General features: G+C 53.3%; 2 protein-coding genes across 7 annotated transcripts; one reads left to right on the top strand and one right to left on the bottom strand.

Moving 5' to 3' along the window:
- Positions 1–15436: 15436 nt before the first annotated feature.
- Positions 15437–45233, bottom strand: LOC102454356 (POZ-, AT hook-, and zinc finger-containing protein 1-like). 6 transcript variants are annotated; one of them, XM_075897830.1, is made up of 7 exons: positions 43418–45230; positions 40234–40297; positions 37176–37247; positions 36366–36383; positions 33295–33466; positions 25502–25639; positions 15437–17187 (listed from the first exon to the last, which is right to left on the bottom strand). In XM_075897830.1, the coding sequence occupies exons 1-7, from the start codon at positions 44671–44673 to the stop codon at positions 16769–16771; spliced, it is 2139 nt and encodes a 712-aa protein (XP_075753945.1). In that variant the 5' UTR covers positions 44674–45230; the 3' UTR covers positions 15437–16768. The 6 variants fall into 6 exon arrangements, with proteins under 6 accessions (XP_075753945.1, XP_075753949.1, XP_075753946.1 ...); XM_075897834.1 differs by lacking the exon at positions 25502–25639 and having other exon boundaries at positions 43418–45232; XM_075897831.1 differs by lacking the exon at positions 36366–36383 and having other exon boundaries at positions 43418–45229.
- Positions 45234–49171: 3938 nt separating this feature from the next.
- Positions 49172–52096, top strand: LOC142818380 (uncharacterized). Its single transcript, XM_075897754.1, has 2 exons — positions 49172–50992; positions 51247–52096. Exons 1-2 carry the CDS (start codon positions 50579–50581, stop codon positions 51454–51456), a joined length of 624 nt encoding a protein of 207 aa, XP_075753869.1. The 5' UTR covers positions 49172–50578; the 3' UTR covers positions 51457–52096.
- The last annotated feature ends 17865 nt before the right edge of the window (positions 52097–69961 follow it).

The following is a 69961-nucleotide window of genomic DNA, read 5'->3' on the forward strand; positions in this document are numbered from 1 at the left end:
GCAGGCCTTCGGCTTCGGGCCCCGTTTTGTGGGTTTTCTCCGGGTGCTGTACGCCCTCGCGGAGTGTTTGGTCAGGCTCAAGTGGACCCTGACCAAGCCGGTCAGCTTCGGGCGGGGGGTACGTCAGGGGTGTCCGCTGTCGGGCCGGCTGTACGCTCTGGCGATCGAGCCCTTCCTCTGTCTCTTTGGTAGGAAGTTGATGGGGTTGGTGCTTCGGGAGCCGGAGCTGCATCTGGTCCTGTTGACGTACGCCAATGACGTGCTCCTTGTGGTTTGGGACCTGGGTGACCTGGCGTGGGTGGAGGCCAGCCAAGCCGTCTACTCGGCGGCCTCCTCCGCCCGGGTCAATTGGGTCAAGAGCTCTGGCCTGGTGGTCGGGGACGGGTGGTGGGCCGGCTCCCTCCCACCCGCGCTTCAGGCCATCCGGTGGGACGCGGGTCCGCTGCTCTATCTGGGCGTCTATTTATCCGCCACGCATCCTTCTCCGCCGGAAAACTGGCAAGGTTTGGAGGCCAGGGTGGGTGAGCGGCTGCGGAGATGGACGGGACTGCTCCAGTGTCTCTCCCTTCGCGGGAGGGCGCTGGTGCTAAACCAGCTGGTCCTGTCCATGCTCTGGCACCGGCTCAACACCCTGCGCCCAGCCCCGGAGGTCCTGGCCAAGCTCCAGAGGGCAGCTTTGGAGTTCTTTTGGCCAGGACTGCACTGGGTCTCTGCAGGGGTCCTGTTCCTCCCCCTGGAGGAGGGGGGCCAGGGCCTGGTCTGCGTGCGCAGCCAGGTCTGGACCTTCCGCCTCCAGGCCCTGCAGAGACTCCTCTTTAGTGCAGGTAGTCTGGCGTGGAGCACTTTGGCGCGCGCTTTCCTCCGCCGCCTCCGAGGGCTCCGATACGACCGGCAGCTCTTTTTTATTCACTCGAGGGGTCTTCCGCGAGACCTCTCAGAGCTGCCGGAATTCTACCAGGACCTCCTCCAGACCTGGAAGCTGTTCTCGGCGACCAGGTCCATTGTGGCTCCTCGTGGAGCCCCTGCTCCACAATGCAGCCTTGTGCGTGCAGGTGGCGGAGTCTCCCGCGGTGCGCCGGAGGCTGATCCTGGCAAAAAGCACCAGGGTCGGAGACCTCCTTGAGTATGACAGGGGGGACTGGGTGGATCCTCGAGCGCTCGCTCGGCGCATGGGGCTCTCCACCCCCAAACTCCTTATTGAGGTTCTGGCTGCACTTTTCCCCACACCTTTTCATTTACGCACACCCTATCCGTGGCCCCACAAAGTCGCAGGCCCTCTTTGTCAACCTCCTCCTGGCGCTGGCGAAAGCCACCATCTACAACACCAGGAGGAGGATGCTAGACGAGGGGGTTCTCTGTGACTGTGGGGCCTGTTTCCGTTCATCCCTAGTGTCATGCATCCGGGCAGAGTTCCTCTGGGCGGCGTCCACTGGCTCCATCGACAGCTTTGAGGAGCAGTGGGCGCTGTCCGGGGTTCTCTGCTTGGTGTCCCCATCCGGTTCCCTTGTTTTGACCCTGTGACCCGCACACCTTAACCTTTTTGTACATTATTTGACCCAAGAATTCAGTTGAGCCCCAGGTCCAGTCGTCCCTCCTGCAAGGCTGGGGGAGGGGCTTCCTGGGTTTCAAATAGGCGTGCCCCGCTCCAGAGAAGGAGGAGAGGCAGCAGGGTGCAGATGCTTCTCTGCCTCCTCCCCCCCCTGCTCCTGCTCCTGCTCCCTGCACTGGCTGGAGCTCTCCCTGCCCACCCAGCCACCAACCGCTTGCGGAGGCCTCAGCCGGTGGACCTGCTCCCCCCCGGACGACGCTGCTACTCCTGCTCCTGCTTCCCACTGCCACCAACTGCAACTGCTGCTGCTGCCTGAGGAGGGAAGGGGGGGGCCTGCTTGCTGCCCCCCCCTTCGCTCCAGAGGAGGAGGACCCCACCGGCAGCCACCACCTTGAGGCCTTCCCCACCTCGCTGCCATCCACCCGCTGCTGCTGCTCTACCATCTGCACCCCGCTGAGGGAGAGGAGGCCTGCTAGTTGGTCTGTGGAGGGGGTTTGTTTGTTGGGACTGAGCCTTTCATCAGCTCTTGGGGTGGTGGTGGACAGACACCAAGAGGGGGGCTGGGGGAGAGGCGCCGAGTCCTCCCCCCGGTCCAGCTGCCCCCCATAGCACCACCCCCACAACCCCCTCCACCAACCTTGTCCCACCTGGACTCGCCCCTCGGTGGGGCTAGCTACTACCCCCCCCCTTTTTTTACCAACTGGGAATGACGCTGCAGCAGCGGTCGAGGATTGAGCCCCCCTCAAGCGCTTATGGGTGTGCTCCCACCTCCTCCCCTTGGACTTGGCCCCCCTCCCTCAGCAGTGTTTGGTTGGGGGAGCCCCTTTGCCCCTTCACCCCTGTTCTCCCCTCCGTGCCCCCCCACTGCAGAAGCCTTGCCCCCCCCGCCCTGTTAGCCAGTTCTGTTTCTCTCTCCCTCCTTGAGTTTGCTGGCCAGCCCGGCCCAGCCTCAGTTTGGTTTACCTGCCCCACCCGCCTTTAGCTTGCTGCAGCATGCCTCCTGCTTCCTGGCCCCTGCCCTGCCCCGCCCCGTCTTGCTCACCCAGTGCCGCCCCCCCAGGCTCCCAGTCATCCTCTGGCACCACCCAGAGTACTGGTCCCCGCCCCGAGTGCTTGTGCCCCTCTCCTTTTTAGTTAGCCCCTCTGCACATTGCACCCCCTGACACATTGACAGCCCCATAGTCCCCTCTTGTACCCCAGTGCAGCCAGAGGAGCCGGCTCCCGCCCTGCACCTGTTACCTGTCCCCTTGCCTGCCCTGCCAGCGCCCTCCTCCTCTGCTTCCAGCCTTGCGTGGAGTGGTTGCCAGCCTCAAATCCCCTGCTCATCCTCTGCCAGCGCCCTCCCTCCCTCAGCAGGAGGGGGTGGCTGCCCCCCCCTTCCCTAAGCCCCTCACCCTTCCCCTCCCCTTCCCCTGCTCCTTGCTTTGCGCCCTCCCTCCTCTGCCTACAGCCGGCGAGGAATAGCGGCCGCCAATCCCCCTTCCTGGGTCCCCCACTCTTCACAAGTTTTAAGCCCTCCTCCCCAGCTTCCATCTTAGCGGGGAGGAGTGGCTGACACTTCCCCCTGACCCCTCCCTCCCCTGCCTCTATTACACCCGAGAGGAGTGGATGTCTCGCCTTCCCCAGTTTCCCTTACTGGTTCCCACCCCTCCCCTGCCGGTTGATAGGTGGGGAGGAGTTCCCCTACCCCTTCCCCACAATTTCCGCCTCCTCCAACACCTGTCCCCCTCCACCATGACGGAGGAGGTCTCGGCCCCCTCCCCTGACCTCACGGGCCCCAAAGGTCCCCCGTTGCCACTGACCCCGCCAATCGCTGCGGCTGACCTCCTGGCCCTACCACTGTCAGCCCCCCTGGTTGTCCGGCCTCCGCGGCTGCCCCTCCTCCAACCAACAGCTCAGCTCGGGAGCCAGAGGTGCCTCCTCTGGCGTGCCCAAGCGAGCAGGCGGGCCTTGCTTCCATTCCATCCGGCTCTGCGGGGCCCAAGGAGGAGAGGGTGGCGCGGTCATTGCCAGGCGAGGGAGAGGGCTCCCCCCAGGTGCAGGTTTCCCTCCCCCCCGCTCTATCTCCCCTGCCTCAATGCCCCTCCCGAAGATCGATTGCGCCCCCCATCCTTGCCCCTGCTGACCAGCCTTCCACCTCCACCTCGGAGGGCTGGATGCTCGTCGGGGGAAAGCACTGAGCCCACCATTCGTGGGCTCAATCCCCCCCCTCCAATGAGGAGGGTGGGAAGGCCCCCCTCTGCAAGATCCCGAGGGGGGCCAGTGCTGCCAAGAACACTCCCAGCGAGCGCCAGCAGGAGGCGCCGGCCGAGGATGCTGTGGCAGTGAGGGGGGACGGCATCATCCCCCCTGCGGAGCCCACTCCTGAGGAGGCCTCGGGTGGAGCTCCCCCGGCCCTGGTATCAGCTGAGCCCCCCGCCATCACCACCGAAGTAAGTGTCGCCACGGCAGCCAGCGGCAACGGCTCCGGGGCCGAGGGGATGGAGTTGAGCTCCATCTTCAAGGAGATCAAGGCCCTGGGTCTGACCCCCGTTCACCCAGGGGGAGGACGACCCTCCGCCAGCGGGTCTCAGTCTGGGCGGCACCTCTGTGGCGCCGCCCCCTCCTCTCCCTGACCCTAACCCTATGCCCCAGGTGGTTGACCCCGTCCTCACACTCGGGGTGACCCTGGTGTTACCCACCAGCCCAGCCAGCTCGAGCGCCAGGGCCGAAACCGCTGAGCCCTTAGGGGTGACGACCGGTGCTGAGCGACCCGGTCTCAAGCTTGGGGACGCCCCTTCCTCTGCGGATGGGGCGAGACGACCATCCACCCTTCCTGCTCCTGCCCCCCTACTTCCCACTCGAGAGGCGCCGCAGTTCGGTGGCCTAAACTCAGGGGACCTTCCCTCTGACCCGGTCCAAAGTGCCCATTCCCTTTCCTGTTCCGATCCCTCCCTCCCTCCCGCTCACGGCCTTGATCCCGAACCTGCCCTTTGCGAACCTATTTCCGGCCCTGAGTCCCTCCCCGTTCCCGATCCCTCCTTAACCGTTACCGGTGTCCCCTTCCCTGCTCCTGACTCACCGCTCGACCCTGAGCCCGCCCTTCCTCCCACCCTTGTCACGAAATTCGCTCCCCCGCTATCTCCCTCCCAACCTCCCCCCACTCCTACCTCCATCATGAAGCCTTCCCTTTCTTAATTGCCCTCACATCCTGTTATTACTGCCACCCCCGCGGGAGCCGTCTCATTCCCGCTGCCTGCGGGCGGCTCTCAGGGGGTGGTATTTGTGTCCCCAGTTCCCAGTCCCATAGGGGCTGCTTTGTTCCCTCCAATGCCCCTTCCCTTGCCGGAGTCAGGGGCGGGCAGTGCAGCGCCGTCGCTTTTGGCGCCGCGCCGGGGCTCGGACCCCAGTTTGCCCATCTCTGTGGCCCGCGAGGTCCTTCAGGGGGCCCAGACAGAGGAAACGTCCGGTGCCCCCTCAGCGCTGGGGGCCAAGCTCCGCCAATTCCTCACGGATACGCGTGGGGCTAAGGGAAAGGCGGAGCTCGCCCTTCAGCGCTGGGGGGAATTCCATTCCATCTTGGGGGCCACAAGGGCCCTCTTGCAGGAGGGGAGAGGGACCAGGGGGCGGGACATCGTGGCCTACCGGCAGGCCAGCAAATTCTGCGACGCTCTCCTCCCCTTTGAGTCGGGGAGCGGCCTGTTCTGGGGCCTGCGGGAGGCCGACGATCACCCTGCCCGTGAGGACCCACCCCAGCCCTCATCATGAATTACACCACCATTGCGACATTGAATGCCCGGGGCTGTAGGGCGGGTCTCCGCAGGAGCCGGGTGCTCTCCTTCCTTCGGGAGGGGGGGTACTCGGTGGCTTTCCTGCAGAAGACCCACATGACTCCAGCTGTCAAGGCTGGCTGGCGGCTGGAGTGGGGGGACGGGGTGTATTTTAGCCACCTCGGCGCTCGCTCGCCTGGGGTGGTCACCCTGTTCTCCCCTGGCCTACGGTCCGAGGTGCTGGGGAGTGTCAAGGTTGTCCCGGGCCGCCTGCTGCACGTCCGGGCTCGTGTGGAGGGGCTGACGTTGAACTAGGTCACCTTTTATCAGCAGGCGGCCACCTTCCTCAGGACCCTGGATCCTTGCGAGTGTCTGGTCCCGGGCGGGGATTTCAACACCACCCTCGATGACCGGGACCATGTAGGACTTGCGAACTGCCAGGCCGCAGCAGGCATCCTCAGGGAGATCATGGACCATCAATCCCTGGACCATCACTACCTCTCCCGTTTCCATCTGGCACGAGCCCACTCCTCCAGCATTCGGTGGCCTTGAAAGCCTCTCTGACTTCGGAGAGGCTGGGGCTGGCCTATTGGCATTTTAACAATAGCTTGCTGGAGGACATGGGCTTCCTAGCGTCCTTCCGGGAGTTCTGACAGGCCTGGCGGGGGCAGCGGCCCACCTTTCTCTCGGTGCGGCGATGGTGGGATGTGGGGAAGGTGCGTGCCCGGCTCTTCTGCCGTGACTACTCCCGGGGCGCAGGCCTGCGGAGGGATGCGGCGATAGAGCAGCTGGAACGGGAGGTCTTGAAGCTTGAGAGGAGCCTGGTATCCGACCTCAAAGATCCACCGCTACGCGAGGCGTACTGGGAGAAGCAGGAGGAACGCAATGCCCTCCGAGATCACAGGGCCCGGGGCGCCTTCGTTTGATCTCGCATCCAGCTCCTTCGGGAGATGGATCGCGGCTCCTGCTTCTTCTATGCCCTGGAGAAAAAGAGGGGGGCAAAAAAGCACGTCACCTGCCTCTAGGCGGAGGACGGCACCCCCCTCACGGATCGGGCGGAGATGCGTGGAAGGGCCAGGGCCTTCTACGCCAGTTTGTTCTCCCCGGATCCGACTGAAGCCGACGCCTGCAAGGTGCTCTGGACCGAGCTCCTGACGGTCAGCGCGGGCGACCGAGACCGGCTGGAGCTGCCTCTCACTCTGGCCGAGTTCTCGGAAGCCCTCCAGCTCATGCCCAACAATAAAACCCCGGGCATGGATGGGCTGACCTTGGAGAGCGGGGTCCTCCCTCTGTCGTGCAAGTGAGCCGTGCTGGCCTTATTGCCGAAGAAGGGGAACCTCCGCGACGTTCAGAACTGCAGTCCCATCTCGCTCCTCAGCACGGACTACAAGGTCGTAGCAAAAGCCATCTCGCTGCGACTGCGGTCTGTGCTGGCGGACGTGATCCATCCCGACCAGACCTACACCGTCCCAGACCGTAGCATCTTTGATAATTTGTACTTGGCCCGGGATCTCTTAGAGCTCGGGCGTAGAGATGGCTTGTCGTTCGCCCTCCTGTCCCTGGACCAGGAGAAGGCATTCGACAGGATGGACCACGGGTATCTCCTGGGCACTCTGCAGGCCTTCGGCTTCGGGCCCCGTTTTGTAGGTTTTCTCTGGGTGCTGTACGCCCACGCGGAGAGTTTGGTCAGACTCAAGTGGACCCTGACCGAGCCGGTCAGCTTCGGGCGGGGGGTACGTCAAGGGTTTCCGCTGTCGGGCCAGCTGTACGCTCTGGCAATCTGACGGGGTTCGTGCTCCGAGAGCCGGAGCTGCAGCTGGTCCTGTCGGTGTACACCAGTGACGTGCTCCTTGTGGTCCAGGACCTGGGAGACCTGGCATGAGTGGAAGCCTGCCAAGGCATCTACTTGGCGGCCTCCTCCACCTGGGTCAACTGGGTCGAGAGCTTTGGCCTGGTGGTCGGGGACGGGTGGCGGGCTGGCTCCCTCCCACCCGCGCTTCAGGCCATCAGGTGGGGCGCGGGTCCACTGCTCTATCTGGACGTTTATTTATCCGCCACACATTCTTCTCCACTGGAGAACTGGCAGGGTTTGGAGGCCAGGGTGGGTGAGCTGCTGCGGAGATGGACAGGACTGCTCCGGTGTCTCTCCCTTCGCGGGAGGGCGCTGGTACTAAATCAGCTGGTCCTGTCCATGCTCTGGCACCGGCTCAACACCCTGCGCCCGGCCCCGTAGGTCCTGGCCAAGCTCCAGAGGACAACTCTGGAGTTCTTTTGGGCAGGACTGCACTGGGTTTCTGCAGTGGTCTTGTCTCTCCCCCTGGAGGAGGGGGGCCAGGGCCTGATCTGCGTGCGCAACCAGGTCCGGACCCACCGCCTTGTGTGTGCAAGCAGCGGAATCTCCCTCGGGGCGCTGGAGACTGATCCTGCCAGAAACAACCAAGGTCGGAGACCTCCTGGACTACGACGGGGGGACTTGGTGGATCCCCGGGCGCTCGCTCAGCGTATGTGGCTCTCCACCCCTCGAACCCCCCTGCGCCTACTGCAGGAGGTGAAGGCGGCTTTGTCGCGGCCTGCTCTCAATTTCCTGCAGAGAGCCCTGCGAGAGGGTACACCCCGCCCCTCCCTTCCTGCAAAACCTCCGTCCCTTGTTATTGGGCCCCTGTTCTGCGGGCCCCCCTGGCCTCCCCATCCTTGCACCCCCAGCCGGCTGCAAAATCTACAGCTGGTCTGCTTTTGCACTGTGCCTAGTGAACATCTGTACATTATCGTGCTCCACACAATTCACTTCCTCACCCTCGTGTCCCGCCCCGACACCAAGTGACGGGACTATCTAAGACTCGTAGAGGGTGGGGAACCCTGATGGGCTAGTGTGTATTCCACCCTAGTTCCGCGGCCCATCGGGGACATTAGTTGGCGCCTCCTTCATGGAGCCATGAGCATGGGCGTGTACCTGGCGCGGTTCACCAACATCCCAGATGCCTGCCCCTTTTTCTGCGTGAGGGAAAACCTGGCGCACGCATATCTGGAATGTGCCAGGTTGCAGCCCCTATTCCGGCTCTTATTGAAGTTCTAGCTGCACTTTTCCCCTCATCTTTTAATTTACGCACACCCCATCCGTGGCCCCACAAAGTCGCGGGCCCCCCTCGTCAACCTCCTCCTGGCCCTAGCTAAAGCTGCCATCTATAACACCAGAAGGAGGATGCTGGACGAGGGGGTTCTCTGTGACTGTGGGGCCTATTTCTGTTCCTCCCTGGTTTCACGAATCCGTGCAGAGTTCCTCTGGGCGGCGTCCACTGGCTCCATTGATAGCTTCAAGGAGCAGTGGGCGCTGTCCGGGGTTCTCTGCTTGGTGTCCCCATCTGGTTCCCTTGTTTTACACCTGTGACCCTCACCCCTTGATCCTTTAGTCATTATTTTCCCCCCGTAATTAGTTGGACATGGGTCCAGTTGTTCCTCCTGCAAGGCTGGGGGAGGGGCTTTTAGAACGTGTGTGGGCTTTGCCCGCCCACCTTCCCATGTTTTTCAAATAGAACCCCACTACACTCCCTCTTAAACTCCCCTGTCTGCAGCTCCTGTCCGCTTCGCTCCCCTGGTCGCTCTGCCTCTGTCTTTTAAAGACCTTGAGCCCTTGAGACCTTTGGAAATAGGTTACAAAATTGGGTGGCCTTAATGCTGGGGCACTTACCCTACAAGACATAAGAACGTAAGAATGGCCATACTGGGTCAGAGCAAAGGTCCATCCAGCCCAGTATCCTGTCTGCCGACAGTGGCCAATGCCAGATGCCCTAGAGGGAGGGATCACAACAGGTAATCCTCATGTGATCCCTCCCCTGTCTCTCACTTCTGGAGAAACAGAGGCTAGGGACACCATTCCTACCCATCCTGGCTAATAGCACTGATGGACCTACCCTCCATGAATCTATCTAGCTCTTTTTTGAACCCTGTTAAAGTTCTAGCCTTCACCGCATCCTCTGGCAAGGAGTTCCACAGGTTGACTGTGCGCTGAGAGCAGAAAAACTTCCTTTTGTTTGTTTTAAACGTGCAGCCTCTTAATTTCATTTGGTGACCCCTAGTTCTTATATTGTGGGAATAAGTAAATAACTTATTCAAAGTAGGAATAAGAGATCCTCCGGAATAGGGCTTTATTCCGGAGGATCGGGCCAGTCTAGACGCTTTTTTTCTGGCTTTTCCCCAAGCCTCCTGCTTCCCGCGGATTTAAATTTAAATTTAAATCCCCCGTGGATTTCCCTATTCCCACTTTCAAAATTAGCATGCCCCTTCCGAAAAAGGGGCCAGTGTAGACGTAGCCACTGAGAGATGAGTGGGAGGGGAAGGCCTCCCCGGAGGGGGAGCCGGTCGTGGAATACGTCCTGAAGTGCCGGGAAAGACTTGCCAAGCTCATGTGCCTGGCCAGAGTGAACCTGAGCAGGGCCCAGAGGAAGCAGAAGGTCTGGTACGACCGCAATGCACGGGCCCGCGCCTACGCTACCGGGGACCAGGTGATGGTCCTAATCCCCGTGCGGAAGAACAAGCTGCAAGCCACCTGGGACGGTCCCTTCAAGGTTGTTAAGCAGCTGAGTGACGTGAACTATGTGGTGGAGTCGACGGGCCGGACACGCGGCCAGCAGGTGTACCACGTGAACATGATGAAGCCGTACTGGGACAGGGAGAACTTGGTGCTGGCCGTGTGTAAGTCCTGGGAGGAGCAGGGGGAGGATCCCCTGGTAGGTCTGTTCTCTGGGACCAGAGAGGACTCTTCGCTGGAGTCAATTTCTCTCTCGGACCAGCTCACCCCAGCCCAGCAGGCTGAGATCAGGGAGGTGCTGTGCTCCCGCCAGCAGCTGTTCTCCAACAAGCCTGGTCTCACCAACCTGGCTGTCCACCGGGTGGAGACCGGCACCCATCCCCCGGTGTGCTGCTCCCCATTCAGGGTCACGGGGAAAACAGCCCAGGACCTGGAGAGAGAGGTCTAGGACATGTTGGCCCTGGGGGTGATCCAGCCGTCCTCCAGCCCCTGGGCCTCTTCCGTGGTGCTGGTTCCCAAGAAGGACGGGTCGATCTGGTTCTGCGTGGATTACTGGAAGCTCAACACTATCACGGTGTCCGACGCCTACCCGATGCCAAGGCCCGACGAGCTCCTGGACAAGCTGGGGGGAGCTCGCTACCTCACCACCCTGGACCTCACCAAGGGCTACTGGCAGGTGCCTCTAGACCAGGAGGTTAGACTGAAATCGGCTTTCATCACCCGGCTGGGGCTCTATGAGTTCCTGGTCCTGCCCTTCGGCCTCAAAGGGGCGCCGGCCACCTTCCAGCGCCTGGTGGACCAACTGCTGCGGGGAATGGAGAACTGTACCCTAGCGTACATCGATGACATCTGCATCTTCGGCCAGTCCTGGGAGGACCACGTGGCCCAGGTCAGCCAGGTACTGGATCGGCTGAGGGAGGCTGGGCTGACTGTAAAGGCTGGGAAGTGCAATGTTGGAATGGCCGAAGTGTCCTACCTGGGCCATAAGGTGGGGAGCGGCTGCTTGAAGCCAGAGCCGGCCAAAGTGGAGGCCATCCGGGACTGGCCTGTGCCCCAGACCAAGAAGCAGGTCCAGGCTTTCATTGGGATGGCGGGGTACTACCGGAGGTTTGTGCCCAACTTCAGCTCCATTGCTGCCCCGATCACAGAGCTGTGCAGGAAGGGGAGGCCAGACAGGGTGGTCTGGACGGAGCAGTACCAGAGGGCTCTCTGTGCACTGAAGGGAGCCCTGGCCAAGGCCCCAGTGTTGGTAAACCCAGACTTCGACAAGCCCTTTATCGTGTTTACGGACGCCTCGGACACTGGGCTGGGGGCGGTGCTGATGCAGGCAGACGAGAAAGGGGAACGTCACCCCATCGTGTACCTGAGCAGGAAGCTGCTGCCCCGGGAGCGGAGCTACGCGACCGTAGAGAGGGAATGCCTGGCCATGGTGTGGGCCCTGCAAAAGCTGCAGCCGTACCTGTTTGGCCGGCGTTTCACGGTGACACCGACCACTGCCCCCTGTCCTGGCTGCACCAGATGAAGGGGACCAACGCCAAGCTGCTGCGGTGGAGCCTGCTCCTGCAGGACTACGACATGGAAGTGATCCACGTCAAGGGGAGCGCCAACATCATCGCCGACGCGCTGTCCCATAGCGAGGGGCCCAAACCTCCCCAGGCCACCGGCAGAGTGGCCCCGCTCAGTTCACTCTTGAGGGGGGGGGGACGGACGACAGGTGTGATGTAGTGTGGGTATCTTGCTGGCTGCTATGCTGGGCGGTGGGTTGTGGGTGACTTTCGCTGGCGGCTGTTTGTAGCACAGCAGGACAGGGGATGAGTCATTATGCAAGGGGCTCCCAACCTGTCGGACCAGTTGCCTCCCAGGGAGAGAAACAAAGGAAGGAGGGAAGGGCAGCTCCTGGCTGGGGGGCAGAGCTGGAAGGGACGTTGGTTAGTTTCTGTCTGGAATCATGGAACAGGCAGCCTAAGCAACGGGCTGGGATTTAGGGGCCCAGTCTGCCCTGTAACTGGATTACATCTTTGCTGTGCTGTATCCTGGAGAAGCAATAAACTTCCTCTATTCTACTGGCTGGTGGAGTCTGTTCATGCCATTACAGGGGTGCAGGCATTGGGGAAACCCCGATGCGCCACCACAGTAACATAAAAGTCTTATGTGGGTCCTGCAGCTTAGCAGGCCTGGGATGGAAGTTTCCATCCCTTCTGTACCCAGCTTAGTAGTTTCCTAGCTCCAGGCATGGGGTAAAGCTGAGAAAACCCACAGCTGCTGTTTGGGCTTGCAGGGTCCCAGGTTATACTAAGTGGTAAAGAAGTTTGACCTTGGTCTCTGCTCAGAAGAGCAGTAAGAATGGCGTTAAGCCAGGTACACGCCCACCCAGTACACAACTGGGCTGCGCCTAGACTGGCACGTTTTTCCGCAATGCGGAAAAACTTGCCAGCTGTCTACACTGGCCACTTGAATTTCCACAAGAACACTGACGATCTCATGTAAGATTGTCAGTGTTCTTGCGGAAATGCTATGCTGCTTCTGTTCGGGCAAAAGCCCTCTTGTGCAAGTGCTTTTGCGCAAGAGGGCCAGTGTAGACAATGCGGTATTGTTTTGCACAAAAAAGCCCCGATGGCGAAAATGGCGATCAGGGCTTTCTTGCGCAAAACCGCGTCTAGATTGGCCACGGACGCTTTTCCACAAAAAGTGCTTTTGCGCAAAAGCGTCCGTGCCAATCTAGACGCTCTTTTGCACAAATGCTTTTAACAGAAAACTTTTCCATTAAAAGCATTTGCAGAAAATCATGCCAGTTTAGACGTAGCCCTGCAGTATAGCTAGTGTAGGGAGTCCCAGGCCCATTGAGACCTCGAAGGGATCTAGACCTCGAAGTGTGCCCTGGGTACCCCAGCTGGAGCCACGTACACTGCGGCCTGGTGCGAGGTGACAGGACCAGGACTCCCCGCAGACTGAAGGGGCGTAAGCATTTCCAAGTGCCTGTTACTCTTATGCATTGCACTGCCTATGCTGATTGTAGTATCACTTTGCAGTAGCTGTGTAACCATCTGGCAGTATTAAGTCTGTAATAGCAGTGACGTAGTGAGATTAATAAAAGCAACTATCCCTAATCAACTCTGTCTTGAAGCGAATCCACAACCCTGTTGGGCCCTGCTCCTGTGAGTTGACATCCTCCAGCTCACACCTAGTGGCAAATGGGCAACAATCTCTTACCAATATACTAACCAGTTCACATCCGTCGTCAACATTTGGCTGCCTACTCCCTCCCAAGTCCTCCAACATGGATAATAAGAGTGAGGATGCTAGATTTGCCAAACCCTGGTCCTGGCTTATCATAGAATCATCGAACCATAGAGCTGGAAGAGACCTCAGAAGGTCATCAAGTCCAGCCCCCTGCTCTAGGCAGGACCAACCCAACTAAATCAACCCAGCCAGGGCTTTGTCAAGCCGAGACTTAAACACCTCTAGGGATGGAGACTCCACTACTTCCCTAGGGAACCCATTCCAGTTACCCTTCTGCTGACTGGAAAGCCTGCTATATCTCAACATACTCCTGGTGAAATCCTTGGCAGCTCACAAGAGTTGTTTGGTAAAAGCCTGGATTAGGAAGATTTTAAAATGTTGGTTACCTTGCCAAAATCTTGTTTCTCTACTGGTCAGCAAATGTGAAATAAGGTAAACTCTCAACATCAATAACTATTCCATCAATAACAGAAAACTCTCAGGCTACGTCTACACTACAAGGTTTTTGCACAAAAACCCGCAGAGCGTCCACACCTCAAGCGCGTTTTTGTGCAAGGAGATCGACAGTAAAACGGCAGAACAGAGGGCTTTTTGCAGTGTAGGTAAACCTCCTTCTACAAGGCATAACTCCTTTTTGTGCAACAGCTGTTGTGCTTTTTCTGCTTTTTCAAGAAACGCCTGCGGAGCATCCACACATGCCTTTTTGCGCAAGTGCTCTGATGGCCATTCTATGAATGGGCATCAGAGCTTTCTTGCGCAAGAGCGTCCATGCAGTGTGGACGTTTTCTTGCGCAAAAGTGCATCACAAAAGCGATGTGCTTTGAGGTGTGGACGCGCTCTTGTGCAAGAAGTTTTTGCGCAAAAACTCTTGTGCAAAAGGCTTCTTGTGCAAGAAGCCTGTAGTGTAGACGTAGCTTCAGTCTGAGCCACTTGTGGTTTTAAAACTTTTTTTTTTTTAAATTAAGATACTGATCTATTTGGTTTGTTTGGGTTTTATGGAGAATACTCCCCCCCCCAAAAAAAAATTAGCAGCAACTTGTTAATCTCATATCAACAGTGTGTGACACCAGCCCACCTCTGTTTGTACAATGTAAGCCCCACCCAATGTGGGCCATAGAGTATCTGTCTTTTGGTTCAGAATACTCAATACTGTTCATGTGACCCCCCCCAAAAAAAAAGAAGAAAAAAGCCGCTTCCTGCATACGTGAAGTCATGATTTTGGGGTCTTTTTAGAGGCTGGAAGAAACCCACCCCCATCTTGAAGCATTATGACTGGCACAAATGCAAAATAGTATGAAAACATCTTATTTCAGCTACACTATAATACAAAAGTTTAGATTTGGAGAAAACAGTACAGATAATTTTATGAAGCAATTCACAGTTGTTCTTGGCTTCAACACAAAGGTGTGACTCAGAGAGTGCAGTCTCAGCATGCAATACTCCATTTTGATGCAGCCCAGTGCTGTATTAAAGATGGAGGCAGCTATCTTCTCCACTGTATGCAAGTTTGATGTGGGTCTCAGGCTACTTAGTTTGGCAGAGCTAGTGATACTCTCAGCATGTACAGAAGCACCTTGAATTTCCAAAACAAGATATAAACCTTTGTTATGTTAATCCTCACACTACTGTTGTAATGTCAGGAATCTTTATTTTGCAGATCATGAGTTAAGGCAACGGCTCAGTAACTTGTACTGTAAGTTATTGAGCATCAGTGTCAGAACAGGATTAACTCAAGAGATTCCTGACTCTTAATGCTGTGTTGAATTTAATGAATTCTTGATGTACCAAAAACCAAGTGTCAGGCTGATTTATTAAAGTTAAATGTGGGAAGGCTACAAAGGGATAGTCATCCTCTCTGCATGGGCATTTGTGTTAATCTATAACACAGCCTTAATACTGTAGACCTCAACTCCATAACATTTTGTATCAGCTTTTTCTTGAGAAGAAATGTTTCTACCTGCAAAGGGAGGGACCCAAATCAGAGCAAGCCTCAGATGAAAAAGAAAATAGGATGCCTTGTGCAAAGCTGTTTAAAGGGGAATCACGAGTGCTATGTTGTAACCAAGAGGTCCAGGTCATTGAGAATACACCACAGAGGACTGGTGTCCCATTTCCTGGATCTCAACTGCACACCTTTCAGATACGTGGCTAAAATTGCTCAAAAACCAGACAAAACAACGGGATGTAAAGTAACACACTAACTTATTTAATACAGTCCAATCTGATTAATTCAAAAAAATCACTCTGCGAGCCCTGGGTTTATTCACACTAAACAAGTCAGTGGTACAGATAGTTTACTTGATTGTTGACCATGTTCATCTTCTAAGTACCCACAAAACAAATGAGCACCATCCAAGCAGACCACACCGGTATTTTCTTTTTTTTTTTCTTTTTTTTTTTAAATAAAACTATTTCTTCAATAGACTTAAAACAAACTAGCCAAGGTATTAATTATGATACATCTAAAAAAAATTAATACTAACCCTAACATGACTGCTGCTTTAAGACCGCTCTGTGTATCGCATTAGTCTGGCTTTTCAGTAGCAATTCCCTACAATATGTCCTAAAATAATAATAAAATAATAATAATAATAGAGAATTAAAAATTTGACAGCAAGTTTAATGGTTAAAATTAATAAAAACAGACGGTTTTGAATGATTATTTTCTTCAGCAGGTTAATTCCTGCTGTAGCACTCAGGCTACGTCTAGGCTACAGGGTTTTTTTGAAAAAAAAAGTGGCCTTTTTTCAAAATAACATCACTTGTGTCTAGACTGCTGCCACGTTCTTTCAAAATTAAATCGAAAGAACGCAGCAGCTTTTTCGACAGCAGTAAACCTCATTTTACGAGGAAGAACGCCTCTGACGAAGTGGGTCTTTGCCCACGAAAGCTTATGCTCCTACACTTCAGTTAGTCTATAAGGTGCCACAGGACTCCTCGTCGTTTTTTCTAAAGAGCTCTTTCAAAAAAAGGTGTTCTTGAATGCAAACTGTGCTTTTTCGAAAGAGAGCATCCAGATTGCCTGGGTGCTCTCTTTCGAAAAAGCGGATCGCTTTTTCGAAAAAGTTGTGGCTGTCTAGACGATCTCTTTTGAAAGAAGCTTTTTCAAAAGATTATTTCAAAAAAGTTTCTTTAGAAAGAAGCGTGTAGTCTAGACGTACCCTCTGCCTCACAAATGGCAGAAGGGGTCCAAATTCTTTTAAAAATAGATTTTTAAAAAGGCAAAAGACATCTGCACCATTACCTGCTAGGCACCACAGGACTTTTGTTTATGTTATGTGCAGTCAGTAATATGTGTGTATGTATGTATGTAAAAAACTCACTGTGGGTTGGGGGGGGGGGGGGTGGCAAAGAGAGGACAAAGGGTAAAACCTAGTTCCCTAAACATTTGGGTCACTAGAGCAGTTTACAATTCTGACCACCACCGGTGGCTTATTTATTTTAAAAGACCACACTGGAGCTCTGACACTCCATGTGATATTTTAGGTCACATTTCATTCAAGGTCATGCAGATTTTCTGCAGGTCATCAGGCAAGAAGCCTTCTTTTCCCTAAAGAAGGTTTAAGGAGGATAGACAGGGAAGGGAGCTAAAATGAATACAAATTTCTCAACTATAGAAGCAAATTTCATTATTTCTTCTCTCATTCACAGCGTCTTATAGGTATAACCAGACGGCTGCTTTGATTTGTCAAGGTTAAACTGGTCTCATTTCCCCTCTGGCCCCATTGGTTGCTGGTCTACCTCTGGATCCACCAGGGATGATGCAAATGCTGACTGGACGATCTGAAACCCAAATGACTCCAGAAGAGACATGTTCTGTTGGGGTGAAAAGGGGGACCCTAGAGCAGGACCCAGGTCCCCCAATGGGCCCCCAAGGGCTCTGATGTGAATTTTCTGTATATGTTTGTTCAGGTAAGACTTGGATCTGAAAAAGCTGCCACATTCGGGGCAAGGGTACTTCTTCTCTCCCTCCGGCTCCATTTTGTTTTTGGTGACTGCCATGTCGCAGGAGAAGGACCCATTGGCACTCTGTTTCTCAGGAGTCTTGAGGTCACTGGCATCAGAGAGGTCTCCATAGGAATCAGAACTCTCAATCGGGTCCGAATGTGAGCATTTCTGGCCTTCTATGGAAAGATAAGATGACAAGTTTTCAGAACCTTCCCTCCCAAGAGTGCTATTATAAAATGCTTTTAAGTAAAGGTTTAGTCACCAGCGGATTCACTATTACCTAAGACAGGCATGTCAAACAAACCCTAGGCGGGCCGCATGCGGCCCGATCAAAATTTTTTGTGGCCCACCACCACATTTTAAAAAAAGAATAAAGTGCAGCCCGCTGTGGCCGAGTGCAGATCACAGCCAGCCGACTGGCCGCTCTGCACACGGCACCACAGTGATTGCTCACGGCCGGCCGGGCCGCTCTGTGCACGGCACCCAGCACGTGCTCATGGCCGGCCGGCTGCTCTGCGCAGGCATCAAGCGCCTGCTCACAGCTGGCCGCTGTGCTCACATCGCCCCAGCCCCGGAGAAAGAAATGTGTGGCAGCAGCTCCGGGACCCAGGCATTAGGTTAAGGGGGCCTGGGGGGTGCCTGGCTCTGGGGGAGGGGGGAGGCATTAGGTTGGGGGTGCCTGGCTCTGGGGGAAGGATGAGGCATTGGGTTAGAACGGGGGGCTCTGGGGGAACGGAGGAGGGCATTGGGTTAGAAAGGGGGTATGGGAGTGCCTGGCTCTGGGGGAGAGGAGGGAAATATTTTGTTAACATTTTGTTTTTTTATGTATGTATTCCTAAATAAAAATCACAAAATGTATATTAATTTTATATCAATAAATGTCAATTTTTTGCAGTTGCATGAATATTATATATTTATGCAAAATCTGAAACTTAAAAAGTATCTGAAATTTTCACAGAAGCCTGTTCTAGTTGATTAACCACGGTCTATACTTGTTTTTATTTCAACAAAACAAGTTATGTATCATATACAACATTGAAAAGTCCCTTAAATTTATATTTAAATTAAAAATTATTTGCCCATATAAAATAAAATAACAATTTTACACATCAAATTATTGTATTATAGTAAAACAAGACCTGAAAAATTATAAAATATACCTAAAACAATCTATAATAAATTATTATGAATTTCCGATAGAAGTACAGTTTCTTTGGTGGCCCTGAAAGCTATCAGTTTTCGCTTGTGTGGCCCTCAGTAGGCTTCAGGTTTGACATGCCTGACCTAAGATGACAGAATGCTACAGACCTAATACAGGATGAGCCTCCCAAATCCGGGACACTCAGGTCAAGCAGGGCCACGGATGTTGCTGGACCAAGGAGCTTGGGAGGCCAGGAGCGGGAGCCAGCTGTGAGAATGCCGAAACAGCTGGGCCAGGCAGTGGAGCACCGGCCAGGCTAGGGAATCCCTGGCATCAGTGGGACATGGGGGGTGGGAAGCCCCACCCCTGCTGGGGAACCTCTGGAATCAGTGGGGCCAGGTGATGAACAGGGAGGCCCTGCCCCAGCCAGGGAACCCCCAGCGGTAGCGGGGCAGGCGCTCCTGGGCTAGGGAACCCTGGGGAACCCCCAATGGGAGTAGGACTGGCCCCGGCAGTGAGACATGGGGCAACCGGGCAGCCCCAGACCAGGGAAACCTGGGAAACCGGGGCCCAGGAACCCTGGCCAAGGCATCTGGGGAATCCCCAGTAGCAGCAGGGCTGGGGTGGCCAGATGGCCCGGGCAAGGGAACCTTTGGTGGAAGTGGGGCCCAGCGGTGGCAGGGGAATCCAGTGAACCTCTCAGGTCTCAAGGGTGCTGGACCGGGGGGGCCAACCTGTAGATATACTCCTCAATGTAATGAAGCACTGTGTCCCTCTTCCACATAGCCTGGATATGCTCCATCTCCCAGTAACCCAAGTTTGTATTATGGATACCTCCACTATCATTACAAATCTATAACATCCTCTTAATTTAATGTAGTGTCCTTATGATGCCCCATTTGAGATGTAAATGTACAGTAGAACCTCACAGTTATGAACACAAGAGTTATGAACTGACAGGTCAACCACACACCTGATTTGGAACTGGAAGTATAGTGTCAGGCAGCGATAGCAGACAAGAAAAAAAAGAGCAAGTACAAGGCCCGTATACAGGAATTTCGGTGGGGGGGGGGGGGGGGGGGGTGCTTTTTTGGTAAATGTGGACTGCATTTTTTTTTTTTAAATATAAAGGAGCTCAAAATAGTCATGCAATGAGTGTGTATAAGAGAGGTTAATGAAAAATTTGAATGGAAACAGTGATTGGTAAAATGTTTTTGTTGTAACATACATTTTTAGTATACAGTAATAAAGGTTTTATAGAAATTACCTTCTGGAATCATGGCAGGCAGCGTGGCCGCCACAGCCTCCCACTCCCTCAGCTGCTTCTGCCTGCTGATACTCAGTGAGGCCAGTGCCAGGTGAGTGTGCGCGGGCCTTCTGGCCAGCGGGGCTGGGCCTGGGCCTCTCCTCGCAGGTGGGGGGTGCCATTCCCCCGGACCTTCCGTGCTGCCACCAGCCTATCCCCCCCACGACAAAGCACAGCACTCTCCCATCCCCCTAACACAATAGTTCTCAAACTTTTTGGCCTGTGGCCCATCTGGCTCATTGCAAACCTTTCCACGGACCAAGCCATTTTGCTAGTGCTGCAGCTAGGGAGAACAGTTTAATTTAACCAGCAAGAAAGGAAATATTAATTGAAATTATTAAACAAACTAAGCACTTTAACTTTCTCATGTTAGTTTACCAAAATTAATTTACTCCTCTGGCGCTCCAGCCCCACCAGGGGAGGGACAAGGAGGACTGAGGTTCAGGGCTTCTCACAGAATCCTAGGGCTGGAAGAGACCTCAGGAGGTCATTGAGTCCAACCCCCTGCCCAAAGCAGGACCAACCCCAGATTTACTCTTCTGGGGTTCCAGGGTTAGTGGATTTTGTGGACCCCCTAGGCTCTAAGTTTGGGACAAAATAGGGAGGGGGTTCAGTGTGCGGGATAGGGCTGCCTACAAGAGGGATGGGGGTGAAGGATCTGGGCGGGAGGTGGGGTGCAGGAGGGGGTGAGGATGCAAGGTGTGGATGGGCAGTGGGGTGCAGGAGCAGGCTGGGAGTAGGGTGTCTTGCCAGGGAGAGGGAGGAAGAGCAAGGGAAGATGCAGTGTGTGGCCAGGAGGGAGGGTGCAGGAGCAGGCTGGGGCTGCAGTGGTCTGGGCATGAGGGGCACTTACTTGCCTTCATGCCCCACGCTGGTCCCAGGCACGGCCTCACACTGCTCCCATTGGCCAGATTCTGGCTACTGGGAGTAGCGGGGTAAAGCCTCCAGGCAGTGCATCTGCATGCTGCTGTTCCTCCAGCCGGGGGAGGGGGAGCGTTTCTTTCCCAGGAGCTGGATTGCACAGCAAGGTTCAAGGCTCTCCAACCCCAGCAGGAAGCCAGTGCTGGCACTCCAACCTCGGGGGGGGGGGGGGGGGGGGGGGTGCGGAGCTGGAGCACCAGTGCAGGCTCCCCACTGTGGGGGAAGGATGGGGGCTGAGCTTGAGCCACAGAATCCCCTCACACTTTCTTGGGGGACCACGGGGGGGGGGGGGGGGTCCGTTCACACACACCCTGTGTGCAGGCCTGGTATTAAATGTAAACCACTAAAAGAAAAATAAAGGGAAAGCTTACAAAAAGATTTGACAAGATAGGGAAGCTGTGTCTGCACTTCTTTAATTTAAATTAAGATGGTTAAAAAGCAGCATTTTTCTTTTACTATGCAGAAGTTTCAAAGCTATATTAAGTCAATGATCAGTCAAACTTTTGAAAGAACAAAAGTTGTTCAGAGTTACGAACATCCTCCATTCCCGAGGTGTTCAGAACTCTGAGGTTCTACTAGAGATATTGTCATGCGTGTTTAGATGCTGGAGTCCCTTCACCCAGCATTGAAATGAAGCAGGCACTTCTGGGTGGAATCCAAGAACGGTTTAACAGTGCACAACCATTAGAATATTTCCAGGTTTCTTCATCTCTTGCCCTATCACCAATATCCCAGCATGGGAGGAGGGCTCACTCTGCTCCTGGAGATGCAGTATTATATAGTCTCAACATAAAATGCATTATTCTCAGTTACTTCAACACATGCCCTGGCCGTGTCACCAGTATGTTTGGGGTGTTCCCCATCCTATTCTGGTACAGGTTGGATCTCCCTGATCTGGCACCCTTGGGACCTAACTGGTCCCAGATAAGGAATTTTGCCAGACAATGGGAGGTCATTTCTGGCCCCCCCGGCTTAGCCCCCCCCCCCCCCCCCAAAGCCTAGCTGAGGAGCCACCACCCCCTCCCCCCACAGCCCAGCTGAGCCATGTGCCTGCTCCCCTCCTCTCCACAGCCCAGCTGGGCCACATGTCATGCCCCCCCGCCCCCAGCGCTGTGCTCCTGCCCCCCCACCCCGCAGCATGCTGGGACTCTCTGATCCTGGAACAGCCATGGTCCAGAAGGACCACGGATGTTGCTGGACCAGAGTTCCTGTTTATAGAGGTGCAACCTGTACCGTACCAAGAAAGCTCTTCTATGATCCTCTTATAGCATCTGTATGAGCATGGAAACCCCAGATGTACTCCCTAAACAAGTCTCAAAATACAAACTTTATTCTACTCCTAACCCTGAAATGCCAAAGGATTACTTGTCATATTTCATAAAAGCAGACTTTCTGTGGAATCAGCAAAAACCAATGAGGAATCCTGTGGCACCTTAAAGGCTAACAGATTTATTTGGGCATAAACTTCCGTGGGTCAAAAACACTTGTCACATGCATCTGAGAAAGTGTTTTTGACCCATGAAAGCTTATGTCCAAATAAATCTGTTAGGGTATGTCTACACTACAAAGTTAGTTCGAATTAACTTTGCTAGGCACTACACATACAAACCGTTAGTTCGAACTTAATTCCAACTAGCGGAGCGCTTAATTCGAACTAGGTAAACCTCATTGTACGAGGACTAAGCCTAGTTCGAATTAAGTAGTTCGAATTAAGGGCTGTGTAGCCACTTAATTCGAACTAGTGGGAGGCTAGCCCTCCCCAGCTTGCCCTGGTGGCCACTCTGGGCCAAGCCAGGGAAACTCGTCTGCCCCCCTCCCGGCCCCGGAGCCCTTAAAGGGGCACGGGCTGGCTACGGTGCCCGTGCCAGGTGCAAGCCTGCCAGCACCCAGCCAGCAGACCCTGCACCTGGCACGGCTCAAGCCAGCCACCCGCTGCCACCGAGCCCTCCGGCTCTTCCTGGGACCAGGCTGGCGGCTCCCAGGAGCCTGCCCGGGTCCGCAAGAGGCGGGCGCCTGCCTGGTCTAGTGCGGAGATCGTGGACCTCATCCACGACCTCCGCACTAGGCACAGGAAAGTGGCCGTCTAGGGCAGGATAGCTGCCAGCCTGGCCACCCGGGAGCAGGTGTGCATGAAAATCAAGGTGGTCCAGTGATACCCCGACCCTGAGCCCTGAGCTTAGAATGTCCGTACTGGGTCAGACCAAAGGTCCATCTAGCCCAGTAGCCTGTCTGCTGACAGTGGCCAACACTAGGGACCCTGGAGGGGATGGACCGAAGACAATGACCAAGCCATTTGTCTCGTGCCATCCATCTCCAGCCTTCCACAAACAGAGGCCAGGGACACCATTTCTACCCCCTGGCTAATAGCACTCCATGGACCCAACCTCCATGAATTTATCTAACTTCTCTTTAAACTCTGTTCTAGTTCTAGCCTTCACAGCCTCCTGCAGCAAGGAGTTCCACAGGTTGACTCTTTGCTTTGTGAAGAACAACTTTCTGTTACTAGTTTGAAGCCTGCTACCCATTCCTTTCCTTTGGTGTCCTCTAGTCCTTCTATTATGGGAACTAATGAAGAACTTTTCTTTATGCACCCTCTCCACACCACTCGTGCTTTTATAGACCTCTATCATATCCCCCCTCAGTCTCCTCTTTTCTAAGCTGAGAAGTCCCAGTCTCTTTAGCCTCTCTTCATATGGGACCTGTTCCAAACCCCTGATCATTTTAGCTGCCCTCCCCTCTCCCACCCTCTCTCTTCCCCTCTCCCACCTCTTTTTCCCAGTTTCCCCGAGTTTTGTTCAATAAAGAGAGTTTCTATTTTTGAACACACGTGTCCTTTATTTTGTACATCAGGAAGGGGGGCTAGGGAGGGGTAAGTGAAAGGAGGTGAGGGAGGAATGGGGTACAAGCCCCCGATGGGGAGGACTGGGGTGGCTCTGTGGGCTTCTCGGGGTGGAAGCTCTCCTGAAGCCCCTTGATTGACCCCCCCTCCGGATGGCAGCCTGCGGCAAGTGCAGCCGGTCTGATGGCCGAGTGCTGTGATGTGCCCAGTGTGGGCACTCAGGGCACTCCAAGCCAGGACTGCTTTGCAAGCAGGGAACCCCTGAGAACTCTCTGTCCGGGGTGGGGGTCAGGTCCCTTTAAGCACAGCCCTCGGCTAGCCTGAGACAGCAGCTCCACACTCTAAGTCCTAATCTGATGCCCTGCCGGCACTGCTTCCAGCCAGCCTTAACCCCGCTTCAGGGTCCACTCAATGTGGACATGCTAGTTCGAATTAGCAAAATGCTAATTCGAACTAGTTTTTAGGTCTAGATGCACTAATTCAAATTAGCTTAGTTCGAATTAGTGCTGTAGTGTAGACATACCCTTAGTCTTTAAGGTGCTACAGGATTCCTCTTTTTTTTTTTTAAACAGATACAGACTAACATAGCTACCCCTCTGAGACTTGTGGAATCAGCATTAGCAATCAAAACAGGACATGCACAAAATCAATATCCCACTGGCCTATGGAGAAAAACTTTTAAAATCAACACACAACCAAGGAGCTTGTGTAGCAACTCTGTGAGGACTTCCATGGAAAGAAAGCTATACAACTGTGACATCCCATCAGCACAAGATATGCTTAACTCAGCTCTGTTCTGATCTCCAGGGCAAAAGTAACCCCATTTTTTTGGGACACCCATGGTTTCCGATATCAGAGAGAGGTTTTCTGCTGTTCCAGCTTCAACCAAAGATACAGATGGTTCAAAACTGAGGGGCAAAAAGTAAGTTACTGTACACATATTAGTATCTAATTTTACAAGAGGCTAGTTACAAATTAAATAATTTTAACCACTCTGAAAAATAACTTACTTTAAGGCAAAACTAAATATTAGTGACATCTAAAAAGAAGCAGTCTAGATCTTTATCCTTCTCTACCACAATGTAAGAGAGGCAAAACAAAGTTTAACTAAAAGTATCTCTCCTCACCTGTCCGAACTGAAACAAATGGACTGTCATTACTCCTATTATACAAGCATCTACCAGACTTTCCCTCCACAGAAATCAGGCTATTCAGAGGTTTTAATTAGTCTTGGAGCATCTCAAGAGCAACTGGGAATCTTGGCAGCACAAGGATCTAGACTGAGTTATAAGCTTATCCTTCCCAACTCACAACCCCTCAGGTAAGATTCAAGCACAGTCTACTCACAGGAAGAGTAGCTAGATGGCCTAACACAGTGAGGGGGAACCTAGGCTAGTGAGCGAGCCGCATGAATGGCCTTCCATCTCGGTGGGCTGCAAGACTGTCTTGGTTATGACAATCTCCCAGAATAGGGTAGTTTTGCTAACTGCACTTGTGTACCTAGAATTTGAGGGGTGTGCTAATTGAACCGTAGGAGCACTTCAATTGGATGCAGAGGAAGCACATAGCTCTCACAGTCAATGTTATGTGCAATCAACATGCACCTCACTTCACATGCCCTTGCTTTGAGTGTGTGTCACTCTTGTAATACCAGTAGGAAAAAACTATGTGGACAAAAACCTGCAGAATCTGGCAACCCTGTGCATGGGCAACAGTAAACAAAATAAACAATGATCAGTCCCTGTGGCACCTCATAGACTAACAGATGTATTGGAGCATAAGCTTTCGTGGGCAAAGACCCACTTCGTCAGATGATGCATCTGACGAAGTGGGTCTTTGCCCACGAAAGCTTATGCTCCAATACATCTGTTAGTCTATGAGGTGCCACAGGACTTTTTGTTGTTTACGCAGATTCAGACGAACACGACTACCCCTCTGATACTAGTAAACAAAATGTCTCATTGGCCACATGTAGAATCCCAATGGGTTGCAGGTTGCCCACCACTGGCCTAACAAGTCTTTTCCACCTATAAAGTGAAGGAAGCTGCCAAAAGTTAAAGTATTTCTACTATTTCCCCCAATAAGGTACCCAGAGATATCCTTGCATAAACTATAGAAATGAGCTCTATGAAACCTCTCCATTTTCCTAAGTTTCTCCTTAGGACTTCCCCGATCTTTCTCTCCTCCCTTTCCCATACTGGAAAGTTCCCAGTTCCCAGCCCTGCCCCACACAACACAAAGTCCTGTGCAAAGAAGCACAGTGCAGAGCAGGGAATTGCTTGCCTTTGATGCCATAGGTCCTGACGCAGTGGAACGCTGCTCCCCCATTCGGGATGTGCTCCTGGTGCCTGGAGACCTGGGGAAGGGGAACACCGTGGTGGGTTTTAACATGGACCTTTAAGTAGGAGGCAGAGGAGAAACCTAAACAAGATAAAAGGAGATGAGATCCTGCCATCAGCAAAGACACACATCTGCCTTCCCTGTTCCTTTTATCCTTCTCTCTCTCCCCTAGTGTCCCTTTAAGAGACTCATACTAACTTAGTTAGAACTAACATAAGTGTTCTGCTTCAGCATGTTTTGGGTAGCCAGAAACTAAGGCTCAAATGTGAAACAAAACTTTCCACAGAGGATTTACTGGTTCTGTGGGGAGAACAAAACTTGTGCACAAGTGTGTGTAGAAAAAGTTACTGCAATGAATAAGAGACTCTAGAATCCTTCAGATTTGCAAAAGCGAAATCCTGAAACTTCTTGCTTATGCCAAGTATATTGTAAGAGAACATACTAAGAGAAATCACAAAATGTAATTGTTATTTAGAGCCTCACCAACAATTCCTCACCACATTCCTACTGTTTAAAGAAGGGCTTATGTTTTGAGGTTCACCTGCTTCGCCCCTCCCTCTAATGTGATAATTCATCTCAAGTATTTTTGTAAGCACTCTTTCATTCAGCTTTTAGAAGTTGTGGCAATTATTATGAGGATCATTAGGCCAATAATTGGATGATAAAGAGGCCAGATATTTGAGGAATCTTTCAACCTTATCAATAAAGACTTATTGTGGTACTTATCAATAATTGAAATCATTGTGGTACATATTAGAAACCTCTCCTGTAGGCATCACATTGGGGTACAAGGTCCACTGGTACAGTCATATGAGCTGAAAATGTTTCTTTTTTTGTTTGTTTAAAAGGCCCCTAAGTGTACAGAAAAGAGAGTGAGATTTACATTTTGGCCACTAACATAGGCCTGGTCTATACTTGAAAGTTGTACTGGTATAACTATGCTGATTTGAGGAGGTTTTCTTTGTTTGTTTTTTTAACCAATACAAACCCTTGTGTAGACGCAGTTATGTTGATATAAAAGGTACCTTTGGGTATGTCTAGACTACATGGCTCCATCAACGGAGCCATGTAGATTAGTTTGCTAGACATAGGAAAATGAAGCGGCGATTTAAATAATCGCCGCTTCATTTACATAAAAATGGCTGCCACGCTGTGCCAATCAGCTGTTTGGCAGCACAGCGCGGTAGTCTGGACGCCCCGCGGTCGACAAGGGAAGCCCTTGTCAACCGCCCCGGTAAACCTCATTCCACAAGACATAACAGGGCGGTCAACAAGGGCTTCCCTTGTCAACTGTGGAGCGTCCAGACTGCCACGCTGTGCTGCCAAACAGCTGATCGGCACAGCGCAGCGGCCATTTTGATGTAAATGAAGCAGCGATTATTTAAATCGCTGCTTCATTTTCCTATGTCTAGTAAACTAATCTACATGGCTCCGTCGACGGAGCCATGTAGTCTAGACGTACCCTTACACGGGTATAGCTTATTCCCCTTCGCATACAGGGACAGCTATTCTGGTATAAAACACCTTCATACACGGATATAAATGCATCCAAAGTAGGAGGGTTGTACTCCTATTTTAACATAAACAAGGCCTTAATAGTCAAGACAATGTCACTTACTTCAGGTATTGACTTTAAGCATCTTAACAACAAAAAAATCCCCATCTCCTCTACTGCCTTATCCACATACACATTTCACAGCCCCAGGGAGCAAATCTTGCTGCTTCTTACCATTGTAAGCCTTTCAAACATACACAGGAACAGGCTACTTCCTTCCTATCTCCTCTGACTGTAATGAATTCTTCCCAAGAAGAACTGCAGGATGAACCCTGTTCATAGTGTCTAAATTGGGCATATCTAGAGCAGCTGGCAAATGTCTCCAGCCCCTGGTCTTCAGAAGTTACTTCAAGTCCAGCAGGGAGAATGGCAAGAATTCATCCTTCTATCAAAACAATTACAACAAATTCTCAGTCTGAACACCACACCTTACATAGAAGGAGTAGAACCTGTGGCTTTAGTCCACTCATTGGATGCCTGTGGCATGAAAACTGGACATGTACTTATCAGAAAGTATCTGTCTTATGTTGCACTTTCTAATCACTATATCTTATTATAAAAAACACTACGAAGATTGTCAAAGGAGTTTAAGGGTATTGGATGCTTGTCTCCTTTAACTTCCTTTGAACCTAAACCCAACTTAAACCAGTACAGGCAGTCCCCGGGTTACGTACAAGATAGGGACTGTAGGTTTGTTCTTAAGTTGAATCTGTATGTAAGTCCGAACTGGCATCCAGATTCAGCCGCTGCTGAAACTGACCGCCAGTTCTGACTTACATACAGAATCAACTTAAGAACCCCAAGTGTCCCCAAGTCAGCTGCTGCTGAAACTGATCAGCAGCTGATTCCAGGAAGCCTGGGGCAGAGCAACTCTGCCTGGGGCTTCCTGTAGTCAGCGCTGGTCAGTTTCAGCAGCAGCTGACTTGGGGACGCCTGGGGCAGAGCAGCTGGGGTGCTGCTGGGTTGCTCCAGTAGCACCGCTCCTCGGCGCTACTGGACCAACCCAGCAGCACCCCAGCTGCTCTGCCCCAGGCGTCCTGATTCAGCCACTGCTGAAACTGACCAGCAGCGGCTGAATCAGGACCTGGGGCAGAGCAGCTGGGGTGCTGCCGGGCTGGTCCAGTAGTGCCCAGAGCGGCACTGCAGGACCAATCGGCAGCACCCCAGCTGCTCTGCCCCAGGGTCCAAAACAAAAGCCTGGTCTGCTGGGGGGGGCACACTAGCTGCGCCCCCCCCCCCCAGCAGACCAGGGACACGGGGAGCAGAGCCGCAGCGGCAGCGGGGTGCCGCGCCTCTGAGGCTTTGCTCTGGCAAAGTCTCAGAGGCGCGGGACCCCGCCGTGGCTGCCGCTTCAGTCCCGGTGCCTGTGGTCTGCTGGGGACAGTCCCCAGCAGACCACAGGCACCGGGACTGAAGCGGCAGCAGCGGAGGGTTCCCGCGCCTCTGAGGCTTTGCCAGAGCAAAGCCTCAGAAGCGCGGGAACCCACCCAGTGCCCCTGGTCTGCTGGAGACAGTCTCCAGCAGACCAGGGGCACCGGAGCAGCTTACGAACGGGGCTCTCTCGCCCCGGAGCTCACAGGTAGCAATCCGCTACCTCGACCTCCGGGGCGAGAAAGCCCCGTTCGTAAGTGCGGATCCGACATAAGTCGGATCCGCGTAAGTTGGGGACTGCCTGTACATAAAAAATTTCTAAGGATCTTAAAAGAAAGTAAGAGAAGAATATATAACAATTAGACAGGAAGCAGCAGTTGACAATTTGGTTATCTAAACTAAATACATTTGATTTGCCTTTAGAAAGAATATTTTGGTTAACAATTTTCATAAACTTTTAAAAAATGTGATGTATTAATTGTTCAGCTAAACAAACCAATGTTAAAAATGAACTTACAGAACTTTCCTTACAGCAACTTTTAAATCTCTTTATGGCAAAACCATCTCAACCCTACTCTGCATCAAATGGAGCCCCTGCTGACAAGTATAAAAAAAAAAAAGCTGCCCCTCAGAGAGAGAGGTGTCCCAGTCACTAAACAGATATTGACAGTGATGGATTTTTGAAAACTGCTTGGAAAACTGTTTTCTCAGTACTTAGAGATTTCTAAAATATTTCTAAAGTCTATTGCACGACTCCTGCACAAGAGCTGTTCTTCCGCATTTTTTTTCAGGAAGAACGGCTCTTGCACAAGAGGGGTTTTTTGCACAAAAAGGAGCCATGTAGACAGCTCCTTTTTGTGCAAAAGCCTCTTGCGCAAAAACAGAGCCTAATTAATTATGCAAATGAGGTGTGGCGATACTCCACGCTTTGCCTCATTTGCATATTTTTTGTGCAAAACGGGGGCAGTGTAGACATAGCCTAAGTTAAAGAAAAGTTTTTCAGTAGTCAGGCACTCCCTTAAAGGAGGCCTATAGTCATTTCAATGTCCCAACCAATGGAATTTAAGAGTCCTAAGGATTTCCTAGTAAACTGGTGTTTCCATGCAAAATCTTAATTCACTTTAAGGACTCAAAAGGCGTTCCCACAGTGGACAATGGCTCTTTCATAATTTAAGGCAGTGGTTCCCAAACTTTTTGATACCAGGGACTAGCGAACCCATTCACAAACTTTTGGTGGACTGGTAACATTTTATTTGTATATTTGCACATTCATTATGCAAATAAAATGTTACCAGTCCACCAAAAGCCCCGGCCTCCAGAGTCTCCCAGTACCAGCCCTAATCTCTAGAGCCCCCCACCCCTCCACTACCCCCCAGTGCCAGCTACTGACCCCAGGATCCCCTTCACCCAACCCCCCGTGCTAGCCTCCCACCCTCCAAGCCCCACAGTGCCAGCCTCCTGTTTCCAGATAGCCCCACTGCACCCAACCCCCGCCCCCCCCCCCCCGCCCAGAGCCTCCCCCCAGTACCAGTCCCCAATATTAGCCCCACCCCCAGAGCCCCCAGCACTAGCCCCGCCCCTGGAGCCCCCAATGCCTGCCCCACCCTCCTCACCTAGCCCTGCACTGTCTCCCAGCTGTGCGCTGCTGCCCCAATCATGACTGCTCTAAGGCTGCCGTGCCAGTGTCCACGCAGCCCTCCCACAGCGCAGCAAAGCACTCTTCCGTGGCTGGGAAAAGACCCTGTTCCTGCCAGGCCTGGCAACAGCCCAGCCCCTGACACACACACGGGATTGGCAGTGTCTACTGCACAAGTGACAGGGGCGGGCACACGTTTCTGGGACCTCGATAGTTCATCCCCAGGCCGTTAACAGTTGGGGCCTACAGGGGCAGGGTCACTCAGCCCATGGGCATCTTGGGCTCGCGGCACCCACCCAACAGCCGAGTGGTACTAACCCCCTGACACCCGCTGGTTTGAGTCAGGGAGCTTGCCTTCCCCCACACAACTCTAACCGGCGCTGCTGGCTGCGGTGCCCCGGGGACGTTGGGAAGTGGCCAGACACATGGTGCAGGCTGGAGCCAGCAGGAGAGACTGTGTGGGGGAAGCTGGGCCCTGCTGGAGTAGGGGCAGAAATTGCAGACACCCAGTGCAGCTCCCTGGGGCCTCTAACCTGATCCTCCTCAGGATCGATAAAGGCTGGGACGCTCATGGCCGTGAAGGCTCCACTCCCTGGTCCCGAACACACCCCCGCAACTGAAAGGACATGGAGCAGCCGCCCGCCATGCAGCCCCACTGGCTGGGTCACATGGCTGCCGCTGGAGCTGGAACCAGGGCCATGGTGAGGCTTCCCCAGTAGGGACAGCCTCACCGCGGCCAGCTCCAGCAGCGGCATGCTGGGCAGCCTGCAGCGCCACTCACTGTGGGAGGAGAATTTTTAAGTGTACACACAGGCGCGCACCTTACAGAGAACAGAGCTCCCCAGTAGGCGGGGCTCATTAGCAGCTGGGAGCATGGCCTGGTAGAGTGCCACGGACTGGTGGTTGGGAACTGCCGATTTAAGAAGTCACTCACTACTCACCATTATGCATTCTAACCACTCAACTGTTCCTCTCCTGCACACTGCCCCAAACTTTCTGCTATGTAACAACCAGGGCTTGACAAGCAGCAGCGAGCCCCACTCGCCAGCCACGTGGTTTAGCACGCTGCGCATGCGCTGATTGCGCTGCAGCGCCATGCTGGGCTAAAATCTACTCACCATGGGCAAGTAGATTGCCCTAATTGTTGAGCCCTGGTAACTATATTCTCTCAATAAATATCAGCTCCCTTCAACAAAACAAAAAAGCAGTCCCATAACTGACAGTGGCTGCCTCCAACACACCAAAAGGTGTTCCCTACACATGAAACCAACCCATTCAACAACCCAACAGGTTTTACTTCACCCATCACCAAGTTAATGCCATGCAGAAACATCCCTTACCTGCAATAATTGTTATCAGTTATTAGTAGGTACACTTCAAAGATTAGCCAAGTATTGGTCAGGGTTCTGTGCAAACAAACCAGTGTATATCTAGATATGTGAAGTAGGAGACAAATGTCTCTGGAGACGAGAAAATACAGTGCTTTTGAGACAATACCTGGATCAGTCCTTTCCTTGTGAGTCTGGAGTAGGGATGTGAATGTTTAACCTGTTAGCCTCACCCTTAATGGGTGGGGCTTACCAGATAAGGTTAACCAGTGGGGACTGGAGGAGCTCCCTGCCTGCTGCAGGCACCTGCTCTAGCCCTTTGGGGGGCCCAGGCCCGCCGCGCCCAGGGGCTGCTCCAACCCGGCCAGTGCAGCCCCTGCCTGCGGGGGGGAAGGTGGGGGGAGGAGGGAGAGTGTGTACTTAAGCCCAGTGGTGGGCAGGGGGACCACTCCAGCCAGGCTGGAGCAGCCCCCCACCATTAATCAGTTAAACAATGTGTTCAACTGGTTAAACAGGATTTTACATCCCTAGTCTGAAGTCTCTTTATTTCCTACCTCTTCTTCTATGTCTAGACAGCAGGGCTATTTCGGGATTCTGGAGGTATCCCAAAATAGCTACCCCACGTCTTTTAAATGTGCCTGTTATTTTGAAATCCAATCAAAATAAGATACGCAAATTGCGTATCTTATTTCGAGTTTAGGGTGCTGTGTAGACACACCCTAACTTTGATGCTTCCTACACAGGTGGATTATCCAAGGAAATCCTCTAGTAGGCATCTTTTCGCCTTCCCTGTGAACCATTTTTCATTCCACTGCTGGTAAGAGAAGTGTGAAGACATGCACAAGTATCTTTTTGTTCACTTGGCACCAGCTGCATATCTTTCTTGCAAACTACAGCATTGTTCTGAAGTAGCATCTCATGATATCAGTCAGTCTAGTCTTAGACTCCATTACCCTTTAACTTCCTTCTTCCAGAAGCTTTTTCCTGTTTATCCACAGCATGGGACCTGAAGGTACGCTACCTACTAGGGATGTAAAAACCGCCTATAATAGTTAACTGATTAAAGAATTTGTTTAACCAGTTAACCACCGGCGGCAGGGGGGGCTACTCCAGCCTGTCATGGCCAGGGGTCCTGCCTGCCAGGCCCTCCGGTTAACCGGTTATCTGGTAAGCATGTCGGTAAGGTAACTGTTTAACCTTTTACATCCCTACTCTACATCTGCAGGCATTCCTCCCTAATTTGTGGGAAGTACATATGTAATGAAAAAGCTTAGCTTAGCTTTGTTTTATAAATGAAAATTTGTTTGTCTCTTTTTCTTACAAGCCAACTTTATAAATGTAAACCAGCACAAACCAATTACTAGGGTTCAAATGAGAGAGCAGCTGAACTCCACTTCTGGTGCAGGAGGCTAAGAGGGGACCAGGATATCACATATACTTCTGTAAAATGAAACCAAAGAATCTTTTCACATGTCCTCCCCAGGATAATTAGTCCAGCCCGGTGACAGTGAGAAGGTGCACAGGGAATGGCATCATGGCAAGCAGGAAGTGGGTATTTTGGAGGGACGTGGGAGGGGAATTTGGCAAAAAAATTGTTTATAGAGCCATCCTAAAATGCTAAGCTCTGCATTTAATTTAAATTTCATCAGAGAAGGAATATTAAGCACTTAGCCATGTCCAAAGGCTAGGCCAATACTTCCATCAATTTCAAGATGTTCATTGTTCAATGAGGAAAACAATAAGGAAAGCTATGGTATGATCTTTTTCTGTTGCAGACAGCATTAGCGAGTGTAGCGCTTTCTCTGCCTTGCACCATCCCCCTGAAAGAGAGAGAGCTCATCATTACCTCGGTTACAGATAGTGCAGAAGTTGCTTGGTCCTTCACTGTGTTTCTTCAAATGATCTGCCATGTACGCTGCCCGCAGGTACTTTCCACACACCTGGCATGGAACTTTATCTTCATGGCATGCTAGGTGTGAGCGTAGTCGGTCACGGGTGGCAAAGGAAGCATTACAAGTCTGCCAGTAGGAGAACAGCGTTAGCCACCAATCTGCTGCAAGTAATCATATTACTGTATCTACACTAAGTAACCCTCACCATAAGACTCTCAAAGCCTGCATATGAACAAAAGCAACTTCATGAGTTAATTTTCCCAAACAGGCAATCCAAGTTACCATCCCACTGCATAGGATGCAATGTTACTACTCAAAAAGAGCAGGCCCCAGGATTAGTACTTAAGGGTATGTCTACACTACCCTCCTAGTTCGAACTAGGAGGGTAATGTAGGCATACTGCACTTGCAAATGAAGCCCGGGATTTGAATTTCCCGGGCTTCATTTGCATAAACTGGGTGCCGCCATTTTTAAATCCCTGCTCGTTCGAACCCCGTGCCACGCGGCTACACGCGGCACGAACTAGGTAGTTCGGACTAGGAAGCCTAGTTCGAACTACCTAGTTCGTGCCCCGTGTAGCCGCGCGGCACGGGGTTCGAACGAGCAGGGATTTAAAAATGGCGGCACCCAGTTTATGCAAATGAAGCCTGGGAAATTCAAATCCCGGGCTTCATTTGCAAGTGCGGTATGCCTATATTACCCCGCTAGTTCGAACTAGCGGGGTAGTGTAGACATACCCTAACAGACAGAAAGAAGCTTTGACACAATGCAATCTGTAAAATTTGAATAAAAACACAGGTCTAAAATGCCTCAGCTCCTCACTGAAATCTGTGTTACTAAAACTTCACAAGTCATATTTGGTAATATAAATAGATTTGCCATTATCCTTCTTTGTCACATCTGACTCTATCCTAGCTCATTTTATGGTGACATCATGGTCACATAAGCCAGGCTCACCTCAATACCTTTGTCTCCTTCCTGCACTCACTTTGTGATCTCATCAATTTGACTCTAGTCTCTATGGTTTCCCCCTGGACCCCCAATGATGTATAAACAAAGCATCAGAGAACTAAAAGTAAGGCTGGATTGACAGGATCACAAAGGGCACTACAGAAGGAGAACCATGTTGGCATCCACAGCAGCAGGGAGACCTCAGAATAGGGATGTAAGCAACTAATCAACTAGTTGCTCTCCACCCCACCCCCCCGCACTTGCTGCTTCTATCAGAAAGAGGCAGCGGGGGGGGGGGGGGGAGAAGGGGGTGCGTGGGGGAGCCGGCTTAAAAGCCGATTCCCCCCAGCTCCAGCTCCGTGGGAGGTGGCAGGGGTGCAATGGTAGCGTTCCAACTTTTAAATCTACAAGAGTCCCCACAGGGGCTCTTGTGCATTTCAAAGATTGAAACACCACATGGAGCCCGGAGCCAGCGGGGAGTCCTCTGCTGACCCTGGGCTCCACGTGGCGTTTCAATCTATGAAATGCACAAGAGCCCCTACATTTCAAAGGTGGAATACCACGCTAGTTCTTATCAGCTAATCGAATAGTCACTGGAAATCCCATCAAGTATTCGATTAGTTAATTAATCGAAATTTAACATCCCTACCTCAGAATGCCACTGTGTGCCAGGGATGTTAACGTGTGTCTGTGAACACATTCAGTTAACCCTCACTGTTACATGCCTCCTCCATGTCTCTGTATCAGAGGTAGCAAGGGGGAGGGGGCAGGTGGGAGCTGGCTCCTATGCTGCTGTCTATCAGAGGCCGGGGGGGGGGGGGGGGGGGGGGGAAGAGAAGAGAAGGTGGGAGCCGGTACACGCGGGGAGCCGACTTTTACTGCCTCCCTGCATTTAAATGTGTAACTGCTAAAAAAATTCAGCAGCTACACATTTACACACATAAATGTATTTTAACATCCCTACTGTGTACTCTGTTTACACTGGATAACTTGATCTCTGTTATGGTGTCATACTCCAGTTACTACTATGCACCAAGATTAATGTAGTGTAAAACAATGACTATACATGTCAGCTTTGCAAAATTCTACTTGCCCATTCACCCCAGGGAAATAATTTTACAGGTGAGTAAGACCTCCGTCCCCACCCTCCATCATCATCATAGCAGAGGACAGGCAAGCAGATTTCGTGCTTGGACTATAATGTTTTTGACAGTTTTGCAAGGCTGATCATATTATTAGCAGAATATACCTTAAAGCTGTCAAATCTTTACCAACATTTCACATAAAAAATGCCATCTGAACTATTGCTCACCAATGGAGGACAGAGAAAACCAGAAATATCAGTGTGACCTGACCAGGTGGATGAAAGTAACAAAATTCAAGGTTGTGCTGTGACTAACTTATCGCACAGCACCCTTTAGGTGAATAATTGAGACACATGGTTTATACCACAGCCCCCCTAGGAGATTTTATTAGCTCAGTAAGTGTTCTGGGGAATGGGAATTTTAGCTTTTTGTCATATAAAGAATTAGTGCTTTACTTTTCAGACAGCTGTTTCACTGTAAAGTAGATTCTGTTAAGATAACATAACTACTGCACTACAATTACAACATAGTAGCTTAAAATAAATGAAAGTGGCAATACGACAATCATGTGTAGAATTTTATGTAGCTCTCCCTAATTGTCTGATCCTAAGTCCACTAAAGTTTTTTGAAAGGTGCATATTGACTTCAGTAGGCTTTCGATCAGGCTCTAAAGGTCAATCTTGGGAGGTGCTAAGTACTCTTGCTCTTCCACTGACTGCATTTCAGTGGAAGTTGTGGGTACTCTGCACCAAACAGAACACTCAGTACCTTGCAGGATCAGTGCCTAATCTCTCTCTCTCTATATATAAAAACCTTTTTCTTTCCGCGCAACAGAATGACATCATCACGCTCTCACACTCTCTGGCTGCGAAAGCTACCAGAGAGAGGGGGGTTGGCAAGTGCAGCAAGCATGGGGCACAGCCTGCTAGTATAGTTTAAAAAACAGTTACACAAATATGGATTACTGTGATATATGGAATTTCACTGACCTCATTAGAGAAAGACTCCTATGTCACAAATGATGATGGGGGGAAAAAAAAAGTAATTTCTTTAACATGAAAGATTTCTTCTCATATGAACTCTCAGGACACAGCGCTGAGCAAAATAGGTGTAGGTTTCATTTAGCAAAATGCTACTGGAAACAAATAAGTCATTAAATCAAGATTCCAACAACAAATCAACCTGTTGGAGATAAAGTTAATGTGCATTCCTGAGCAGTAGAGTATGAAAGTCAAAAGCTCTATCACCAATAATTCAATATCAAGTGATAGCAAGCTTGTGTATAAATGCAGCGGGAATATCTGGGCATCAGTTCTATTACAGACTACAGATAAACTACACAAATCTTCATGTGTTAGAATTAAAACCATCATCTATCCTACATTGAAGAGATCAAGTGGAAAGCTTATGGTGGGTGTAATGCCATCATATTTCTGTTTGGTTATCAGACTTGCTGCTAATTTTTCTAGAGTCCGTTCCCAGATAATCTATGTACTGATCAGACTTGAAGGAGAAAAAAAAAAAAAAAAAAAAAAGGTCCATTTGAGAAAGCAAAAACCAGTTTAGCTGAATCATACAAGGGAGACAGGACCAGGTTTGGAGAAAACCTCTTACAGTTAATATTAGTTAATGTTTGTAAAAGGCTTTACAGATGTAAAGTGCGAAATGGGTGCTAAGTATATTGTTAATAATAATAAAGGAAAACTCCAGTGCTTTCCTATCAAACACTGCATAGGTAGATAAATAGACCAAAAAAAGAATATATAAAAAAGTTTAAAGTAACATTGTTTAAGAAATACCTCTTGAAGTTTCAACTTTTCTATGGCTGTGGATGTCTCTGAGCTTATTCCATGGTGGCTGCCATTTTCCTGCTAATAGGCAGGAAGTAAGAGAAATTAGGACAGGAAGAAACTCATTTTGCACTGAAATCAAGGGGGAAAGCACTGGATTTGGAGCACCAATTGTAGGTAAATTTCATTAAATAGATTTTATTTGTATTGTTTAAGTAAATGTAGTTTGATTTTTAACAACTTGCATTTTCTCTTCTTTATTTGAATTACCAGATGTTACCTAGAACTGTCAGCTGAAGGAGGACAATCTGTGCCTTCTTCCCTGAGAAATAACGAATCTCTGATCTCTCTCCCCCAATCTTTCTCTGCTATTTCAGTCCACGGTATTTTTAAACCATCATTCCTCTCACCCTGCAGCCTGACATTAGTACCAATCCCTACAAAGTAGGCACTCAAGCAACTGAGTGGATTATCTCAGGACTCCAGGGCAGCAACCTGAACTATCCCCTTACGGCCAGCAAACTGACTTACCCCTTCTCCCATGTCAAGCACTTAATTGACAGATTTAAAATTTTCAAATGTTACCAGGGAGAAAAGTATCCAGAGTTCCATTTGGTGTCTGCCTTGGACACCAAAGCAACTTATTGGATCTGATTTCTCAGATTACGTGGCTCTGTAGAGGGCTTCCTTCCCCATTCAATGTCTGTTTTAAGAGGAAGTAAAAAGGTAGAATCAGATGCTTGTCTGCAGAGACAAGCTCTCTTTATAAGTGAGGTAAGACAGCGTTGTGTGCTGATTAGTCCCAACAGCGACCAATATGAGCGGCATTTAGCACATAACCATCTCTTCCTCACCACAACTTCATTTTAGCTGCCCTGAAGTTAACTTGCCAGCTCGGCTACGTCTACATTGGCATCCCTTTCTGGAAAAGGGATGCTAATGAGACGAGTCGGAATTGCAAATCCGTGGGGGATTTAAATATCCCCCGCGGCATTTGCATTTACATGGCTGCCGCTTTTTTCTGGCTCGGGGATAAGCCGGAGAAAAGCGCCAGTCTAGACGCGATTCTCCGGAAAATAAGCCCTTTTCCGGAGGATTTCTTATTCCTACTTGAAAGTAGGAATAAGAAATCCTCCAGAAAAGGGCTTATGTCGACAAAGCAACATGACAGTGTAGACGCAAAGGACAGTGTAGATGCAATAACGCCTTCTCTCGACAGAACTCTGTCGACAAAAGGCGTTATTCCTTGTAGAATGAGGTTTACAGCCGTCGACAAAACTGCTGAGTTCTGTTGATGTTATGTCGACAGAACTCAGCGGCAGTGTAGACGCAGGTATAGTTTTGTCGACAAAAGTCCACTTTTGTCGACAAAACCCTGTAGTCTAGACACACCCTAAAACAGCTTCACTGATTTCTAAGACAAAACAAGGAAAAATGGTGGTGGGATATGGAGAAATAACATGTCAATATTGAGCTATTTTGTTCCTCAGTGCCCAAAGTTGGTGACTAAGAAAGATAATTCTCTATGGAAGGGAAAGTCATTGCTCAGGAGATAACTAGACTGAAAGCCACATTTGTATATATTTCAGATCTGAAACAAATTTAGAGCACTTTTCCAGAATGAAAGTATCCTTTCTGTGGTGTGTATCTGTGTGGGTGTGAGGCCTTCAGCAAAATCTTCTACACTTTATTATGGCAACATTAATTATGAACAATTAAGCAGTCAAAAGTCAAGCATAAGCTACTGTTTAATTCGCTACCATAACTCTGTCATCATCCTAATAACAATTAATTATGCCATTTTATTATACAATACCTCGCTGCACTTTCTACAATTCTAGAGAAAGGAGATTATTCTAAGAAACTGTGCTCATGTAATCCATATGTGTAAAGGGTAGAGTTAAGATCGTTTGTCAAACCTTAACTTTCATGTCTTGACTTTTGAGTGCTCAATGCACCCTTAAATTCACATGAATTTAGTTGTTAACATTTAATACTAAAGAACATTTGTTTCCTAACAGTTACCAGTTAGCAAAGGACAATTAGTGCTTATCAGTGTTATTAGTCAATTGCACATTTTCTGTAAGCTTCACACCAGCTGGTCAAAGACTGATGAGTTTCTACCAGCATTGTAGGCTTAGTGCATATGTCTGTATGTTAGGGATGTAAAATCCTGTTTAATTAGTTAACTGATTAAATGTTAAGTTTAACTGGTTACCTGATTAAATGGGGACAAGCAGTAGGACCGTTCCAGCCCACTGGGCTGGAGCTGCCAAGTGGCCCCCGCACCTTCCTTCAGAGACCAAACATGAAAATTTTAGCCCAAGAGATATATATTTCTGAAAGTTACAAGTGTGTGAAGACAGGGTCTTGTAATGGAAACTGGTTAACAGGCATCTGAGCAAAACACTCTCCCACCCGCTTCACAAATGGATTATAAAAGGTTAATCTTGATTTGGTTTTTTTTTAAACCTTAACCAACGACTTATTGTTTAACTGTAAAGAACTATATAAGCTGATATTAAACTGCATTTCAAAGGATACTGTGCTGGTATCACTCATATACTTGCTGAAAAAAGCTTCAAGTTTTGCTCAGTGCAATGTTCTGAAAGCTATGTGATACAAAGAGCTTCACAGCAAGTGAAGCTAAACAATTGTATTTGAAATTATATTAAAAAATTGAAGTCAGAATTTGAGTCTCGTGTTAGTGGCCACAACTACAGAAGAGAAAAAGGACATCATTTGAGACATCCAGGGACAAAACAGCGGGGTAAGATTTCCAGGGTGGGGACTGGGATAGAGCAGCAAAAAAGAACATCTGGTAGAGGGGGAGGGGAGGCAGGACCAGAGTAGCAGGAGATGACAACAGGGAGTAGTGGGGGGAGGGTAGAGAGAAGACTGTAAAGCAGCTGTCAGTTTTTTTAACATAATTAGTTACATATTTATCTCAGTTCATAATATACATAATATTTCTATCAATGTTTGATCTTTCTTCGCGCACACGTACATTCATTGCCCATTTTTAAAATAAAAAGATATTAACCCTCTTTTATACCCCTGCTCCTACCTGACACTTATGAGGTCTCTCTGACGTGTGCACTTGTTTGATGTGCCCATTCAAGTGATCTGGCCTTAAAAAAATATATATGTATTTATATATGTATATGTATACACACACACACACACACACACACACACACACTTCAAAACAAACATTAAAATTAGATGCTACTGTTGCATCTGCTCCAAGAAGAGTTCTCTCTGGTGTATCTGGACTCCAGGTTATTCAAGCAACCCATTATATTTTACTTCAGTAGACAAAGATCAGAAACAGTTAGAGCTCTACTCTGATATTCTGCCATCCCTCGGCAAGGAAATACTGTTTTCTAATCAAGAAAGTCAGAAAATTTAGATCAAAATTTTCACACGGGGATGCCTACAGTTGGACTTCTAAATTCATATCTGGACACCAAAATCATTGACCTCAGTGTGTGAAGTGCTGAGTGTTTTAAAGTCAGGACACCTTGATTTAGGTGTCCAAATAAGGATTTAGGAATCCAACTTTAGGTGCCCTAGTATGAAAAATTTGGCATTAAGTTCTACTTTTGTGTCTCAATTTCCTCATATATAGTATGGAAAAATATTGTCCTCCCTTACAACTATGCTGTGATGCATAATTTATGTTTGTAAAATACTTTGAGGGCCTCAGACAGAAGATGCTACGGAAAAGCAAATTATTATTGAAAGAAGTTAGTCCAGTCCCCAAAATTTGTAAAGCATGTTTTGAAGGAGGGAAGCCTGAATAGCTAACGATTTTCCTAGTGGGTGTTCCTCCGGGTAAGAAGAAAGCTTTTCGTTGTATGAGACCAAAGCTGCTCGGAAACTAATTCTCCTCCTTTCCTCCCCCAACTTTCAGCCAGCCAGAGAGAGCTGGGTGGAATTCATTCTCTGGAGACAGAAGACAGAGTTAACGCCACAGTTAAGCTGTTAAACCTGATGCTTGGGCAGGTGGGCTGGGACTGTTTAACTGGAAAGACCAGTCAGAGGTTTAAATTCTTAGTACATACCTATGAACTTCAGGGATGCCCCTTGAACCAATCCTTGAACTAAAGCAGGGGTGGTCAATGATTTTTAAAAGAGGGGCCTCAGGCGGAAGGGGCGGGGCCAGCCAGGAGACTTCTTGTGCTTCTCCCCCTACCCTGATTGGCCTGGGGTGGGGGAGTGCAAGAAGTCTTCCCCCTCCCTCCCCCGCCCCCTGGAGAGAAATGCCAGCTGTTTTAAAGACAGCTGTCGGTTCCCTCTAGGCACCCAGCAGAATAAGACCTCCTGTGCTCCCCCTGCCCAATCAGGGCCTGGGGAGCACGCAAAGTCTCCTCACCCCTGCAAGAGCATACAGCGGCTAGAGACACACGCAGGTTGTTTTAAAACAGCCGGTACGTCTCTCTAGCCGCTGCATGCCCCTGGCAGGGCAGGGCAGGGCAGGGCAGGGCAGGGCAGGGCAGGGCAGGGCAGGGACAGGTCACGAGAGACTTCGCGCGCTCCCTGTCCCCAGGCCGATTGGCCTGGGGACGGGGAGAGTGCAAAGCTTCCCCCTGCCCCCCCACCAAAGGTGTGCGGCCCCTAGAGATAAATGCCAGCGGTTTTAAAACAGCCGGTGTGTGTCTCTAGCCACCGCACACTCTTGCAGGGGCGAGGAGACTTCGCGCGCTCCCCCACCCCCAGGTCCTGATTGGTCTGGGGATGGGGGAGTGGCAGGGCGGCCACGGGCCGGATCCAGCCCACAGAGGGCCCTTTGATCACCCCTGAACTAAAGGTGTACTGTAAAATTAAACATCACACTTCTGTCTGATTTGTTTACCCACCTTGGTATAACACTTAAGATTACTAAAACTAGAAGACTAGAGGAAAAGTAAGATCCTCTTTTTTCAGATTTTTATTTTATGAAGGCATATAGACATTTTCACTGTTTCCTTTTTAACATTAGACCCTGGCTTTCTGAACTCAATGGGAGCACTGAATTTTCAGGACCTCAGAGAATCAGTTACTTTATATTATGCATGAAAGTCTTTCAGCATAGCAACAACAGGGAGATTCTCTTCTTTTTTTAAGTGCGTTTGGAAAATAAAAACTGGCAGGGGATCTCATGTGCAGGTACAGGACTCAAAAGTGCCTTTAACTCCTCATGGTGATTAAACTTGATACAGAAACAGCATCACCTTGAAATCTGTTGTCTTAGAACATCCCTGAACTTGCCCATTATTGGAGAGTTCCTTTTTGTCATAGAGTTTGTTTGTATAGCAAAAAACCCCTGTCCTTATGACAAGAGCAGATTCAGCAGGGACAAAGGTTTTTATGTTTATATTCCTGGGGTACCTTTATCCAAAGCAGATTTTCACTGCTTTCTGGCTATCATCTCAGCTCTCTCTCACCAACCAGGGCAAACCAAAAAGATCAGATCCATTAGCTAGGGATATTGTTGAAACAGGAAGGCTGGTGTTGACTATTCCCTTATCTACCCTCTCCTCAATTTGGGCATTGAATTTGTGAAAGACCCAAGTTTCAAACTCATTCCTGAACTCAAAACAAAACATTGATACTGCCTTAATATGGCTTGTGTCTAAGATCCAATTGTTTGTGGGAGTTCACTTAAGTGACAACAAATATCAGCCACATTAAACATACAGATCTTATGTATGCTGCAGGTTAGAAACAGGATACCCTTCAGGAGACTGTAAACACAAAGACCATGTACTAAAGAGATAGCTGTAACTGCAGACTCTGAAATACCACTTCTTCACACAGTAGGACAAATGGAGTGAAGTTAAGACAGGAAAACTTTACTGATGAACAGTCTACAAGTCATTTTAAGATCTATTAATACTTTGCACTTCAATAGCAACTTGCAGTAGAGGGCTTCAAACCACTTCACAGCTCATAATTAATCCACAGAACACCTCTCTCAGGTACCCAATTATTTCAATTCACAGATGAATCACTTGCCCACCATTACACACCAAGTCTATATCAAAACTGGGAATGTTACCCAAGACTGATCCAACTCCCCTTATGACTTAATAGTTAACCCTTCCACAAGGCTGCAAAACAGTTTCCCAAGGGAAGCGATGAAAGCTCCATCACTTGGGATATTTAAAACTAGCAGCATATGGATGATTCTACACTGGTCCTCAAGAGATGGGTTAGATAACCCTCTAGGTCTTTTCCATTTATGATTCACATCAACATCCTTTTACCTGGAGAAACCTTTTCCGCAGCTCTGGCAAATGTAGGGCTTTCCCACAGAGCCATCATGAGACCGAACGTGATAGGACATCCTATCTTTCCGCTTGAACCGCAGCCCACACACTGGACAAGAATACGGCTTCTCGCCGGAGTGTGACAGCTTGTGCCGGTTCAGGTGGTACACGTCCCGAAAAATCTTGCCACAGATCTCACAGGCCACCTGCTTCCTTATCCTGCTCCTCTTTCGGGGGGCATCAGGACTGTCCTGACCATGCACCCCATTTTCACCAAGTCTTGGTGGTGGGATGTCTATGTAACCCAACTGTAAGCTGGTCACCCCATGCTGAGCCTCATGCTGCCGTAGGCGATTAGCATCTGTGAACACTTTCCCACAGAGACCACAAGGAAGGATGCCGGCCTCTCGCAGGCCCCCGGGGGTACCAAACATCATGGAGTCTAAAAGATTTGCTTTGCGAGGACGTCCCCGGCCCCTTTTGGTGCCCAAAGTGGGGGCACTGGTCCCCATGTTCTGGAAAGACGAGGCCAGCGGAGGTGGCGACAACGGTCCTGCCACCATGGGCAGGTGGTCCATGCCCTGCAGGATGGGCAAGGAGGACTGGGTGGTGGTGAGGGCAACCTGTGTGGCCTCGTCTTCGGGCATACCAGCAATGCCATTGCCATTGGGTGGCAGGCTGGCCCCACTGGTTGTATCGAGGGATAAGCCCAGGTCGGCAGTGCTGGGGCGGAAAAGCATGATGTCAGGGCGCACAGGGGGCACCAGGATCTGCACGTTGGACTGCTTGATGACCTCCTGGCAGATGTCGATGACAGAGTGCATGAGCAGGAACTTGGCGGCTGTCATGAGCTCGGGAAAGCTCTCCAGCCGCACCACAATGCGTGAGGTGTAGGCAAAATCCAGGATGTCCCTGAAGACCTTGGAGCTGATGGTGTGCATCTCCAGCTCCCGCCCCACCACGGCTGCCCCACTGCCAGTCCCGTCCTCTGAACTGCCCCCTTCCGCACCACCAGCCCCCTCACCCAGCTGCACGGTGAACACTGACTCGAAGTACTCGCTGCAGGCGGCCAGCACGGCCCGGTGCGCAGGGAACCTCTCATCGCCCACCCGCAGCAGCACATCGCAGAAGCGGCCGCCGTTCTTCCGCTGCTGGTTGAGGTTGTGCAGCAGGTCGGCGCTGTGCCGGCTCACTTGGTAGGTGTAGCAGCCCGACGACGGCCCGCAGGCAGCAGCCTCATTCACACGCTCCATGGGGCTGTGCTGCCCCCGGTGGCCTGCAGGCGGCGCTCGCTCTTAGGCTGCCTGGCGGCGTTCGCAACGCCTCCCCCCACTCCCTCCCCGTGGCTGTCCGGGCCCGGCGGTGGCGCGCGCTGCTTGCAAAGCGCGACGGGATGGATTGGGGGGGAGCAAAAGGCTGAGGCGGCGAAGGAGCGCGCGCGCAGCTCGGAGCTGAAACAGCAGCAGCTGAGGCGGGTCGAGCTCCGCCCGGCAGCCGCGGAGGCCGCAGCAGGCAGGAGCGCGCGGCTGTAGCAGGCAGGGCGGGAGGGGGCTGCCGGCTCCGTCCGTCTGTCCCTCCCTGTGTATTTGGAGAGGAGGAAAGATGGCAGCGGCTACACTTCCTCTTGCACTTTCACCCCTGGGGGGAGGAGAAGGGGGGCGAAACCACCCCACCCCCGACAAAAATCCAGTGGAGCCCCCCGCTGCTGCTCCCCGACTAAGCGCCGGCCCTGCCCGCCTCGCTGCACCCGCACCAGAAGCGCCGCAAACTTTTCTTCTCTTCTGGGGCTCTAACGCCCCCCACCCTTTTAATAGACCCCCCTCTCCCGTCACTCGGGCTCCCGCTTCCTGTCCCTCTTCCCCCCGTATCCGCCAATGTAAGAGCAGCCAGAGCCAGCAGGCCAGCCCCCACCCCGCCCGCAGGGGCTGCAGTCTCCCCCCTCCCTAGCACAGATCCGCCAATGCCGAACGAAGAGCAAGGCCCCCGCCCGAGTACATGGGGGAGGGGACTGCACTCTCATCTCCTCCCCCAAATAACGAGGTTGTGGTTCGACCCGACCCTGTAGGAGAGACCGTGGGGGGAGCAGCGGTTCCCCCCCCCCCCCGCCTTAGGAAAGCTGATCCTAAAGGGGCCAGGGGCTACAGGGAGACCAACTCTCCCGTGCGCATTTAAATCTTCACTGCACCCCCCTGGCCAGGAAAACTGAGCACAAAGATTGGGGGCGGGGAGAAAAGGAGTACAGAAGTTCGCTCCCAATCCAGTGAAAAATCCCCCCAGATGAACAATTAGGAAAGCGCTCTTGCACGGGGCGGCGGGAGAAAGAGAAGCTACACAAATCAGTTGATTAAACAAAATACAGGACTATGTAGCACTTTAAAGACTAACAAGATGGTTTATTAGGTGATGAGCTTTCGTGGGCCAGACCCACTTCCTCAGATCAAATAGTGGAAGAAAATAGTCACAACCATATATACCAAAGGATACAATTAAAAAAATGAACACACATGAAAAGGACAAATCACATTACAGAACAGAAGGGGGATGCAGGGGAGGTGAATGTCTGTGGGCTAATGGTATTAGAGGTGATAATTGGGGAAGCTATCTTTGTAATGGGTAAGATAACTAGATCCTTTGTTCAGACTCAGGTGTAAAGTGTCGAATTTTAGCATGAATGACAGTTCAGAGGATTCCCTTTGAAGTGCAGATTTAAAAGGTCTTTGTAGCAGGATGCAGGTGGTTAAGTCGTTGAGACAATGTCCTTTCTGGTTGAAATGGCAAGAAACTGTTTTTTCTTTGTGATCCTGTCTAATATCTGTTTTGTGGGCATTGATCCTTTGGCGAAGTGTCTGAGACGTTTGTCCAATGTACATAGCAGACGGACACTTTCGGCACATGATAGCATAGATTATATTTCTGGAGGCGCAGGAATATGTGTTCTTGATCTTATAACTCACTTGGTTAGGTCCAATAATGGTATCAGCAGAGAGAATATGTGGACAAAGCTGGCAACGGGGTTTGTTGCAAGGGAAGGTAAAAGGGTTGGTATTAGTGTGGTATGTCCTGTGGTTGTTGGTAAGAATCATCTTGAGGTTAGGTGGTTGTCTATAGGAGACTATGGGTCTGTCCCCCAGAGCCTCTTGGAGTTTGGTATCCTGTTCCAGTATAGGCTGTAGTTTATTGATAATGTGTTGCACAGGTTTAAGTTGGGGGTTGTAGGTGATGACAAGTGGTGTTCTATTGTGGGTTTTCTTGGGTCTGTCTTGAAGTAGATGGTTTCTAGGTATTCATCTGGCTCTTTCAATTTGCTTTTTTATTTCTCCAGGTGGGTAGTTGAGGTTTATAAATGCTTGGTAGAGATCCTGAAGTTTCTGGTCTCTGTCAGTGAGATTAGAGCAGATGTGGTTGTATCGAAGGGCTTGGCTATAGATGATGGATCGTAGGGTGTGTGCTGGATGGGAGCTGGAAGCATGTAGGTAACTGTATGAGTCGGTGGGTTTTCTGTAGAGAGTGGTGTCTAATTTTCCATTGGTGATTTGTACTGTGGTAAAATGGTCCATGTAGAATGGTCCAGGCTGAGGTTGATGGTGGGGTGTAGGTTGTTGAAATCTCTGTGGAATGTCTCCAGTGTTTCTTGGCCATGCGTCCAGATCATAAAGATGTCATCGATGTAGCGTAAGTAGAGAAGGGGTAAAAGGGGACGGGAGTTGAGGAAACGTTGTTCTAGGTCAGCCATAAAGATGTTAGCATACTGTGGGGCCATGCGTGTACCCATGGCTGTGCCGCTGATCTGGAGGTATAAGTTGTTCTCAAACTGGAAATAATTGTGGGTGAGACCAAAGTTACATAGGTCTGCTATCAGGTTGGTAGTGGTGTCCTCTGGGATAGTGTTGTAATTGCTTGTAATCCGTCTTCATGTGGGATGTTGGTGTATAGAGCTTCTACATCCATGGTGGCAAGGATGGTGTTATTGGGGAGGTTATCGATGTTTTGTAGTTTCCTTAGGAAGTCAGTAGTGTCTCGGAGATAGCTGGGGGTGTTGGTTGCAAAGGGTTTGAGCGTACCAATACCAGAGATGATGGGACGTCCGGGGTGTCCAGGTTTATGGATCTTGGGAAGCAGATAGAACAATCCTGGTCGGGGGTCAGAAGGTGTTTCTGTGTGGATTTGTTCCCGAGTAGCTGTAGGGAGGCTTTTAAGGAGATAGTGTAGTTTCTTTTGGTATTCCGAGGTGGGATCAGAGGAGAGAAGTTTGTAAAATGTGGTGTTCGAGAGTTGTCTGGTTGCCTCCTGGTTATAGTCGGCCTTATTCATAATGACCACAGCACCCCCTTTGTCAGCTGGTTTGATTATAATGTCCAGGTTGTTTTTGAGACTCTGGATGGCATGGTGTTCAGCGCTGCTGAGATTGTGTGTCGCTTGTTGTCGTTTGTGAATAATGTCAGTCTGTGCGTTGTTGCGGAAGCTTTGTATATAGAAATCCAGATTGTAATTCCGACCGTCAGGGGGAGTCCATATAGAATTATTTTTCCTTTGGTGTTGATAGGGGGGGATCTGGTAGGTCAGATTGATGTTCATTGGTGGTTTGGAAATATTCTCGGAGGCGGAGGCAGTGAAAAAAAGCCTCAAGGTCACCACAAAATTGTATCCAGTTTGTGGGGGACGTGGGGCAGAAAGAGAGACCCCGGGACAAGACAGACTCTTCTGCTGGATTGAGTTTGTAGCTGGAGAGGTTAACAATATTATCCGGTGGGTTGAGGTAGTTGCTGTTGTAGCCTGTGGTATGGAGCAGGTTAGAAAGTTTGTTGTCTTTTCTTTGTTGTAGGGAATAGAAGTGTGTATAGTAGATTTCTTGTCTGGTGGAACAAAACTCTTGCAAGGTGTCAGTCGGCGTGGATGTTTGTCTTGAGATGAGACGCTCTAAGTTAGAAATGTCATTCTTGATGGTTTTCTGTTTCTTGTATAAAATACTTATCAGGTGATTCCTTAATTTCTTGGATAGTGTGAGGCAGAGTCTTTCACTGTAGTCAGTACAGTATGTTGATCTTAATGGATTGTTCACTTTCAGTCCTTTGGGTACAATGTCCATCTTGCACTTGGATAGAAAGATGATGTCTGTCTGTATCTGTGCAAGTTTCTTCATATGGTTGATGGATTTCCATTCCAAACGGCTAAATGTAGTGCCTTGCATGTAGAATAGTAATAGAAATGTAGCCGTGTTAGTCTGGTGTAGCTGAAGCACACTAATACCAACCCTGGTACCTTCCCTTGCAACAAACCCCGTTACCAGCTTTGTCCACATATTCTCTCTGCTGATACCATTATTGGACCTAACCAAGTGAGTTATAAGATCAAGAACACATATTCCTGCGCCTCCAGAAATATAATTTATGCTATCATGTGCCGAAAGTGTCCGTCTGCTATGTACATTGGACAAACGTCTCAGATACTTCGCCAAAGGATCAATGCCCACAAAACAGATATTAGACAGGATCACAAAGAAAAGACAGTTTCTTGCCATTTCAACCAAAAAGGACATTGTCTCAACGACTTAACTACCTGCATCCTGCTACAAAGACCTTTTAAATCTGCACTGTCATTCATGCTAAAATTCGACACTTTACATCTGAGTCTGAACAAAGGATCTAGTTATCTTACCCATTACAAAGATAGCTTCCCCAATTATCACCTCTAATATCATTAGCCCAGAGACATTCACCTCCCCCGCATCCCCCTTCTGTTCTGAAATTTGATTTGTCCTTTTCATATGTGTTCATTTTTTTTAAATTGTATCCTTTGGTATATATGGTTGTGACTATTTTCTTCCACTATTTGATCTGAGGAAGTGGGTCTGGCCCATGAAAGTTCATCACCTATTAAACCATCTTGTTAGTCTTTAAAGTGCTACATAGTCCTGTATTTTGCTTCAGCTACACCAGGCTAACACAGCTCATTTCTATTACTATTCTTGATTAAACAAGGCTGCGTCCCTCCATGTTGGGGAAACTCAGACTGTCCCGGTTTAGCTTTGTGCTGGCCTATTGAGGTTGTGGAACTGAGCAGTGCAAGCCCTAAGATCTGTCTATGCAAGGCTCCCTCCACTGGGAGGCTGGGTTCCTGAGGGCCTGAGCCAGGCACGCCAAGGGCTCCCCACGACTTTGATTTAATAAGGGAGTTTCTCTGAACTGACTCTTGTTGCTTCAAGGTGTCTCCCTGCTAAAATCTTGTTTTAGTGGTGTCAGGGATTCGAACCCAAACGGCTTGGTTCGTTGTCTGACTGCAAAGAGACAGGCAACACCAGCAAGGGCCAATCACAAGCTCTTTATTGAAGAGTGCACACTACAATAGAGAGCAGCCCATCTCCAAAGAGAACCAGCCACAATTTTAGTAACAAGTAGGTTTATATAGACAGTTCCGTCGCGTCATAGAATATTCGCCCAAGCAACCCACTCCCCTTTTTCAATTAAACCTCCCATATCTATGCATATCTGGCCAACTATACAATGTGACCTTAAGCAATTCATAATGCATTAGCAACTTTCTTACCAGCACAGAAGACAAGTACCAGGCAACAAGGAGACATGGAGTTAGGAACAAACAGAGGGCAGGAACAGGGAGTTAAGATCAGAGGGAGAACAGAAACAGGGAGTTTCTTTATCAGTTCTCAAAACAAGCTGTTCCACATCACAGCAGGTACAAGAATGCAATTTTTCACTTATCGTACTTTTGCAACTTAAGCAAGTATGTAGGGCACACCCTTGCTTGAACCATGGGTACGTCTACACTACAGCGCTAATTCGAACTAACTTAGTTCGAATTAGTTAATTCGAACTAAGCTAATTCAAACTAACGCGTCTAGAACTAAAAACTAGTTCGAATTAGCGTTTTGCTAATTCGAACTAGCGCGTCCACACTGATTGGACGCAGGGGGGCATTTAAGGGCAGCTGAAACAGGTTCTGGCAGGGCATCAGGTCAGTAGTTGCTTTGTGTGGCTGCTGTCTGAGGCTATCTGAGGCTCGAGCTTAAAGGGACCCCCCTGGACAGCCAGTTCTCAGCTTTTCCTGCTTCCTTGCCAACCTCGCCGAGGGACAGCAAAGCGTTGGTCTCTGTGCCCGTCTGTGTCGGTGCATCCCTTCGGGGCCGCTGCCGCAGGTGGCAACATGAAGCCACAGCTCGCCCTGCACCTTCTGGTGCACTTTCTGGACTTGCTGCTGCAAGCCTGCCAGCAATGGCTTGAGGCTGCCTGGCACCACCTGGTGCACGTCAGCCCCCTGCCTCTCCGCCTGGCCGCCCAGGAGGACACCAGCACCGACTGGTGGGACCGCATCGTCCTGGAGCACTGGGAGGACCGACAGTGGACCCAGAACTTCAGGATGAGGAGGGACACCTTCCTGGAGCTCTGCGAGTGGCTCGCTCCTGCCCTGCGCAGAAGGGACACTCGCATGAGGCCCGCCATCCCCCTCCAGAAGCGGGTGGCCATCGCCCTCTGGAAGCTCTCCATGCCGGACAGCTACCGATCCGTCAGGAACCAGTTTGGCGTGGGGAGATCCACCGTCGGAGCGGTGCTCATGCAGGTATGGCACTCGTCGGCCACCGAGCCGGGGGGGGAGAGGGGCTGCGAGGAGGGGATGGGCCGCCCCAGGGACAAAGGGGGGGCGGGAGGAGGCGAAAGCGCCCCGCACCGGAGGGGTCGGTCTGTCCCAGCCGTACTACACGCAGCCAGGGGGGTTGCTACCGGGAGTGGGGCGCGGGGCACTGCCAGGGCATGAACGCTCCCAGCCACCCGGGCGCCCCACTGATTGGCGCTTTGCTGTGTCTCTCTCCGCAGGTGGTCAAGGCCATCAACCGGGTGCTGCTCCGCAGGGTGGTCCGCCTCGCCGACCCGGACGCCGTCATCCGGGGCTTCGGCGCCCTCGGATTCCCCAACTGCGGGGGGGCCATCGACGGGACGCACATCCCCATCCGTGCCCCGGAACACCAGGCGTCCCGGTACGTCAACCGCAAGGGGTACTTCTCCGTGATCCTGCAGGCCGTGTGAGACCACCGGGGCCAATTCACGGACATTAATGTGGGCTGGTCCGGCAAAGCACATGACGCCCGGGTGTACCGCAACTCCTCCGTGTGCCAGCGGCTGCAGGCCGGGACCTTCTTCCCCGACCGCCACATCAGGGTCGGGGACGTGGACATGCCCATGTGCCTTGTGGGGGATGCCGCCTACCCACTGCAGCCGTGGCTCATGAAGCCCTACACGGGGCACCTCAATCCCTCCCGCCAGGCCTTCAATGCCAGGCTGACCAGGGCCCGCATCGTGGTGGAGGGTGCCTTCGGGCGACTGAAAGCCCGCTTTCGATGCCTCCTCACCCGTCTGGACCTGGCCGAGCACAACATCCCTCCTGTGGTGGCAGCATGTTGTGTGCTCCACAATTTGTGTGAGCGGAAGGGGGAGGCTTTCCTGCCAGCCTGGATGGCTGAGGCTGACCGCATGGCTGGACACTACGGTCAGCCCCGCACCGCCGCCATCCGGGAAGCCCAGCGGGGGGTCGTCCGGATCTGGGAAGCCCTGCGGGAGAGCTTCCTGGTGGAGGAGGAGGACTGACCTCTCCCTTGCATGCCCCACTGGGGCCTTCTTCCACCCTACCCCCCTTCCCCTTTCCCCTCCCTACCTACTGTAAAATAAAGACACCTGTTTTTCAAACAAAAACGTATGTTTATTTAACATAAGTGGGGTGGGGGGAGGGAGGGGGGGAGGGGGGGAGAGGGGAGGGGGAAACCTGGGACGAGGGAGCTGGAAGGGGAGGGAAGGGAGGAAGGGAAAGGAAAGCTCAGTGGTGGGAGTCCGGCTGCCTCTCCCGTCTCACCACACTGCGGGTCCGGGGGCGTCGGTGGGAAATGGTTGTGGAGGGGGGGGCAGGAGGGACAGGGGGTGTGGAGGAAGGAGGAGCGGGAGCAGGAGGGGGAGCAGGAGGATAAGGGGGAGCAGGGGGAGGAGGAAATGGGAAGCGGTCGAGCAGGCTCTGGAGGTGGCCTCGCAGGGCACGGCCCTGCTCCTCCAGGGCCTCCAGACTCCTCCGGCGCAGCCTCAGGTCCTCCTGGACCCAGTGGTCCTGGGTGCGGAGCTGGTGGTCCATGAACCGGAGGTGCCGCCTTTGGTACTCCTCCTCGTTCCTGGCTCTCCTGCTTGCCCGGGCACGGGCAGCTGCTGCAGGCGGGGTGGTGCACCCTGCAGGCCCAGGTGCTGCAGCTGTAGTGCAACAAGACCAGCAGTCAATTACCCCAGGGGCCCAGGTGTGTGAAACCCAGCTCCCCTCTGCAAGGCCAGGGCCCCTGCAGGATCCCCAGCTGCTGCTCCTTGGTGGGCAAGGCCCAGGCGCATGGTCCCGGGGCTCCCTCTCGCCCCAGCCCCCTGTACACATAAGGGGAGCATGATGGTACTCACATGTGGACGCCTCCCCGGCCTCAGACGACACAGGCGAGCGGCTCTGTGGGGTGCCTCGGGGGTCCCGGGTCCTGGGCAGGTTGGCGGCAGGCTCCTGGCTCTCAGAGCCCTCCTCCTCCTCCTCCGTCTCCAGGAGCGGGCCCTCTGCCCCGGGGTCTATCACGTCCCGGGGGCAGGGATGGCATGAGCCCCCAGGAGGCGGTCCAGGGCGTGGAAGTGGGGGCAGGCCTCCGGGTCGGCCCCTGGCTGGCAGGCCCGGGAGTAGGACTGCCGCAGGTCCTTAATTTTGCACCGGACCTGCTCCCGGCTGCGCTGGTGGCCCCTGGCGGCCAGGCTGGCAGCCATGCGGCCGTAGACGGCCGCGTTCCTGTGGCTAGTGTGGAGATCGTGGACATTGGAGGCTTCCCCCCAAACCTCGATGAGGTCCACGATCTCCGCACTTGACCAAGCGGGCGCCCGCCTTTTGCGCCCCCGGGCAGGGTACTGGGAGCCGCCAGGCTGGTCCTGGGGAGCAGTGGAGGGCTGGGTGTCATCGGGTGGCTGGCTCATGGTGTGGCAGGTGCAGGGTCTGCTGGCACGGGTGCTGGCAGCCTTGCAACTGGCACAAACTGTGTAGCCAGCCCGTGGCCCTTTAAGGGCTCCGGGGCCGGGAGGGGGGCAATAGAGTTTCCCTGGTGTTGGCCAGAGTGGCCACCAGGGAAACCTGGGAAGCATTAGCCTCCCACTAGTTCGAATTAAGGGTCTACACAGCCCTTAATTCAAACTAGCTAGTTCGAACTAGGCTTAATCCTCGTAAAATGAGGTTTACCTAGTTCGAACTAAGCGCTCCGTTAGTTCGAATTAAGTTCGAACTAACGGAGCGCTAGTGTAGCACCTATCAAAGTTAGTTCGAACTAACGTCCGTTAGTTCGAACTAACTTTGTAGTGTAGACATACCCCCAGTCCCTAGTTCTGCTCAAATAAACTAATTTGAATTAGGGCATCTAGACCTAAAAACTAATTCGAATTAACGTTTTGCTAATTCGAAATAGCATATCCACATTGAGTGGACCCTGAATCAAAGGTAAGGCTGGCCAGAACCAGTGCCGGCAGGGCATCAGGGTCGGACATAGGCTACGTCTACACTGGCATGATTTTCCAAAAATGCTTTTAACGGAAAAGTTTTCCGTTAAAAGCATTTTTGGAAAAGCACGTCTAGACGCGGTTTTCCGCAAAAAAGCCCCAATCGCCATTTTCGCGATCGGGGCTTTTTTGCGGAAAACGGTACTATGCTGTTTACACTGGCCCTCTTGCGCAAATGATTTGCGCAAGAGGGCTTTTGCCCGAACGGGAGCAGCACAGTATTTCCGCAAAAACAGACAATCTTACATGAGATCGTCAGTGTTCTTGAGGAAATTCAAATGGCCAGTCTAGACACAGCCTTAGTGTGTGGGGCTGCTGCCTCAGGCTAGCGGAGGTCTGTGCTTAAAGGGACCCGACCCCCCATCTCGGACAGACAGTTCTCAGGTTTCTCTGCTTGCTGGTCCACCTCGCTGAGGGACAGCAAAGCATTTGTGTCTCGGAGTGCTCTGCTTGCCCTCACTCGGGACACCACGGCACTCTGCAACATGGAACCAGACCTGCCCCCGGGGACTCTGCTGCGTCTTGTGGACACGTTGCCGGCAGCCTGGCTGCACTGTCTGCAGACTGCCATCCAGGAGGACCATCGAGGGGATGTCAGGATCCAGGGGGCCCTGCGGGAGAGCGTCCGCCCCGAGGAGCCCTCAGAGCCACACCGGTCCTCCCCACCAGGGGCTCGTGCCCCATTCCTCCCTCTCGTCCTTCCACTTACCCTTCCCTAGCCCCCCTTCCTGATGTCAAATAAAAGACATGTATGTTCAAAAATAACAACTCTCTTTATTCAACACAACTGGGGAGGGGGAATGACACTCTGGAGAGACAGGGGAAAGAAGGCAGGAGAGGGTGGGAGAGGGGAGGGGGAAAACTGGGAGGAGGGAGCAGGAAGGGGGAAGCAAGGGGAAGAAGAGAGAGGGGAAACTCAGGGATATGGGGTGGGGGTCTCTCAGGGCCAACCGCCTCCCAGCACGGCGAGGGAGGGGGCCTCGGCATCCCCGGGGGGATGGGGTGGAGGGTGCGGAGGTTGAGGTGGGGGGTGTGGACATTGAGGAGGAGGGTGTGGGGGTTGAGGAGGAAGAGGTGGGAGGGGGGGCAGGAGTGGGAGGAGGGACAGTAGTTGGGGGGGCAGCAGGCGCAGGACCAGCACGGGGCACCATGCTCTGCAGCACGGCCTGCAGGTTTGAGTTCAGCGCTCAGTCCTGAGCAAGCTGCTCCCGGCGGAGCTGCAGGTCTTCCCGCATCCAGGCCTGGACGGTGCAGTGCAGGGCTCGCAGGGCCCCCAGGTGCTGGTCCCAGTACTCCTGCCGCGTGGTGGTGGTCCGGAGCAGGCCACGGGTGCGGGAGCATGTCCCAGGCGGGGTGGTGCGCCCTGCACGAGCAGCTGGTGAAGCTGTAGAGAAAGAAGAGAAGTGATCAGTTCTCCCTGGGGACACAGTGGATGATGCCCAGCCCTCCCCTGCGACGTGAGGGCGACCGTGCCCTGCACCGTCACAGCCGCTGTGCTTGTACAGAGGCCACGATCAAGATGTCTGGCTCTCCCCAGGATTGGGAGCTGCCCCAAGACCGCACCCATGCCCCTGTGCCATGTATAGTGTGGCCGGGGCGGCGGGGGGGAGGGGGAGATGTCCCCTGCCTCTGCGTAGAGGGGGCATGTGAAGGGAGAGCATCCTGCTGGGTCCCGCCCCGGGGTCGGGAGCGTGTCAGGTCTCTTCACACACGCGTGTGCCTATTGGGCCATGGCCCCTGGGTGTCATGCAGCTGGAGCCACCTGCCCAAGGGTGGCATGGCACGTGCTCACATGTGCACAGGTGTCTGCGTGATCCGTGGAAGGCATGGCCCACGTGTGCGGTCCCTGGTCTCCCTCCCCGCCTCCGCCCCCCCCCCCCGGGCAGGGGACAGTGCTGCAGTGCTGGCACTTACCTGGTATGGCCTCCCTGGACGACCCTGCTGACTCCGGTGCCGGAACAGCTGGCGGTGGCCGCTCCGGTGCACCCGGGTCAGGGCCCTCCGGTCCCGGCTCGCTGCCTCCTGGGCTGGCGCGGACCACCCCGCCCCCCAGGAGTTGGTCGAGGGTGGGGAAGTAGGGGCAGGTGGCAGGCCCTGCTGCAGCGCCACCCCTGGTGGCCCTGGCGTACGCCTGCCGCAGCTCCTTCACTTTCAGGCGCACCTGCTCCTGGGTGCGCCTGTGTCCCTTTCGGGCCATGGTGGCCGCTATGCGGCCATAGACGGCTGCGTTCCTCCTCCTAGTGCGGAGATCATGGACGTTGGGGGCCTGCCCCCAAACCTCAGTGAGGTCCATGACCTCCACACTAGTCCAGGAGGGCGTGCGCTGTCTACGGCCCCTGGCTGGCCCCTGGGAGCTGGGGGACTGGGCGGGGGACGGCTGGCTGTCACTGGCTGCCCGGCTCATCGAGGGGCCACTGGGTCAGGGGCAGAGACTGCTGGCAGGGCTGGCTCTGGCAAGTGCCGTCTGGCCAGAGTCTACCCCTGTAAGGGCCCCGGGGCTGGGTGAGAGGAGAGGAGGTTTCCTGGTTTGGCCCAGAGTGGCCACCAGGGAAACCTGGGAAGGGCTAGCCTCCCACTAGTTCGAATTAAGTGGCTACACGGCCCTTAATTCAAACTAGTTAATTCGAACCAGGCGTTAGTCCTCGTGGAATGAGGTTTACCTAGTTCGAATTAAGCGCTCCACTAGTTCCATTTAAATTCAAAATAGCGGTTTGTATGTGTAGCCCCTTTGAAAGTTAATTCGAACTAACGGCTGTTAGTTTGAATTAACTTTGTAGTGTAGACATACCCTGAGATAGGAAGCAGGGTGAGTGTCATAACCAGGAGTGCTGACCAGCACCTGGTGACTAAGGGGTTAACTCTTATCAATTAGTGGCTCTTTCCATCTAGCCACTTTACTATGCTTGCAACTGTAGTTTTGTTTTGATAATAAAAGTTTGTTTCTTTTTTCTAATTAACTGGAATTGGTTGATTAGTGTGTCCTTGGACTCAGTGCCTACCTGCAAGAGCAGAGTCCATTGTTGTCTGTGAATCCCCCCGCCCCCGGTTTTCCCATCTCCAAGTAAAATGGAGGTTGGGGCAGGGGGGAGTTTTACCTTAGGGAGGAGGTTTCCCAAGTGATCTCTTCCCTGGGTTTCATGGAATTACTTGGGAGGTGGCAGCAGGGACACCATTTCTATCCCTTGGCCTTTTAAGGACCGAACCTCCATGAAATTATCTAGCTTCTCTTTAAACCATGTTATAGTCTTATCCTTCACAGCCTCCTCTGGCAAGGAGTTCCACAGGTTGACTATGTGCTGTGTGAAGAAGAACTTTTGCTTAATAGTTTTAAGCCTGATACCCATTAATTTCATTTGGTGTCCTCTAGTTCTTATATTATGGGAACTAATGAAGAACTTTTCTTTATGCACCCTCTCCACACCACTCATGATTTTATAGACCTCTATCATATCCCCCCCTCAGTCTCCCCTTTTCTAAACTGAAAAGTCCCAGTCTCTTTAGCCTCTCTTCATATGGGACCTGTTCCAAACCCCTGATCATTTTAGTTGCCCTTCTCTGAACCCTTTCTAAGGCTAAAATATATGTTTTGACGTGAGGAGACCACATCTGTACACAGTACTCAAGATGTGGGTGTACCATGGTTTTATACAGGGGCAGTAAGATATTCTGGGTCTTATTTCCTATCCCTTCCTTAATGATTCCTAACATCCCATTTGCCTTTTTGACCGCCTCTGCACACTGCGTGGACGTTTTCAGAGAACTGTCCACGATAACTCCAAGATCTCTTTCCTGATTTGTCGTAGCCAAATTAGCCCCCATCACCCTCCTCTGCTGTCCTGACTCCTGCCCTTCTCACTGCCCTCAGCCCTCCTGCGACCAGCCCCCCTCCACCAGCCTTTCTCTCCCCCCATGCCCACTCCTCCAGTAGCCCCACTCTGATCATGTGAGCTACCCCTCCTCATCCCCTCTCCTAACACCTCCCTCTGCACACCTGCCCTGCCTCTCTCCTCTGGTGCTGGTCCCTCCCCTGCAGGTGTCTGCCCTTCTGCTTCACCCCAGAATCCCCTGGTACCTGCAACTTCCCTTAGCCCTGCACCCTCCTGGTGCCTCCCCCTTCCCTCACTGCCCCTGCCCCCTTTGCCCTCTTTTTCCCTGATGCCCACCCCCTCACCACCCTCTGCCCCTGTTCCCCTCATGCCCCTGTGCCCTCACACGAGTTGCTCCACCCCCACCTTCCTCATGCCCACCCCTTCTTTCAAGCCTTCTCCCTGCACCTCCCCCTCCCTCCTCTAGCCCCCAATGCCCTTACCCTTTCCTCTCCCAGCATCACCCTGTCCCCCCTCCCACTGACACCTCCCCTCCTGCCCTTTTCCTCATTGTCTGCACTTGGCCCCCTGGCATTTGTCTCTCCTGCACCCTATCCCTTGGTGCCTTCTCCTTTCTTCTCCTGCCCTGCCCCCCTCCCCTCAGCAGAAGCCCCTTCCTCTCCCACCCCTTCCCCCTATTTTTCCCCCTTCCCCTCCCAAACCTTCTGCCTTCCAGTTTGCGGGGCTGGAGTCTGTGGAGCTGCTCCAGCTTCTGGCCGAGGGCCAGGCGGAAGGTCTCCAAGAGACACATGAGACCGTAGTAACCACAGAGCTTGAAGCCCCAACGCTCTGGGCGGACCCGCACACGGAGGCACTGGAAGCCACATTTATCCTCCAGGCTCAACATCCCACCTGCCCGGGAAATGTAGCTCCCCAGAGCAAGCTGCGCGGGGTCGAATTGGTGATTCCTGGTTGAGTCTGATGCCTTGGAGAGGAGGAGAAGCCCTGTCCCATCTCCCGAGCGTGTTGTGGAGCCACAGCCGGACTCACTCGCGCTTCGCCGGGACCGTGCGCGGGACTGACAGCACCCCGGGATCAGCATGTGCCTGGGTCAGGCCCGCTCCCCACCGGCCGATTTGCTCCCCCCTGCCACTTCCCCCGACCCTTCCCGACCTGCTCTGCTGCCCCTGACGCCCTCCCGGCCACCCCTGCTTCCTGCCAGCCGATTCTCCTCCTCCCGATCTCCCCTGGCCAGCCCCGCTGCCCCTGACCCCCCCATCTCCTCCAGCCAGCCACGCTCCCCCCCCATCTCCCCGGGCTAGCTGCGCTGCCCCCAACCCCCCACCCGCCAGCCCCGCCCCCCCAGCGCCCCCCATCTCCCCCAGCCAGTCGCGCTGCCCCCACCCCTCCCTCCTCCCGGCCAGCCCCGCCCCCCTCCTGGCCAGTATTTTTTCCCAGGGCGGACTCTGAGTAGCGGGCCCCCACCATGTGGGCAGCTCCGGAGCCTGGCCGCCAGCAGCCCAGCTCGGGGCCGAGCCCTGTGCGCAAGGAGCAGCCGCTGCAGCCCTGCCCAGCCTGGCACTACTTCCGGCACGGCGCAGCCAGTGGCGAGACCCTGGGCTGCGGGGCCCTGGCACCGAGGGGGCGGCTCTCGGGCTAGGGGCGCACCCCTGGCCCAAGCTCCGCCACTGCTATGGCCAATGCCCTCCCTGGAATGGGCAGGCCCTCTACCTCGGCCGGCAAGAAAGGCCGGGAAGGAAAGAAGGGCAAAGGCCCGGCCCAGAAGGCCGTAACTCCTGTGGCGGAGGCCGCCCTGCCCACTGCGGCCCAGACATCTGCCGCAGCCCCTCCTTCCACTGTTGTTCCCCCCACCAGCTCTGGGGGCAATCCACCCGCAGGCCCCAGAGCGTACGCCCAGGTGGTCGCTACCGCCCCCCACATGTGCTGTGTCATCTGCCCATCCCTGGTGGCTGAGGCCCCTTCCCCACCCTGACCAGGAGGCACGGTGTCCGCTACCTCCTGGTCGCCGCCTCGCCCAACGTCGAAACCTACGTGCGGGTGTTGGCGAGGGTGGTGGGGGCCTCGGCCATGGTGGCAGCCTCCAAAATGTACGTCAAGGTTGTATCCGCCGCCCAGGAGGCGGTGGAGAGGGGCCTGGCGGTGGGGGGCGTGCACGTGCCTCTCGAGCCGTTGGAGGACCCGGGCGTACGGGTGGTCCTCACCTCCGTCCCGCCCTTTCTCCCCAATGCCGCCCTGCTGTCTCCCTCTCCACCCTGGGGAAGCCAATTTCCATCATCAGCCCTCTCCCATTGGGCTGCAAGGACCCCGCCCTCCGCCACGTCCTGTCCTTCCGCCGGCAGGTACAGCTGCAGCTGCTGCCGGCGGCGCGTGGCGGGGTGGCACTCGAGGGGTCCTTCCTAGTACCCTACCAGGGGGCCCTTTACCGGGTCCATTATTCCTCGGGGGAGACCCGGTGCTTCCTCTGCCGGGCGACAGGGCATGTCCGGAGGGACTGTCCCTTGGCCCGGTTGGAGGAGGCATCTGGAGCCCGGGAGGGTGCTGGCCCCAGCACCGCCGGCCCCCCTGGTTGTCCGGCCTCCGTGGCTGCCCCTCCTCCAACCAACGGCTCTGCTTGGGAGCCGGAGGCGCCCCCTCTGGCGTGCCCGAGCGAGCAGGCGGGCCCCGCCTCTACCCAACCCATCTCTGCGGGGCCCGAGGAGGAGAGGGTGGTGCGGTCATTGCCAGGAGAGCAAGAGGGCTCCCCCCCAGGTGGAGGTTTCCCTACCCCCCTCTCTCCTTCCCCTGCCTCAACATCTCCCCTGAAGACCAACTGCACCCCCTGGCCTTGCCCCTGCTGACCAGCCCTCCACCTCCACCTCGGAGGGCTGGACGCTCGTCCGGGGGAAGCGCAGAGCCTGCCGTTCGCGGGCTCCCTCTCCCCTCTCTGATGAGAAGTGTGGGAATGCCCCCCTCCGGAAGATCCTGAGGGGGGCCAGCGCTGTCGAACGCCCCCGGCGAGCATCAGCAGGAGGCGCCGGCTGAGGAAGCCGTGGCAGCGAGGGGGAACGATGTTGTCCCCCCCCTGTGGAGCCCATCCACGAGGAGGCCTCGGGTTGAGCTCCCCCAGCCCCGGAATCAACCGCACTCCCTGCCCTCACCGCTGAGGTAATTGTTGCCTCGGCGGCCGGTGGGGAGGGCTCTGGGGCTGAGGGGATGCAACTCGGCTCCATCTTTGAGGAGATGGAGGCCCTGGGTCTGACCCGGCTTACCCAGCGGGAGGACGACCCTCCGCCAGCGGGACTCAGTCTGGGCGGCGACTCTGTTGCGCCGCCCCCTCCTCTCCCCACCCGTATGCCCCAGGTGGCCGACCCCATCCTCAGTTTTGGGGTGCCCCTGGTGTTATCCTTTGGCCCGGCCGACTCGGGCGCCGGAGCTGAAGCTGCCGAGCCCTCTGGGGCGACGGCTGGTGCTGAGCGGTCGAGCCCAGGGCTTGGGGGCGCCCCCTCTCCCTCAAATGGGGCAGGGAAGTCATCTCCCCTTCCTGGTGGGGGCCCAGAAAAGAACATCTCCCAGGCCGACACCGTGGTCGTAGTTGCTGCTCCACCACCTGAGGCCGGTGTCAGCGTGGGCCCCCTCTCCACTCCTGCCCCCCCGGTCCCCATTCGGGAGGAGCTGCAGCCCGCTGGCACAAACCCGGGGGATCTTCCCTCAGACCCCGACCCAATTTCTGGCCCCCTCCCCTGTCACGATTCTCCTTTCACCCCCGTTTGTGCCCTTGGCCCTGATCCCACCCTTTATGAACCCATTTCCAGCACCGAGTCCTCCCCCGTCCCTAATCCCTCTCCTACCGTTACCGTTCCCCCTCTCTCCACCCCTGACCCACCGTCCGGCCATGAGCCGCCCCCCTTTCCACCCCTACTGTGCTGCCTGTCCCGCCTTCACCGTCCTCCCAAACCACTGTTATTACCACCCCTGCGGGGGCCGTCTCCTTCTCATTCGCTGTGGGCGGCCCCCTGGGGGTGGTTTTTGTGTCCCCGGTCCCTAATCCGTGTTCCCTCTGCCGCCCCCTCCCTTGCCGGGGTTGGGGACGGGCAGTGCGATGCTGTCGCTATCGGCGCCATGCCAGGTGTCGGATCCCTGCTTGCCTGTCTCCATGGCCCGTGAGCTCCACCTGGGGGCACGGACAGAGGAGAACCCCCAGTACCCCCTCAGTGCTGAGGGTTGATCTGTGCCAGTTCCTCCTAGACAACGGCGGGGCTAACGGCAAGGTGCAGCTCGCCCTCCAGCGCTGGGGGGACTTTCATTCTATCCTCCAGGGGACAAGCGCTCTTTTGCAGGAGGGGAGAGGGACCAATAGGCAGGATGGCGCGGCCTACCGCTGGACCCGCAGATTCCGAGACACGCGCCTGACCTTCGGGGCAGAGTGCGGTCTGCTACAGGGCCTGAGGCAGGCCGACAACCCGCCTGCCCGCGAGGATCCACCCCAGACCTCATTATGAAGTATACCACCATCGCAACATTGAACGCCCGGGGCTGTAGGGCGGGTCTCCGCAGGAGCCGGGTGCTCTCCTTCCTTCGGGAGGGGGGGTACTCGGTGGTTTTCCTGCAGGAAACCCACACGACTCCAGCCGTCGAGGCTGGCTGGTGGCTGGAGTGGGGGGACAGGGTGTATTTTAGCCACCTCAGCGCTCGCTCGGCCGGGGTGGTCACCCTGTTCTCCCCTGCCCTATGGCCAAAGGTGCTGGGGACCGCCGAGGTTGTCCCGGGCCGCCAGCTGCACGTCCGGGCCCGCGTGGAGGGGCTGACGTTGAACCTGGTCAATGTCTACGCCCCGAACGCGGGCCCGGACCAGGTCACCTTTTATCGGCAGGCGGCCACCTTCCTCGGCACTTTGGATCCTCGCGAGGGCCTGGTCCTGGGCGGGGACTTTAACACCATCCTCGATGACCGGGACCGTGTAGGACTCGCGAACTGCCAGGCTGCAGCAGGCGTCCTCACAGAGATTGTGGACAACCACTCCCTGGTGGACGTCTGGAGAGACCACCACCCGGACGACAGTACCACCTTCACCTACGTCCGGGTGGAGGACGATCGGTCGAGCCACTCCCTGTTGGATCGCATCTACTTATCCCGTTTCCATCTGGCACAAGCCCACTCCTCCAATGTCTGGCCGTCCCCGTTCACGGACCACCATTTGGTGGTCATGAGAGCCTCTCTGACTTCGGAGAGGCTGGGGCCGGCCTATTGGCATTTTAATAATAGCTTGCTGGAGGATGTGGGCTTTGTGGCGTCCTTCCAGGAGTTCTGGCTGGCCTGGCGGGGGCAGCGGCCCGCCTTTCCTTCGGCGCGGCGATGGTGGGACGTGGGGAAGGTGCGCGCCCGGCTCTTCTGCCACGACTACTCTCGGGGCACCAGCCGGCAGAAGGATGCCTGCAACGGGCTCTGGACTGAGCTCCTGACGGTCAGCGCGAGCGACCGGGACCGGCTGGAGCTGCCTCTCACTCTGGCCGAGTTCTCAGAAGCCCTCCATCTCATGCCCAACAATAAAACCCTGGGCATGGACGGGCTGACCGCGGAGTTCTACCGATGGTGACGAGGTCTGGGCCGAGTCCGTGGAGAACGGGGTCCTCCCTCTATTGTGCAGGCGAGCCGTGCTGGCCTTATTGCTGAAGAAGGGGGACCTCTGCGACCTTCGGAACTGGCGTCCCGTCTCGCTCCTCAGCACAGACTACAAGGTCGTAGCAAAGGCCATCTCGCTGCGACTGCGGTCCGTGCTGACGGACGTGATCCATCCCAACCAGACTTACACCATCCCGGGCCGTAGCATCTTTGATAATTTGTACTTGGCCCGGGATCTCTTGGGGTATGTCTACACTACAGCACTAATTCGAACTAACTTAATTCGAATTAGTTAATTCGAACTAAGCTAATTTGAACTAGTGCATCTAGACCTAAAAATTAGTTCGAATTAGCATTTTGCTAATTCGAACTAGCATGTCCAAATTGAGTGGACCGTGAACCGAGGTTAAGGCTGGCCGGAAGCAGTGCCGGCAGGGCATCAGGTTAGGACTTAGAGTGTGGAGCTGCTGTCTCAGGCTAGCCGAGGGCTGTGCTTAAAGGGTTCCGACCTCCACCCCGGACAGACAGTTCTCAGGGGTGCCCCGCTCACTTGTCTAACTCGATGAGGGACAGCAAAACAGTCCTGTCTTGGAGTGCCCTGAATGCCCACACTTGGCACATCGCAGCACTCAGCCATCAGCCTGGCTGCACTTGCCGCAGGCTGCCATCCGGGGGGACGGGGGGTCAATCGGGGGGCTGCAGGAGAGGAGCCCGCAGAGCCAGCCCAGTCCTCCCCATCGGGGGCTCGTACCCCATTCCTCCCTCACCTCCTTCCACTTACCCCTCCCTAGCCCCCCTTCCTGATGTACAAAATAAAGGACACGTGTGTTCAAAAATAGAAACTCTCTTTATTCCACAAAACTCGGGGAGACTAGGAAAAGGAGGTGGGAGAGGGGAAGAGAGAGGGTGGGAGAGGGGAGGGGGAAAACTGGGAGGAGGGAGCTGGAAGGGGGAAGCAAGGGAAAGGAGGGGGTGGGGAAACTGAAGGATCAGGGGTGGGGGTCTCGCTGGGCCAACCGCCTCCCAGCACAGCGAGGGAGGGGGCCTCGGTGTCCCCGGGGGGATGGGGTGGAGAGTGCGGAGGTTGAGGTGGGGGGTGTGGACATTGAGGAAGAGGTTGTGGGGGTTGAGGAGGAAGAGGTGGGAGGGGGGGCAGGAGTGGGAGGAGGGACAGCAGTTGGGGGGGCAGCAGGCGCAGGACCAGCACGGGGCACCATGCTCTGCAGCAGGGCCTGCAGGTTTGTGCTCAGCCCTCGGACCTCAGCCAGCTGCTCCTGGCGGACCTGCAGGTCTTCCTGCATCCAGGCCTCCAGTGTGCGGTGCAGGGCTCGCAGGGCCCCCAGGTGCTGGTCCCAGTACTCCTGCCGCGTGGTGGTGGTCCGGAGCAGGCCACGGGTGCGGGAGCATGTCCCAGGCGGGGTGGTGCGCCCTGCACGAGCAGCTGGTGAAGCTGTAGAGAAAGAAGAGAAGTGATCAGTTCTCCCTGGGGACACAGTGGATGATGCCCAGCCCCCCACCCTCGATGTGAGGGCGACCGTGCCCTGCACCGTCAGAGCCGCTGTGCTTGTACAGAGGCCATGGTCAGGATGTCTGGCTCTCCCCGGGACAGGGAGCTGCCCCAAGACCGCACCCATGTCCCTGTGCCATGTATAGTGTGGCCGGGGCGGGGGGGAGGGGGAGATGTCCCCTGCCTCCGTGTAGAGGGGGCATGTGAAGGGAGAGCATCCTGCTGGGTCCCGCCCCGGGGTCGGGAGCGTGTCAAGTCTCTTCGCACAAGCATGTGCCTATTGGGCCATGGCCCCTGGGTGTCACGCAGCTGGAGCCACCTGCCCAAGGGTGGCATGGCACATGCTCGCACATGCACAGGTGTCTGCATGATCCGTGGAAGGCATGGCCCACGCGTGTGGTCTCTGGTCTCCCTCCCACCTCCCCCCCTCCCCCGAACTACTTAATTCAAACTACTTACCCGGTACGGTCTCCCTGGACGACCCTGCCGACTCCGGTGCTGGGACATCCTGCGGTGGCCCCTCCGGTGTGCCCGGGTCAGGGCCCTCCAGTCCCGGCTCGCTGTCCCCCAGGCTGGCACGGACCGCCCTGCCCCCCAAGAGTCGGTTGAGGGCAGAGAAGTAGGGGCAGGTGGCAGCCCCTGCTGTGGCGCCACCCCTGGTGGCCCTGGCGTACGCCTGACGCAGCTGCTTGACTTTCAGGCGCACCTGCTCCTGGGTGCGCCTGTGTCCCTTTCGGGCCATGGCGGCTGCTATACGGCCGTAGACAGCCACGTTCCCTCCTAGTGCGGAGATCATGGAGATTGGGGGCCTGCCCCCAAACCTCAATGAGGTCCATGACCTCCGCACTAGTCCAGGAGGCTGCGCACCGTCTACAGCCCCTGGCTGGCTCCTGGGTGCTGGGGGACTAGGCGGGGGACACGTCACTGCCACTGGCTGCCTGGCTCATCCTGCGGCCACTGGGTCAGGGGCACAGACTGCTGGCAGGGCTGTTTCTGCAAAGTGCCGTCTGGCCAGAGTCTGCCCTTTTAAGGGCCTGGGGCTGGGGGAGAGGAGAGGAGTTTTCCTGGTTGTGCCCAGAGTGGCCACCAGGGCAAGCTGGGGAGGGCTAGCCTCCCACTAGTTCGAATTAAGGGTCTACACAGCCCTTAGTTCGAACTAGTAAGTTCGAACTAGGCTTAGTCCTCGTAGAATGAGGTTTACCTAGTTCGAACTAAGCGCTCCGCTAGTTTGAATTAAGTTTGAACTAGCGGAGCGCTAGTGTAGCGCCTAGCAAAGTTAATTCGAACTAACGTCCGTCAGTTCAAATTAACTTTGTAGTGTAGACATACCCTAAGACCCGTAGAGGGTGGGGAACCCTGATGGGCCAGTGTGTATTCCACCCTAGTTCTACGGCCCATCGGGGACATTAGTTGGCGGCTCCTTCACGGGGCCGTGAGCATGGGCATGTACTTGGCGCAGTTCACCCCTATTCCAGACACCTGCCCCTTTTGAGGCGTGAGGGAGAACCTGGCGCACGCCTACCTTGAATGCGCCAGGTTGCAGCCCCTATTCCAGCTCCTCCAGAACCTCTTATTGAGGTTCTGGCTGCACTTTTCCCCTCACCTTTTTATTTATGCACACCCTATCCGTGGCCCCACAAAGTCGCGAGACCTCCTCGTCAACATACTCCTGGTGCTGGCGAAAGCCGCCATATACAATACCAGGAGGAGGATTTTGGACGAGGGGGTTCCCTGCGACTGTGGGGCCTATTTCCGCTCCTCCCTTGTGTCACGTATCCAGGCAGAGTTCCTCTGGGCGGCGTCCACTGGCTCCTTCGACAGCTTTGAGGAACGGTGGGCGCTGTCCGGGGTTCTCTGCTCGGTGTCCCCATCCGGTTCCCTTGTTTTAAACCTGTGACTCCCACACCTTGCTCTTGTTTTGTCATTATTTGTCCCCCAAAATTAGTTGGACCCTGGGCCTAGTCGTCCCTCCCTCAAGGCTGGGGGAGGGACCTTGAGAAGTGGGCAGGCTGTGCCCGCCCACCCCTCCCATGGTTTCAAATAGGCCCCACTACAGGTAACAACAGCAGACTTGTCACTATCCATACCTGCCTTCCTTCTGAGAGGTTCCTCAGATGTTTTTAAATGCCTCCTGAGCTACTCTGGGACGTTTCCCAGACAAACTCGTCTGTTGGCTTGTTGGAACTGAAAGTTTTATTCTTTTTATATTTGTATTTTAGATTTAGTAATGTAGTAATGTAAGGTAATATATTTAATATTGTAGTAAGTTAAATTCTTTAGTTAAGTATATATCTCCTATATTTCCTTGGTCTAAAGTTTAGTAAGCTTAGTAAGTAAAGAGACAGGATCTCATATTGTGTCTATGTTAATGAGATTAGAAATATTGAAGGCCCGGGCCTTCCATGTGAATTGTTTTGATTTTGATTTTGCTTAAAATAAAGCACTGCTGTTTACCTTTGAAGGATTCTGTGAGAAAGACTGTTTGTATGAATGAGATATGGTGTGAAGGTCATCGTTAGAGCCAGATGGTCAAGCGAGAAGGGGGAGAATGCGGGGTGAAGACAAACTGTAAAAGACGGACTGCGAAGAAACATATCGGCATCAGAAAAACCATCAGTGCGTACCCACAGTCAAGAATTGATCAGATTGGCAGAATTGACAGCTCTAAAGGTGAAGGGCCGGCACCCCTGAAAACAACTGATTAAATCCAGGACATGATGAGCCTTTTGAGATGTTTTGGGAATGAATGTCAACATCAAAAGATAACAGTAACCAGTCACAGACTGACACAGTGAAATCCATAGAGGAGAGGATTATAAAAGCAGGGTGCCTTGCTATGGGACTTTGGGTTCGTCTTGCCACCAACTCCAGAGGAGCATCGGATCAATCAACTGACAAAGGCCTTGCTCTCCCTCTGTGTTCAGTCTAGCTGGCCACTAGACTGATACAGAATCTGGACTGGTAACTATGACATCGTCTGGTGGAACTGTGTACGCATGATGATTGTGTGTCTGAGTGACTGAAAAGCATATGCAACTGTTGTATCCTCAATAAATGCGGTGTACTGCCTTTTCCCCTATAAAAGATCTCGTGTGCTTCGTTTAAGCATAACAGGCTGCCGCCCTGTTCGCTGCTCTCTGCGTTCGCTCTGGTTGGCTTTTTTATAAGGCTGAGGCTAGGCCCAGAGCAAAGCCTTGCCTCTGATGCAATCAACCCCTGAAGGCCCACCTAAGCTCAGGAAGTTTTTATTATACTTTAGTGTAAAGGTTTTAAAGAATGGCGAGTATCCCTCTCCCCCTTCCCTCTCCTTCCAAACTCCCTCTCAAATTTTCCTGTTTGCAGTCCCTGTTCGCAAGGGACCCCCCTGGACAGCCGCTTCTCTGTTTCTGCTGCCTGCTTGCTAGCCTCTTTGGCAAAGAAAAGCTTCAGCAGTGCCTGCTGTGTTTGCCCTTTGCTTTTTTGGGGACGACACAGCTTTTCACTACTCTTCCCCTGAAGCTGCCCCTGGGCATGCAACGGACCCCCAGGGCCATGCTGTACTCCCTGCAGTGCCTGCTTCAAGCAGGGGTCCTCTTCCAGCTGGAGGTGGCCCCGAGATCTTCCTAATCAGCCTCTGCCTGGCTGCGGGTGCTCCACTTTGACTGCCCCAGCCCACCATACCCAGAAGGTTCTGGAGGCTGGAGACCAGCTCAGACTGGTGGGACCGGCTGGTCATGGAGCGGTGGGACGACCAGCAATGGGTGCAAAACTTCTGCATGCCGAAGGTCACCTTCCAGGAGCTCTGTGCCTGGCTCGCACCTGTCCTCCAATGACGCGACACCCACCTGTAGCCCGCCATCCCACTCCAGAAGTGGGTCACCATCACCCTGTGGAAGCTGGCCACCCCAGACAGCTACCGCTCGGTGGCACACCAGTTTGGGGTGGGGAGGTCCACTGTCGGGGCCATTCTGATACACGTAAAGAGATCATGGGATGCAGCCCCTGCATGGGGGGAGGCGGGGTGTTGCATAAGGGGGACCCTCAGGACAGGGGGGCTGGGGACTGTACGTGGTGGACTGGGGGTGGGGGGAAAGGCCTGGCCCAGGGGCTTGTGCCTTTTCGGCCTCACACTGGCCTGGTCGGGGGCAGGGGGGGGGGACACGGGCTCACGGGCGGGGTGCTCCTGCGGGCGGGGGCAAGAGGGGGGGCAGCCACGTCCCACTGGGAGCACACAAACCCCTCTGTCATTCTCTGTTTTGTCTGTTCCTGTCTCTCCTTCTGCAGGTCGTCCGGGCCATCAACTCCCTGCTGCTGCACAGAGTCATCCGGCTCCAGGGGAGGCCACCATGGACGGCTTTGCTGTCCTGGGGTTCCCCAACTGCATGGGAGCAATCAACAGCACGCACATCCCCATCCAGGCCCTGGAACATCGAGCATCCCAGTTTGTCAACAGAAAGGGATACTTCTCCGTAGTCCTGCAGGCCCTGTTGGATCACCGGGACCACTTCTCAAACATTTATGTGGGTTGGTCGGGCAGGGCTCACAATGCCCGAGTATTTCATAACTCCAGCCTGTGTGCCCAGCTGGAGGCAAGCACCTTTTCCCCCCGACAGGAGTTTCCGGTGGGCGACCAGGCCATGCCCAGTGTGCACAGTGGGGGATGCGGCATACCCACTCATGCCCTGGCTAATGCGCCCCTACACCGGCCAGCTGGATCGCAACAAGGACATTTTCAATGCCCACCTCAACAGAGCCTGCCTGTAGGTTGAGTGCGCCTTCGGGCATCTGAAGGGACGGATCCGCTGCCTCCTCACCCACCTTAACGTTGGGGAGCAGAATATCCCCGAGGTGGTGGTGGCCTGCTGTGTGCTCCACAACTTGGTGGAGTGCAAGGGGGAGGCCTTCCTCCCGGGGTGGGTGGAAGAGGCTGCCTGCAAGGGCTGGGGCTTTGAGCAGCCCTGGACTGCTGCAACCCGCCAGGCCCATCAGGCTGGGGTGCGCATACGGGAGGCCCTGAGGGAGAGGTTCTCACAGGAACCACTGTAAATCTCCACAGGGCCTCCACAACAGGGCC

This window comes from Pelodiscus sinensis, chromosome 15 (genome assembly GCF_049634645.1).
Source record: "Pelodiscus sinensis isolate JC-2024 chromosome 15, ASM4963464v1, whole genome shotgun sequence".
Classification (NCBI taxonomy): Eukaryota; Metazoa; Chordata; order Testudines; family Trionychidae; genus Pelodiscus; species Pelodiscus sinensis.

Coding starts and splice junctions, on each gene's coding strand:
- LOC142818380 (XM_075897754.1), top strand. CDS start 50,579: ATGAAGCCACAGCTCGCCCTGCACCTTCTGGTGCACTTTCTGGACTTG. Junction 50,993..51,246: donor TCGGAGCGGTGCTCATGCAG/GTATGGCACTCG, acceptor CTCTCTCCGCAG/GTGGTCAAGGCCATCAACCG.
- LOC102454356 (XM_075897830.1), bottom strand. CDS start 44,673: ATGGAGCGTGTGAATGAGGCTGCTGCCTGCGGGCCGTCGTCGGGCTGC. Junction 37,248..40,233: donor AGAGACCTCATAAGTGTCAG/GTAGGAGCAGGG, acceptor CCTGCCTATTAG/CAGGAAAATGGCAGCCACCA. Junction 25,640..33,294: donor CTGCACTATCTGTAACCGAG/GTAATGATGAGC, acceptor TATCTTGTTTAG/GTTTCTCCTCTGCCTCCTAC.